Source organism: Triticum urartu, chromosome 1A, assembly GCF_056163025.1.
Source record: "Triticum urartu cultivar PI428250 chromosome 1A, HENAU_Tu73, whole genome shotgun sequence".
Taxonomy (NCBI): Eukaryota; Viridiplantae; Streptophyta; class Magnoliopsida; order Poales; family Poaceae; genus Triticum; species Triticum urartu.
The window spans coordinates 316,726,393-316,798,481 of NC_141873.1; the positions used below are offsets into that span (position 1 = coordinate 316,726,393).

At 47.8% G+C, this 72,089-nt stretch overlaps 2 protein-coding genes across 3 annotated transcripts in view; both read right to left on the minus strand.

The window, feature by feature from the left end:
• Nucleotides 1–24,553: 24,553 nt before the first annotated feature.
• On the minus strand, nucleotides 24,554–26,703 carry LOC125509106 (membrane steroid-binding protein 1). Its single transcript, XM_048673990.2, has 2 exons — nucleotides 26,269–26,703; nucleotides 24,554–25,139 (listed from the first exon to the last, which is right to left on the minus strand). Exons 1-2 carry the CDS (start codon nucleotides 26,574–26,576, stop codon nucleotides 24,776–24,778), a joined length of 672 nt encoding a protein of 223 aa, XP_048529947.1. The 5' UTR covers nucleotides 26,577–26,703; the 3' UTR covers nucleotides 24,554–24,775.
• Nucleotides 26,704–71,042: 44,339 nt separating this feature from the next.
• The window catches only part of LOC125509115 (RNI-like superfamily protein), an 8,576-nt gene continuing 7,529 nt past the window's right edge, over nucleotides 71,043–72,089 (minus strand). For both annotated transcript variants that reach the window (XM_048674009.2, XM_087519859.1), the window contains exon 3: nucleotides 71,043–71,924. In XM_048674009.2, the coding sequence (XP_048529966.1) occupies nucleotides 71,315–71,924 (610 nt within the window). In that variant the 3' untranslated portion in view covers nucleotides 71,043–71,314. The remainder of the gene's footprint in view (nucleotides 71,925–72,089) is intronic.

A 72,089-nucleotide genomic window follows, 5' to 3' on the forward strand; every position in this document is an offset into this window, starting at 1 on the left:
GGCAAGCTTGGCGATACGGATATGTAGATCTCCTACCATTGTAACCGACTCTGTGGAACCCTAGCCCTCTCCGGTGTCTATATAAACCGGAGGGTTTTAGTCCGCAGGACAAAAAAACAATCATACCATAGGCTAGCTTCTAGGGTTTAGCCTCCTCGATCTCGTGGTAGATCCACTCTTGTACTACCCATATCATCAATATTAATCAAGCAGGACGTAGGGTTTTACCTCCATCAAGAGGGCCCGAACCTGGGTAAAACATCGTGTTCCCTGCCTCCTATTACCATCCGCCTAGATGCACAGTTTGGGACCCCCTACCCGAGATCCGCCGGTTTTGACACCGACGTTGGTGGTTTCATTGAGAGTTCCTCTGTGTCGTCACTTTTAGGCCCGATGGCTCCTCCGATCATCAACGACGATGCGATCCATGGTGACACTTTTCTCCCCCGATAGATCTTCGTATTTGGCGGCTTTGCACTGCGGGCCAATTCGCTTGGTCATCTGGACCAGATCGAAAGCTACGCCCCTGGCCATCAGGTCAGATTTGGAAGTTTGAACTACACGGCCGACCTCCGTGGAGATTTGATCTTCGACGGATTCGAGCCGTAGCCGAGCGCGCCGCACTGTCACGATGGGCATGATCTAGCTCTACCACCGAACAGTGCCCTGGAGGCCGCACCGGCATCAGCTCCGACCCTTAATTCGGAGCCAACTGCGCCAATCGAGGATGGGTGGTTGGACACCGCCTCGGTGGCTGCAATCTCTATGGCGATCGAGCCGAACACCAGCCCTATTCTCTGCGAAGCCCGTGACTCCAAGGAGCCGGACTCCTCTCCAGACTCCGAGCTCTCCGCGCCCCTACCGATCGAACCCGATTGGGCGCCGATCATGGAGTTCACCGCCGCGGACATCTTTCAGCACTCGCCCTTCGGCGATATTCTGAATTCACTAAAGTCTCTCTCTTTATCAGGAGAGCCCTGGCCGGACTATGGTCAACAAGTTTGGGATGCGGATGATGAAGAAATTCAAAGCCCACCCACCACCCACTTCGTAGCCACTGTCGATGATTTAACCGACATGCTCGACTTCGACTCCGAAGACATCGACAGTATGGACGCCGATGCAGGAGACGATCCAGAACCAGCGCCTATAGGGCACTGGAAAGCCACCTCGTCGTATGACATATACATGGTGGACACTCCAAAAGAAGGCAATGGTGATGGAACAGCGGAGGATGACCCCTCCAAGAAGCAGCCTAAGCGTCGGCGTCAGCGGCGCCGCTCTAAATCCCGCCAAAGCAAAAACGGTGATTCCGGCACGGGAGATAATAACATCCCGGACAGTGCCGAAGACAACCACCTCCAGCAAGATTCAACACAGGAGGATGGAGAAGCCAGCCCTCATGAGAGAGCGGCAGACAGAGAGGTCGAGGACGATAATTATATGCCTCCCTCCGAAGACGAGGCAAGCCTCGATGACGACGAATTTGTCGTGCCGGAGGATCCCGTCGAACAAGAGCGTTTCAAACGCAGGCTTATGGCCATGGCGAGCAGCCTCAAGAAAAAACAGCAACAGCTTAGAGCTGATCAAGATTTGCTAGCCGACAGATGGACTGAAGTCCTTACGGCCGAAGAGTATGAAATCGAACGCCCCTCCAAGAGCTACCCAAAGCGCAGGTTGCTACCCCGATTAGAGGAGGAAGCACCTAAACCTACATCACCAGTGCATGATGCGGCCGACCGGCCGTCCCGTGGCCGCGACAGAGAGGCCTCTTGGCCCTCCACTCAAGCCGCACCCCGGCGCCGCTCAAAAAATACCAAGGCATGGGAAAATGCGCCAGACCTGTGAGATATATTGGAGGACAAGGCAAGGCAAACAAGATCAATATACGGATCGCGTGGGCGCCCCACGGCACAAGACGGTAATCGTCACTCGGGATACAGTAAATCTGGCCGGGCCAAACACAGTAGACAAAGCTTGTTTGAGCTGCGTCGTGATATAGCCCAATACAGAGGCGCCGCACACACACTATGCTTCACAGATGAAGTAATGGACCATCAAATCCCCGAGGGTTTCAAACCCGTGAACATCGAATCTTACGACGGCACAACAGATCCTGCGGTATGGATCGAGGACTATCTCCTTCATATCCACATGACCCGCGGTGATGACCTACACGCCATCAAATACCTCCCACTCAAGCTTAAAGGACCAGCTCGGCATTGGCTTAACAGCTTGCCAGCAGAATCAATTGGTTGCTGGGAGGACCTGGAAGCCGCATTCCTCGACAATTTCAAGGGCACTTATGTGCGACCACCAGACGCCGATGACCTTAGCCACATAATTCAGCAGCCAGAGGAATCGGCCAGACAATTCTGGACACGGTTCCTAACCAAGAAAAATCAAATCATCGACTGTCCGGACGCAGAGGCCCTAGCAGCCTTCAAGCATAACATCCGCGACGAGTGGCTTGCACGGCACCTAGGACAGGAAAAGCCGAAATCTATGGCAGCCCTCACGACACTTATGACCCGCTTTTGCGCGGGAGAAGACAGCTGGCTAGCTCGCAGCAATAACATGACCAAGAGCCCTGGTAATTCGGATACCAAGGACAATAGTGGCAGGTCGCGTCGCAACAAGCAAAAGCGCCGCATTAACGGCGACAATGCTGAGGATACGGCAGTTAATGCCGGATTCAGAGGCTCTAAACCCGGTCAGCGGAAAAATCCATTCAAAAGAAATACTCTGGGCCCGTCCAGTTTGGACCGAATACTCGACCACTCATGCCAAATACATGGCACCCCCGAAAAACCATCCAATCACACCAACAGGGATTGTTGGGTGTTCAAGCAGGCAGGCAAGTTAAATGCCGAAAGCAGAGACAAGGGGCTGCATAGTGATGACGAGGAGGAGCCCCGGCCACCGAACAACAGTGGACAGAAAGGTTTTCCCCCACAAGTGCGGACGGTGAACATGATATACGCAACCCACGTCCCCAAGAGGGAGCGGAAGCGTGCGCTAAGGGACGTATACGCGATGGAGCCAGTCGCCCCAAAGTTCAACCCATGGTCTTCCTGCCCGATCACTTTTGATCGAAGGGACCACCCCACTAGCATCCGTCATGGCGGATTCGCCGCATTGGTTCTAGACCCAATTATTGATGGATTTCACCTCACTAGAGTCCTTATGGATGGCGGCAGCAGCCTGAACCTGCTTTACCAGGATACAGTGCGGAAAATGGGCATCGATCCCTCGAGGATTAAACCCACTAAAACGACCTTTAAAGGCGTCATACCAGGTGTAGAGGCCAACTGTACAGGCTCAGTTACACTTGAAGTGGTCTTCGGATCTCCGAATAATTTCTGAAGCAAGGAGTTACTCTTCGACATAGTCCCGTTCCGCAGTGGCTATCACGCACTGCTCGGGCGAACTGCATTTGCCAAGTTCAATGCGGTGCCGCACCACGCATACCTCAAGCTCAAGATGCCAGGCCCTCGAGGAGTCATCACGGTCAATGGAAACACCGAACGCTCTCTCCGAACGGAGGAGCATACGGCGGCTATCGGAGCGGAAGTACAAAGCAGCCTCTCAAGGCAATTCTCCAGTCCGGCCACTAAACGTTTGGACACCGTTAAACGTGCCCGGAGTAACCTACAACAAGACCGCCTGGCATGTTCCGAGCAAGCGTAGCAATGCGGCCCCAACCCCAGCCCTCGTGAACTTGCGAAACCAGTGTCGCGCGTACATAACTACGCTTTGGAAATACCATGGGCACAGGGGGAGGGGCACCATCACGGCACCCCCGAAACGCGGCTTAAACCACACTAGGGGCTACCGATTTCTTAACTTTCTCTTATTTTTAGGACTCCATTCTTCGGAAGGCTTGTCCGCAGTACAATTGCCGCACAAACGATACAACCAGGGAAGCAGAAAGCTACGCCGCACTATGGAACTCTAAGGTGGTCTCTATAACGAGCAGTATACCTGTTTCACTTAACATTCCGCATCTCGCCCCTGGAAAGGACATGTTAAATAGTCCCATCTTTTGCTTATTGCAGTATTTGTATCGTTCTGCTTTGATCGCAACTTTTTTTAAATAAACAATGCATAGCTTCCGTCTATTATCGCATTACTCTTTTTTACGAATGTATGTTCATTAATGACATGTTGCACCCGTACACTTTGGTACGGCCAATACGCCAGGGGATTAAGTACCCCACAATAAGGTGTGAGAAGTCCGAACACTTTCACAAGTGCGGCACCCCGAACTTATAGCATTATATGCATTGGCTCTGAATCATGTCTTGGGTCAATAGTTGGGTTTGTCCGGCTCCTATGTTTTGGTACCTTATGTTCCGTTATATCGGCTAAGGTAGCACTAGGAGAACTACTGCGATTGTGCCCCAGTTGAGCTAGGCTAAGCACCTCAGTAGAGAAAGCTAAAACTGACCGTCATGATGAGGCGAGAGCTGGTCGCTGTTCGAGAGGTTTTTGAGTCCCTAAAGACTTATGCCGCTTAGAGCGAGGAGTCGGCTTTATCCGGCCTAGGCGTGGATAGCGCCCCGAACTCAGTCTTCCAAACACTAGGGGCTTCGCCGAAATTGAAAATTATATAATTCTATGGCCAAGTGAGAGTGTTCAAGCATTATAGTCCGATTGCCTTGTTCGTTGTGTTGAGCGCCTCCCTCGAAGCACCCAAGAATGGGAAAAGGAGCACTCATGTTTATCCCGAACACCCCAGCACTCGTGGCATGGGGGCAGAAGCCGACGACTCGCCATCTCTCAAATTTGATAAACGGCCGCACAGAAGGTACTATTTTAAATTCAAAAGTGTTGCTTAGCGCATATGAACAAGTTTTCAGCATACAGGATCACAAATGCGAGTTTACTCAAATATTACATCTTTGGAGCATTCATCCGCTATAAGGTGGGCACCCTTCAGGACGCCCTCATAATACGCTTCCGGGATGCGATGCTCCTTGCCCGGTGGCGGCCCGTCCTTCACCAGCTTCTCCGCATCCATCTTGCCCCAGTGCACTTTAGCACGGGCAAGCGCCCTATGGGCACCTTCGATGCAGACGGCGCGCTTGACTACTTCAAGCCGTGGACAGGCATCCACCAGCCGCCTCACCAGCCCGAAGTAGCTCCCAGGCAGATTCTCTCCAGGCCAAAGCCGAACTATGAGGCCCTTTATGGCCTGTTCGGCCACCTTGTGGAGCTCGACCATTTGCTTCAGCTGGTCGCTCAAAGGCACCAGGTGTCCGGCCTCAGCATACTGAGACCAGAACACCTTCTCCATCGAGCTCCCCTCCTCGGCTCGGTAGTAGTAAGCAGCATCAGACGCACTGTAGGGCAAATCTGCGAATGCTCCTGGAGAGCTCCGGACTCAGGTAAGTAACAAGTAATTCACTTTCACGTGCTTGCTTTGCATAATGAATGCCTTACCCGCCGCTATCTTCTTCATATCTCCAATTTCTTGGAGGGCTTTAAGCACCTCCAGCAAATTATCCGGTGCCTCCAGTTGGACGGAGGTCACCGGCTCGGCAGGCTTGCTCCTCTCGGAAGGAGGCTGCCTGCCGGAGTCCGGAACCATTGACGGTTCTGGTGCGGTGTCCGGCTCAAGGCCGGACTCGGAGCCCTTGGGGGTTTTATCCCCTTTACGCCTGGAGTCCGGGGGGTCACCTTGCGGCGCCTCCAGGACCACCTCCTCCTGGCTTGGAACCTGTTGGGACGCCACCTCGGCGTCGTCCGTAGGGTGGGGGGAGGTAGCCGTCGGAAGCGAATTCACGTCCGACGAATCTAGCGAGCCGCTCGACGACTCATCGAGCCCGGCCTTGGGCGGACGGCATAGTCATATTCGGCGTAAGGAGGAGCTGTGCAAGAAAGGAACACTATGAATTGCTCTGGTGTCCAAATACTTACAATCTCGCCAGGGGCTTGGCCCTGTGCGGCCACTCCTCTTCGCCGTCGTCGGTGTTGGTGGAGTAGTCTGGAGGAAGGGTCTTCCCCTTATTGGACCCTTCGGCCTCCCCAGTTGGGGCGGCCTTCCTTTTCTTCCCTTCCCCCGCTGGATGGGGAGAGGTCTCTTCTTCCTCCTCCTCGTCTTCACGGGAGGAGTGCGCCTTGGAGTCGTCGGATGATGAATCCGACACCTCCCGGCGCCGGGCACTCTTTCGAGTCCCCGTGGCCTTCTTCTTGGCCTTCTTCTTCGGCACCATGTAGGGTGCCGGAACCAGCAGCTTCGCCAAGCGAGCATCCATTGGGCCTTCGGGAAAAGGAGCCGGACAGTTGATCTGTCCGGACGTCTCCTGCCAATCCTGTCAAAGGTAAGGGAGCTTAGATCCCGCATGTACTCAAACTATGAAAAACTAATACCCCGTAAAAGGTAAAAACAGCTTACCGCACGAGTGTGACGCTGCGTGCTGAATCCGCGATCCTCGGTAGCGGATGCGGGGGCCTCGGCACCCTTGAAGAGCACCTTCCAGGCATCTTCATATGTCGTGTCGAAGAGCCTGCTCAGAGTTCGGTGCTGCGCCGGGTCGAACTCCCACAGGTTGAAAGCCCGTTGTTGACACGGGAGGATCCGGCGGATGAGCATAACCTGGACTACGTTGACAAGTTTGAGCTTCTTGTCCACCAGGGTCTGGACGCATGTTTGGAGTCCGGTCAGCTCTCCTTTTTTACCCCACGACAGGCCCATCTCTTTCCAGGAGGCGAGCCGCGTAGGGGGTCTGGATCGGAACTCGGGGGCTGCGACCCATTCAGGGTCGCGCGGCTCGGTGATGTAAAACCACCCCGATTGCCACCCCTTTAGGTGTTGGAAATATTCCCTAGAGGCAATAATAAAATGGTTATTATTATATTTATTTGTTTGTGATAATTGTCTATTGTTCATGCTATAATTGTGTTATCCGGAAATCATAATACATGTGTGAATACATAGACCACAACACGTCCCTAGTGAGCCTCTAGTTGACTAGCTCATTGATCAAAAGATAGTCATGGTTTCCTGACTATGGACATTGGATGTCATTGATAACGGGATCACATCATTAGGAGAATGATGTGATGGACAAGACCCAATCCTAAGCATAGCTCAAAGATCGTGTAATTCGTTTGCTATAGCTTTTCAGAATGTCAAGTATCATTTCCTTAGACCATGAGATTGTGCAACTCCCGGATACCGTAGGAGTGCTTTGGGTGTGCCAAATGTCACAATGTAATTGGGTGACTATAAAGGTACACTACAGGTATCTCCGAAAGTGTCTGTTGGGTTAGCACGAATCGAGACTGGGATTTGTCACTCCGTATGACAGAGAGGTATCTCTGGGCCCACTTGGTAATGCATCATCATAATGATCTCAATGTGACCAAGTGGTTGATCACGGGATCATGCATTACGGTACGAGTAAAGTGACTTGCCGGTAACGAGATTGAACGAGGTATTGGGATACCGACGATCGAGTCTCGGGCAAATAACGTACCGATTGACAAAGGGAATTGTATACGGATTGATTGAATCCTCGACATCGTGGTTCATCCGATGAGATAATCGAGGAGCATGTGGGAGCCAACATGGGTATCCAGATCCCGCTGTTGGTTATTGACCGGAGAGTCATCTCGGTCATGTCTGCGTGTCTCCCGAACCCGTAGGGTCTACACACTTAAGGTTCGGTGACGCTAGGGTTGTTGAGATATTAGTATACGGTAACCCGAAAGTTGTTCAGAGTCCCGGATGAGATCCTGGACGTCATGAGGAGTTCCGGAATGGTCCGTAGGTGAAGATTTATATATAGGAAGCCAAGTTTCGGCCATCGGGAAAGTTTCGGGGGTACTCGGTATTGTACCGGAACCACCGGAAGGGTCCCGGGGGTCCACCGGGTGGGGCCACCTATCCCGGAGGGCCCCATGGGCTGAAGTGGGAGGGGAACCAGCCCCTAGTGGGCTGGTGCACCCCCCTTGGGCCTCCCCCTGCGCCTAGGGTTGGAAACCCTAGGGGTGGGGGGCGCCCCACTTGGCTTGGGGGGCAAGCCACCCCCTTGCCCCCCCCTTGGAGATTGGATCTCCTAGGGCCAGCGCCCCCCCTAGGGACCCTATATATAGTGGGGGGGAGGGAGGGCAGCCGCACCCTAGCCCCTGGCCTCTCCCTCTCCCTCCCGTGACACTCCTCCCTTTCCCTGTGCTTGGCGAAGCCCTGCCGAGATCACCGTTGCTTCCACCACCACGCCGTCGTGCTGCTGGATCTTCATCAACCTCTCCTTCCCCCTTGCTGGATCAAGTTGGAGGAGACGTCTTCCCAACCGTACGTGTGTTCAACGTGGAGGTGCCGTCCGTTCGGCGCTAGGTCATCGGTGATTTGGATCACGACGAGTACGACTCCATCAACCCCGTTCTCTTGAACGCTTCCGCGCACAATCTACAAGGGTATGTAGATGCACTCCTCTGTCCCTCATTGCTAGATGACTCCATAGATTGATCTTGGTGATGCGTAGAAAATTTTAAAATTCTGCGACGTGATCGCCGTCGGCACGCTACCTCTACATTTACCTACGGGATTAGTTTTAAACCTCAATAATTGTTATTTAGTGCCAGCTTTGAGCATGAACATTGTATCAGGATCTCGTTTAATTCGAGATGGCTACTCATTTAAATCCGAGAATAATGGTTGTTCTATTTATATGAGAGATATGTTTTATGGTAATGCTCCATTGGTGAATGGTTTATTCTTAATGAATCTCGAGTGTAATGTTACACATATTCATAGTGTGAATACCAAAAGATGTAAAGTTGATAATGATAGTCCCACATACTTGTGGCACTGCCGCCTTGGTCACATAGGTGTCAAACGCATGAAGAAGCTCCATGCAGATGGACTTTTGGAGTCTCTTGATTACGAATCTTTTGACACGTGCGAACCATGCCTCATGGGTAAAATGACCAAGACTCCGTTCTCAAGAACAATGGAGCGAGCAACCAACTTATTGGAAATCATACATACTGATGTGTGCGGTCCAATGAGTGTTGAGGCTCGCGGTGGCTATCGTTATGTTCTCACCCTCACTAATGACTTGAGTAGATATGGATATGTCTACTTAATGAAACACAAGTCTGAGACCTTTGAAAAGTTCAAGGAATTTCAGAGTGAGGTTGAGAATCAACGTGACAAGAAAATCAAGTTCTTGCGATCAGATCGTGGGGGAGAATACTTGAGTCACGAATTTGGCACTCACTTAAGGAAATGTGGAATAGTTTCACAACTCACGCCGCCTGGAACACCTCAGCGTAATGGTGTGTCCGAACGTCGTAATCGCACTCTATTGGATATGGTGTGATCTATGATGTCTCTTACCGATTTACCGCTGTCATTTTGGGGCTATGCTTTAGAGACTGCCGCATTCACTTTAAATAGGGCTCCGTCGAAATCCGTTGAGACGACACCGTATGAATTATGGTTTGGGAAGAAACCTAAGTTGTCGTTTCTAAAAGTTTGGGGATGCGATGCTTATGTCAAGAAACTTCAACCTGAAAAGCTCGAACCCAAATCGGAAAAATGCGTCTTCATAGGATATCCTAAAGAAACTATTGGGTATACCTTCTACCTCGGATCCGAAGGCAAGATCTTTGTTGCCAAGAATGGGTCCTTTCTAGAGAAAGAGTTTCTCTCGAAAGAAATAAGTGGGAGGAAAGTAGAACTTGATGAAGTATTACCTCTTGAACCGGTAAGTGGCGCAGCTCAAGAAAATGTTCCTGAGGTGCCTGCACCGACTAGAGAGGAAGTTAATGATGATGATCATGAAACTTCAGATCAAGTTGCTACTGAACTTCGTAGGTCCACGAGGTCACGTTCCGCACCAGAGTGGTACGGCAACCCTGTCTTGGAAATCATGTTGTTAGACAACGGTGAACCTTCGAATTATGAAGAAGCGATGGCGGGCCCGGATTCCGACAAATGGCTGGAAGCCATGAAATCCGAGATAGGATCCATGTATGAAAATGAAGTATGGACTTTGACTGACTTGCCCGATGATCGGCGAGCCATAGAAAATAAATGGATCTTTAAGAAGAAGACAGACGCGGATGGTAACGTAACCATCTATAAAGCTCGGCTTGTCGCTAAGGGTTATCGACAAGTTCAAGGGGTTGACTATGATGAGACTTTCTCACCCGTAGCGAAGCTGAAGTCCATCCGAATCATGTTAGCAATTGTCGCATTCTATGATTATGAGATATGGCAAATGGATGTCAAAACGGCATTCCTTAATGGTTTCCTTAAGGAAGAATTGTATATGATGCAGCCGGAAGGTTTTGTCGATCCTAAGAATGATGACAAGGTGTGCAAGCTCCAACGCTCGATTTATGGGCTGGTGCAAGCATCTCGGAGTTGGAACATTCGTTTTGATGAGATGATTAAAGCGTTTGGGTTTACGCAGACTTATGGAGAAGCCTGCATTTACAAGAAAGTGAGTGGGAGCTCTGTAGCATTTCTCATATTGTATGTGGATGACATACTGTTGATGGGAAATGATATAGAATTCTTGGAAAGCATAAAGGCCTACTTGAACAAGTGTTTTTCAATGAAGGATCTTGGAGAAGCTGCTTATATATTAGGCATCAAGATCTATAGAGATAGATCGAGACGCCTCATTGGTCTTTCACAGAGTACGTACCTTGACAAGATATTGAAGAAGTTCAAAATGGATCAGTCAAAGAAGGGGTTCTTGCCTGTATTGCAAGGTACGAGATTGAGCATGACTCAATGCCCGACCACGGCAGAAGATAGAGAAAAGAAGAGTGTCGTCCCCTATGCCTCGGCCATAGGGTCTGTCATGTATGCTATGCTGTGTACCAGACCAGATGTAAACCTTGTCGTAAGTTTGGTAGGAAGGTACCAAAGTAATCCCTGCATGGAACACTGGACAGCAGTCAAGAATATCCTGAAGTACCTGAAAAGGACTAAGGATATGTTTCTCGTTTATGGAGGTGACGAAGAGCTCGTCGTAAAGGGTTACGTCGATGCTAGCTTCGACACAGATCTGGATGACTCTAAGTCACAAACCGGATACGTGTATATTTTGAATGGCGGGGCAGTAAGCTGGTGCAGTTGCAAGCAAAGCATTATGGCGGGATCTACATGTGAAGCGGAGTACATGGCAGCCTCGGAGGCAGCACAAGAGGCAATCTGGGTGAAGGAGTTCATTACTGACCTAGGAGTCATACCCAATGCGTCAGGCCTGATGACTCTCTTCTGTGACAACACTGGAGCTATTGCCCTTGCCAAGGAGCCTAGGTTTCACATGAAGACCAGGTATATCAAGCGTCGCTTCAACTCCATTCGTGAAAGTTTTCAAAATGGAGACATGGATATTTGTAAAGTACATACGGACCTGAATGTGGCAGATCCGTTGACTAAACCTCTCCCTAGAGCAAAACATGATCAACACCAGAACTGCATGGGTGTTCGATTCATCACAATGTAACTAGACTATTGACTCTAGTGCAAGTGCGAGACTGTTGGAAATATGCCCTAGAGGCAATAATAAAATGGTTATTATTATATTTCTTTGTTCGTGATAATTGTCTATTGTTCATGCTATAATTGTGTTATCCGGAAATCGTAATACATGTGTGAATACATAGACCACAACACGTCCCTAGTGAGCCTCTAGTTGACTAGCTCGTTGATCAAAAGATAGTCATGGTTCCCTGACTATGGACATTGGATGTCATTGATAACGGGATCACATCATTAGGAGAATGATGTGATGGACAAGACCCAATCCTAAGCATAGCTCAAAGATCGTGTAGTTCATTTGCTATAGCTTTTCCGAATGTCAAGTATCATTTCCTTAGACCATGAGATTGTGCAACTCCCGGATACCGTAGGAGTGCTTTGGGTGTGCCAAACGTCACAACGTAACTGGGTGACTATAAAGGTACACTACAGGTATCTCCGAAAGTGTCTGTTGGGTTGGCACGAATCGAGACTGGGATTTGTCACTCCGTATGACGGAGAGGTATCTTTGGGCCCACTCGGTAATGCATCATCATAATGAGCTCAATGTGACCAAGTGGTTGATCACGGGATCATGCATTACGATACGAGTAAAGTGAATTGCCGGTAACGAGATTGAACGAGGTATTGGGATACCGACGATCGAGTCTCGGGCAAGTAACGTACCGATTGACAAAGGGAATTGTATACGGATTGATTGAATCCTCGACATCGTGGTTCATCCGATGAGATCATCGAGGAGCATGTGGGAGCAAACATGGGTATCCAGATCCCGCTGTTGGTTATTGACCGGAGAGTCGTCTCGGTCATGTCTGCGTGTCTCCCGAACCCGTAGGGTTTACACACTTAAGGTTCGGTGACGCTAGGGTTGTTGAGATATTAGTATACGGTAACCCGAAAGTTGTTCGGAGTCCCGGATGAGATCCCAGACGTCACGAGGAGTTCCAGAATGGTCCGGAGGTGAAGATTTATATATAGGAAGTCAAGTTTCGGCCATCGGGAAAGTTTTGGGGGTACTCGGTATTGTGCCGGGACCACCGGAAGGGTCCCGGGGGTCCACCGGGTGGGGCCACCTATCCCGGAGGGCCCCATGGGCTGAAGTGGGAGGGGAACCATCCCCTAGTGGGCTGGTGCGCCCCCCTTGGGCCTCCCCCTGTGCCTAGGTTTGGAAACCCTAGGGGTGGGGGGCGCCCCACTTGGCTTGGGGGGCAAGCCACCCCCTTGGCCCCCCCCCTCCTGGAGATTGGATCTCCTAGGGCCGGCGCCCCCCCTAGGGACCCTATATATAGTGGGGGGAGGGAGGGCAGCCGCACCCTAGCCCCTGGCCTCTCCCTCTCCCTCCCGTGACACTCCTCCCTCTCCCTGTGCTTGGCGAAGCCCTGCCGAGATCACCGTTGCTTCCACCACCACGCCGTCATGCTGCTGGATCTTCATCAACCTCTCCTTCCCCCTTGCTGGATCAAGTTGGAGGAGACGTCTTCCCAACCGTACGTGTGTTGAACGCGGAGGTGACGTCCGTTCGGCGCTAGGTCATCGGTGATTTGGATCACGATGAGTACAACTCCATCAACCCCGTTCTCTTGAACGCTTCCGCGCGCGATCTACAAGGGTATGTAGATGCACTCCTCTCTCCCTCGTTGCTAGATGACTCCATAGATTGATCTTGGTGATGCGTAGAAAATTTTAAAATTCTGCTACGTTCCCCAACATTAGGGTCTCCACGAAGGAGCCCTCGAGCCATAGGACGTTGGGCATCTTGCCCACCATGGCGCCTCCGCACTCCGCCTGGGTGTCACGCACCACCTTCGGCTTGACATTGAAAGTCTTGAGCCATAGGCCAAAATGGGGGCGGATGTGGAGGAAAGCCTCGCACACGACGATAAACGCCGAGATGTTGAGGACAAAGTTCGGGGCCAGATCATGGAAATCCAGGCCATAGTAGAACACGAGCCCCCGGACAAATGGGTGGAGAGGGAAGCCCAGTCCGCGGAGGAAATGGGAGAGGAACACCACCCTCTCATGGGGCCTAGGAGTGGGGATGAGCTGCCCCTCTTCGGGAAGCTGGTGCGCAATGTCGTTAGACAAGTATCCGGCCTTCCTCAGTTTTTTGATGAGTCCCTCCGTGATGGAGGAGACCATCCACTTGCCTCCCGCTATGGACATGGCTGGAGAAGGTTGAGGTGGGATGTGCGGACTTGGGCGCTGGAGCTCGAGTGCACGGAAATGGATAGGCAAAGGAGGAAGAAGGCGTGGATGAAAAGGTGGATCCTTATCCCCTTATATGGGCGGACGCGACTATGCGTCCCCACCAGCCTGGTAAAACTCGCTTATCTCCCAAGCGTCGTAACCAATGGCGCGGTTGGGTTACCCACGCCCGTATTGATGAGAATCCCGGAGTAAGGGGACACGATCTCTGCTTTGACAAGACGTGCCAAGGAAACCGCCTCGCTAAACGCGCTGAGGTGGGATAGTGAAACGATTCAAATAAAGACTTGGCCGTGGTGTGATGTCACGCTACGGAATACATCAGTAGATTAGATTTGTGTAAATATTATTCTCTCTATGGCAATATGTGGAAACTTATTTTGCAGAGCCGGACACTACCTTTGTGTTCAAAATCTTCTATGAAGTACTTGGAGGAGGAACCCGCCTTGCAATGCCGAAGACAATCTGCGCGCCGGACTCGTCGTCATTGAAGCCTGGTTCAGGGGCTACTGAGGGAGTCCTAGATTAGGGGGTGTCCGGATAGCCGGACTATACCTTTGACCGGACTCCTGGACTATGAAGATACAAGATTGAAGACTTAGTCCCGTGTCCGGAAGGGACTTTCCTTGGCGTGGAAAGCAAGCTTGGCGATACGGATATGTAGATCTCCTACCATTGTAACCGACTCTGTGGAACCCTAGCCCTCTCCGGTGTCTATATAAATCGGAGGATTTTAGTCCGTAGGACGAAAAAAAATCATACCATAGGCTAGCTTCTAGGGTTTAGCCTCCTCGATCTCGTGGTAGATCCACTCTTGTATTACCCATATCATCAATATTAATCAAGCAGGACGTAGGGTTTTACCTCCATCAAGAGGGACCGAACCTGGGTAAAACATCGTGTTCCCTGCCTCCTGTTACCATCCGCCTAGACGCACAGTTCGGGACCCCCTACCCGAGATCCGCCGGTTTTGACACCGACAATGATCATCTCATACAATAACGTATATCACATCATGTCTTGACCATATCACATCACAGCATGCCCTGCAAAAACAAGTTAGACATCCTCTACTTTGTTGTTGCAAGTTTTACATGGCTGCTACGGGCTTCTAGTAAGAATCGTTCTTACCTACGCATCAAAACCACAACGGTGTTTCGTCAAGTTTTCTATTTTAACCTTCAACAAGGACAGACCGTAGTCAAATTAGATTCAACTAAAGTTGGAGAAACAGACACCCGCCAGCCACCTTTATGCAAAACTAGTTGCATGTCTATCGGTGCAACGGGTCTCATGAACGTGGTCATGTAAGGTTGGTCCGGGCCGCTTCACCCAACAATACCGCTGAATCAAAGTAAGACGTTGGTGGTAATTAGTATGACTATCACCGCCCACAATTCTTTGTGTTCTACTCGTGCATATCATCTACGCATAGACCTGGCTCGGATGCCACTGTTGGGGAACGTAGCATGGAATTTCAAAAAAAATCATACGCTCATGCAAGATCTATCTAGGAGATGCATAGCAACGAGAGGGGGAGAGTGTGTCCACGTACCCTCGTAGACCGAAAGCGGAAGCGTTTGACAACGTGGTTGATGTAGTCGAACTTGTTCTTGTTCCGACCAATCAAGCACCGAACGTACGACACCTTCGAGTTCTGGACACGTTCAGCTTGATGACATCCCTAGAACTCTTGATCCAGCAAAGTGTCGAGGGAGAGTTTTGTCAGCACGACGGTGTGGTGACAGTGATGGTGAAGTGATCCGCGTAGGGCTTAACATAAGCACTACGACAATATGATCGGAGGCATAAACTACTGTGCAGGGGGGGCCGCACACGGTTAACAATGTTTATTGTGTGTTATAGCGGTGCCCCCCCCTTCATATATGTAGGTTGGAGGGGAGGAGAGGCAACCAAGGGGACGCCCCAAGTAGGAGGAATCCTACTTGGGGTCCTCCCAATTCGGCCTCCCCCTTTCCTATTCCTATTTGGAGTAGGAAGGGAAGAGGGGGAAGGGGGAATCCTATTCCCTATTTTCTTTCCTTCTTCCCCTTTTCTACTCCAATTTGGCCAGCCCATATGGGAGGGACGCACCAGCCCCTTAGGGGCTGGTCTGTCCCCCTCTTGGCCCATTAAGGCCCATGTAGTTGCCGGGGGGATGCCCGGAACCCGTTCCAATGACCCGATATGCACCCGGTACCCCCGAAACACTTTCGGTGTCCGAATATCATCGACCAATATATGAATCTTTACCTCTTGACCATTTCGAGACTCCTCGTCATGTCCGTGATCTCATCTGGGACTCCGAACAACATTCTGTCACCAAATCACATAACTCATATTATACAAAATCGCCATCAAACATTAACCATGTAGACATGACCGAGACACCATGTAGACATGACCGAGACACCTCTCCGGTCAATAACGAATAGCAGAACCTGGATGCTCATTTTGGTTCCTACATATTCTACGAAGATCTTTATCGGTCGAACCGGTATGACAACATTGTAGGATCTAGAAGTAGATGTGTCTAGAGGGGGGATTAGACACTTAGTGCTAAAGTAGCAATTTTTAATCTTTTTCGGTTTAAGTGGAGTTTAGGCACAATTTCAGCACACACAATACATATCAAGCAAGCATGCAAGGAGTATATGAGCAGCGGAATGTAAAGCATGCAACTTGCAAGAATGTAAAGGGAAGGGTTTGGAAAGATCAAATGCAATTGGAGACACGGATGTTTTTCCCGTGGTTCGGATAGGTGGTGCTATCCTACATCCACGTTGATGGAGACTTCAACCCACGAAGGGTAACGGTTGCGCGAGTCCACACAGGGCTCCACCCAAGGGCAACGGTTGCGCGAGTCCACGAAGGGCTCCACCCACGAAGGGTCCATGAAGAAGCAACCACCCACAAAGGGTCCACGAAGAAGCAACCTTGTCTATCCCACCATGGCCATCGCCCACGAAGGACTTGCCTCACTAGCGGTAGATCTTCATGAAGTAGGCGATCTCCTTGCCCTTACAAACTCCTTGGTTCAACTCCACAATCTTGTCGGAGGCTCCCAAGTGACACCTAGCCAATCTAGGAGACACCACTCTCCAAGAAGTAACAAATGGTGTGTAGGTAATGAACTCCTTGCTCTTGTGCTTCAAATGATAGTCTCCCCAACACTCAACTCTCTCTCATAGGATTTGGATTTGGTGGAAAGAAGATTTGAGTGGAAAGCAACTTGGGAAGGCTAGAGATCAAGATTCATATGGTAGGAATGGAATGTCTTGATCTCAACACATGAGTAGGTGGTTCTCTCTCAGAACAAATGAGTTGGAATGATGTGTGTGTTCTGATGGCTCTCTCACTAAATGAGAAAGAGGTGGAGGGGTATATATAGCCTCCACACAAAATCCAACCGTTACACAGTTTTCCAATCTCGGTGGGACCGAAAACTCGGTCTGACCGAAATAGTAAACCTAGTGACCGTTAGGAATTTCGGTGGGACTGACATGCAACTCTGTAGGACCGATTCGGTTAGGGTTTGGGCATAACGTAATCTCGGTGAGACCGATTACACAAACTCGGTGAGACCGAATTTGGTAATTAGCTAACCAGAGAGTTGGTCAGGCAAACTCGGTGGGACCGATTTGCTCTTTCGGTGAGACCGAGTGGAACTCGGTGAGACCAAAAAGTTACAAAAGGGAAACACTGAGTTTACATTGCAATCTCGGTGGGACCGATTACAATATTGCAATGAGAAACAGAGAGTTTGCAACCCCATCTCGGTGGGACCGAGATCCTTATCGGTAGAACCGAATTGCTAGGGTTTGGCAGTGGCTAATGACAAGTGAAACTCGGTGGCGCCGGATAGGAAGAATCGGTAGGACCGAGTTTGGCTTAGGGTTTAGGTCATATGTGGATATGGGAAAGTAGTTGAGGATTTTGGAGCATATCATTAAGCACATGAAGCAAGAGGCTCATTAAGCAACACCTCATCCCTCCTTAATAGTATTGGCTTTTCCTATGGACTCAATGTGATCTTGGATCACTAAAATATAAAATGAAGAGTCTTGAGCTTTTGAGCTTGAGCCAATCCATTGTCCTTAGCATTTTGAGGGTTCCCACAACCTTTAGTCCATGCCACTCCATCGTTGAACTTATCTGAAACATGCTAGATAGAAGTGTTAGTCCAACAAGAGATATGTTGTCATCAATTATCAAAACCACCTAGGGAGCACTTGTGCTTTCAAACATACGTTATTCCCTTTGTCATCAGTATGTTACTTGCCCGAGATTCGATCGTCAGTATCTTCATACCTAGTTCAATCTCATTACCGGCAAGTCTTTTTACTCGTTCCGTAATACATCATCCCGCAACTAACTCATTAGTCACTTTTCTTGCAAGGTTTCTTATGACGTGTATTATCGAGAGGGACCGGAGATACCTCTCTGATACTTGGAGTGACAAATCCTAATCTCGATCTATGCCAACCCAACAAACACCTTCGGAGATACCTGTAGAGCATCTTTATAATCACCCAGTTACGTTGTGACGTTTGATAGCACACAATCTATTCCTCCGGTATCCGGGAGTTGCATAATCTCATAGTCAAAGGAATATGTATATGACATGAAGAAAGCAATAGCAATAAAACTTAACGATCATTATGCTAAGCTAACGGATGGGTCTTGTCCATCACATCATTCTCCTAATGATGTGATCTCGTTCATCAAATGACAACACATGTCTATGGTTAGGAAACTTAACCATCTTTGATTAACGAGCTAGTCTAGTAGAGGCTTACTAGGGACACGATGTTTTGTCTATGTATCCACACATGTATCAAGTTTCCGGTTAATACAATTCTATCATGAATATTAAAAATTTATCATGATATAAGGAAATATAAAATAATAACTTTATTATTGCCTCTAGGGCATATTTCCTTCAGTAAATAGTTTAGTTGCCTACCAATACCATACTGTTAAAGTTGTTTACCGTAGAGTGGAAAGTTGCATAACATGTCCTCTAAGTTGTCTACCTCAGAAACCAAGTTTGTCTCCTAGAACGCAAAGCCACTAAGAGAAACTCCAATGCGCTGACCCAAACGGGACACACATTTTGTCCGGTTTTCATCTATTTGGGTCGGCCGCCCGCTCGGCGTCTGCCCTGTTTTTGTTTTGGGTCGGCTGTGTGCCCAACACGCGCGACCCATTTCATGTGAGCGCATAAATTTAAAAGGCATGCAGCCATAGATCATGCCAGCGGCCATGCCATCGCCCAAAGTTCATGCCGGCACCATGCCAGCGGATGGCATATAATGCTAGCCTCCAAAAAACCACCACATGTTCATGCTGGCGCACTTGCCAGCGGCCGGCACACATGCCAGCACACAAAAGGGGCAGGAATTCGACCACACCATGTCAGACGTGGTCATGCCAGCACACTTGTTGGCATACAAAGAAGGGATGGCACTCTCCGCCATAGATCACTTATCGTCGAACTTGAGCATGTCGGCCTGCATCTTCTTCAACCATGGCCTCTTCCTCGGTGGCACGGTGTTCAGGTCCACCTTCATGATCTCCACCCTCGTCATCATGCTAGCGAGCGCCACTTCTTTTGCCTTGGTCTTGGCATTGGCGGCCTCGATCTCGAGCATCTTGGCTTTCTTCTCCGTCTCCATCTCAAGCATCTTGGCTTGCTTCTCTGCCTCCATCTCAAGCCTCCTCCTCTGAATCTCCATGGAGGCATTCATTTGCTCTTCCTTGTCTTGCCGGCGCTTCTCCTCCCTTGAGTCCTTTTTGCACATCATGCCCTCCACGGTTGCAAGCAAGGTGATCGACGCCGCATCCTGCTTGTCCTCCTTCTTGGAGTTGGCCTTCCCACGTGGCTATGGCTTTTCGCCCTCCCCAACTTCCTCCACAGCTGCCTTCCCCCCACACACCATGAGGGCGGCATATTGCGCCTTGAACTTCTCCCCGTTGATGACCATCCAACAATGGGAGAGGTTGAAGGACTTGCCACCATGTTGGACCTTGAATGCCTCCAAAGCTTGGACCTACAAATGAATAACATGCAAGCATATGGGAAAATGGAGGTGCAAATGGCATGCAAGCATAACGGGAACGGAAACGAAGAGGGGCGCACGTATACCATATCTTGCATGCCGATGCTACTCACAGAGCGTGCCTTGATGCTCTCAAGGGCGGCACAAAACGTGTTGCACTCTTTTGTATCACCCTCCATCGCTTCGAAAGGGACACCCACCCACGCTTGCTGTGCATTTGGTACGACACAAACTTCTTGCATTCATGGAACTCACGATGGACACGAATCCAAAAGGTTGATGCCTTTTGTTTGGCGTCGACCTTGGGGTCTTGCCCAATGTCCCTCCAACACTCACAAAGGAGCTTGTACTCGGATGGCGTGTATGCCTTCGTCCGCTTGCTCTTGCGCTTCGACTTTGCCCCGGCGGCTTGGCAAGCTCGTCCTCGAACAAAGGCTCTCCGTCGATGTCCATTTCATCCTCTTCCTTGAGGTCGTAGTCCTCCGGGAACTCGTGGTCGAGCGGAAAGCCGCCGGGCTGACCCGATCTTCCATGAAGGCATCGTGCATGCCAGCTTGATCATAGGACACCGACGTGAATGGCGCTCGGCCGTCTTGGCTTTGGGTGTCATCGGGATCGTAGGCAGCCACGGCAGCATCGCCAGCAGAGCCAGCGGCCGCTGCACCATCTTCGAAGATGATGTTCTTGTTGATGAAACGGTTGGTCGTTTCATCGTCGCCGACGGCCAGCATTCTGTCGAGCAGGTTCCGGGCGCCGGGGAGCACGTTGGCTGGCATATCCCGCGGGCGTTTCCTCGCCTCTCCCGAGGGTGATACACCGGCCACCGGCGTGGCGTTGAGGCCGATGGACACGGGCGTGGACGGCACCACCACGCTCACCTCTGCGGGCATTCCTCAGAGAAGCGGGAGGTTTGCGGATAGACATGGAAGCCAGGAATCGCGTGCGTGACAGACGCGCGCGGCGACTCTGGCGGCACCATCCGAGGAAATGCGGACGAGCCCGTGCTGGCCGCGGCCAAGGCGGCGTTGATGAGCCTGTGTTGGCCAGGGTTTAACCCTAGGTAGATCAGGGCCTCCCTCGTTGCCGCAGCGACTTGGGCGTTGGTTTCCTCCTGTTGTGCGGCGGCGGTGAGGGCGGCGACGGCCGCTTCTTCGTCCCTTGCGTCCGCCGCGTGCCTCCGGTCCTTCCTCTTGGCCGACTGCACGGCCCGCTCCTCGGGCGTCAGCTGCTTCTTCTTCTTGGGCGGCGCGGCGGTCTTGTGAGGGGCGCGGGGCTTGCCTTTGCCGGAGGGGGCGGAGGTGAGGCCGAACGAGGCGAGGGAGGCGGCAACATCGAGGGTCGGCGCGTCGTCCATGGCGAGCAGGTGGGAGCGCGATCGGGCGGGGATGTTTTAGGAAAGTGGAGGGAAATGGTGGCCGTTGTGCCACCGACTGACGGGTCAGGGAAGGAGTAGACGCGCGTCCGTTTCGTGTCCACGGCGACGCAAATCAGACTCAAAATTGAGTTGGGAATAGGTCGACAGATGAACGAAAAGCGGACACGCGTTCGTTTGAGTCGGCGCGTTTGGCTGACTTTTTTGTCTGCGGCGACCAAACAAACACGCGCAGATGAAATGAATTGGGGCGTTGGAGTTGCTCTAAGCTCCTGATTAACACAACCCCCTTGCCATAACCGGATTGATCCAGACGCAAGGTGGCAGCCGCTGCCATCATCACCATCTGCAACCGGGGCCGTCACTGGGAGACGCTTAGCAAATTCAATTTGTTTTAGACCCTCTCTCCGGTTTTTATCATCTAAAACAAATACCATTCACCTCTTGGGTCGTTTTGGGCCGGTATCAGGCTGCAAGTGGGATCGTACATGGGAGTCCCACCTTTAGCCCACTTAGTCCCAGTAGGTTTAGTGGGAATAACTGGACCTCCCATCAGAACATACACAAATTATGTGGGCACAAATGGGATCCCACGTAATCCACAGTGAGCTTAGTTACTCAATTAAGCTTGGAAAGAATTTCAATGTGTCGCTGTTGGATCTGGACACCAAGTGGGGGAAGAACACCTCGCTACACACAGGCCAGCGAGACGGGGTGGAGCGCGCATACGGGGCAGCAGGGGGCACCTTGCACACCTGCTCCGGCCAGCAGCAGGATACGAGAACAACGCAGATCCGATCGAAGACGGGCGAGGCGGAGAGGATCCACCGCGCGGGAGCACCACACCAGGGGGAGGGGACGGCTGCTGCTGGGCACGGGCCAGCGAGGCGGGGGTGGAGGCCGCGCGCGCCGTGCACAGGAGCGCCCGCTGCTGAGCACAGGCCAGCAAGGTGGGGGTGGATGGCGCATGCGCCGCGCGCACAGGAGCACGCTGCGGCGGCGGCCATTGCTCGTGCTACGGCCCCGCCCTCTTTCGGGGTTGTGTTAATAGGGCAAGGTGGGCTTCCAATGGGACTAGTGGGATTGCCGGATTCTAATGGGAGCCCACTAAGTCAATTTAAGTGGGATGGGCTATTTAGTCCCACTTGATCCAACCTCCACCTGCAGCCTGAGGCCGGTATGTCTTCAGTTTCTGTTGCGTACGCCGCAAAGTCGTGATGCAGTTTTTTGTTCTGTGGTAGTGTTGTTGAATTTTTTTTTTCTTCTTTTGTGCTGAGGTTAACTTGCTGTGTGGTTGCGTGAGTGCGCAAAGTTCAGACGAAGCAAGCGGCCTTGTGCTTGGCTCGTGATTCACGAGTGAGCAGAGTAACAGTTTGAAGCTTAGCTTTGGTTGGGCCTAATGAGACCAGAAACTAATTTAATTTTAATTTTAATTTTAATGTGCTCAAAAATAGATGGAAAAAACAAAACTACGACATCGAGGACTGCAAACTTGGGACAAGCTTAATTTTGCTCATCTCGGATGTTTGCAGTGCCTCTATGCCGTGGTTTCGTTAACCATCAAACGAGCTAACTCGGCCTCACCTCCTGTGGAAACTCCTCTGCGCCCTGGGACTTTTATACTGCGCGTTTGACTCATGCGCTGTGTGGCTGGGCGATGTGGGACTAAACGAATGCACTACCGCGTCATGCCCACCCGAGAACCTCTGGCTCCGGGCTTCATTTGGTGCTGGGATAATCGACATTATACTAATGATAGTGTTTTTTTAATTCATTTGTGATAAAGTCATTACGAATAACAGTGTTGTTTCTCTAACCAAATACAAGCCCGTTCTTGCCGTTTAAAGGCATCTTCAATGATAACCCTCAAATCATTCACATTTGGCTGGAGCAAACGGTCCGGACGCGTTGTATCATCCAACACGATACCTCATATGTCCACGGATCGATTCGGACATCAGTTTTCTTACAGATCAAAGGCAAACTTCCACGTAAGCGTCTGACATTCAAGTCCCACCCAAAACCCTCTGCACGATATCCTCAATGGACGTGTCGCTTCCTACGTCATGCCAGCTCAGAGCCACAACGGCAAGCATTTGATGCCGCTCGATGTGACCGGGCGGGAGGGTGACACTGACTGACGTGACTAGACGGGTGACCCCGCTTCAATATTGACATGTCTTTCCAAGAAACCAACTCCAGCCGCGACACCATATTGAAGAGGGTTGACCGTTCGTTCGCCTGGCCACGGCTATTTAAGCATGGCGCCGCCCACGTCGCGCTCTCCACATCTTCGCGCCCACTCTTTTCTTCATCCAGTCACTAGCGATGGGCAACTTCTAGGCCTCGGTGCCGGCAGGCGGATCCGGATCCGACTCTGGATCTTGGCATCGCCGTCTCGCTTTCTGGGGCCCTCTTCCTCCACGACGGTTGGCTCCTCTGTGAAGGAGGGGATAGTCATATCCTCCGACGACGAGGAGGACAAGCCATAGCAACGACGTCCACCGCAGCAGCCGCCCCTCCTCTCGGAGGCCACGACGGCGACGAATGAGTACAAAGCACAGATGAAGCTGATGCTCTGACGCTTGCTCCTCCACGACCATGGTCCGGTGCCGCCACCAGAGCCGCTTTTCCGCCGCGTTCAGGCGGAGCCGCATTTGCCTCCACGCCGACGGGTGAAGGCGGAGCCTCCTTTCCTCCCTGCTCTCCCTTGCGCAACCGTGGCCTCCAAATCAAATGCCGCGTGAAGTAGGAGCGGGAGTTGCCATTGCCACGTGCATGAAGGAGGAGTCGCCACTGCCTAGCCGCGTTGGAGGTGCTACCCCATGCCCCCTCCCCTCCCGCGCAAGCGCATCCTCCACTACCTCGGCGACAGAAATTCGTCTTCTCAAGGCGCGAGAGAGTACGGACTCGGAGGGACTCCGATATCTCATCGCCGCAAATCCTCAAGGACGAGATGATGAAGTACGGCGAGGAGTGGTCTCTGAGCGAGACCGCCGCCGCCACCTCGGGCAAGCCCCGCCATCTTAAATTCCGTTTGGAACGTGACCGGACATTTATAGTTAGCTTTGCATGAATTCTGTTTTAAACGTGACTGGACATGTATAGTTATCTTTGGATGAACATTACAGCTAGCTTTGGATGTACGGCCCCCGTATCATTGTATCATTGCCTCTGGCACACTTAGATAATTTGCATCTAAGAAGTTTTTCTCTATTATATGAGTGAGGCAGACTTAGATAATTTGCATCTAAGAACTTTTTCTCTATTATATGAATACTTGTTCAAGTCCATCCGTTATGTGTTCATTCTTCACGGATGCAACAAACGTTTGATTTGGTTTGAGGGGGGATTTGCAAACGCACCCCAGTAACGACTAACAATAACAACACAGGCCAGAGATACTTTAGACAGCAGCTAAATTATTCACCCAAAAGTATCAACCGACGGCTTAACAAAGGGGAGGCACATGCACACCCCGCTACCCCAGTAAAATCCAGCACTCCAGTGACGGACTAACAATAACAGCGCACCAGCACTATATCCCCATGTCCAACGTGCTGGTACAGATTACATACTGTATGACACAGATTTATTGCCACCACAAGGGGGTATGGGATTGCTCTAGCTCTCGGCGCTGACTGCATCGGCTGTGGCTTCCTTCTCTTTTACCTCCTCCGAGCTCACCTCCCTTGGCTTGTGCTCAGGTGCCTTCTCGGTCTCTGCCTCGGTGGTGACTGCTTCATTTGTTTCTGGGGATTTGCTTGTGGTGCCGTCTTCTGCGGGAGCTGCCTTCTTGATGGTACCGACCTTCACATACTTGCTCATGAACTTGTATTCCCAGTCTTGCAGTGCATCGAGCTCAAACGGCCCGAGGCCAGAGGTATCACCGTTCAGGTCCTGGGGCTCGAAAGACATCTTGGCTAGAGCTCTGCTGGCGTCTTTGCCAGCAAATAGGGCATAAGGTCCACCAGGTCCGTAGAACATTCTGCAGAAAAAAGGTCAAAAGGATAATTAGAAATACGAACAGAAGAACAAAAGCATATGAGATACTTGACACATTCATCATATGAATGAGAGCATGATGACAATATATGACAGTAGAGGATCCTAACCCATGGATGACTATGCATCCATCATGAAACACGACAGATCACCTAAAAGTATCATTGGAATTTAGGGAGTGTCCATCCATTAGTCTAGTTTTTGCTAAGGTGGATCCCACAGTGACCTCTTTCATCTAGCTATTTCTAGCCCAGCACTTGGAACATGAATTAAGAAGCTGCTACATAAATTTGGTTGCAGGTGAGCTTCAAAAATCATATGGCTTAAAACAAGCTCCAGACATAGCATCGCATCATCCCTTAGTGGGGAATCAGCCATACTGACCACTACTTTTTTTTCAAGAGTACACCAATTGCGTGCAATTTTACAAGAGCAAAGTAAATTTACTAGAAGCTCGAGCACAATGCGAACAACGGCTCAAGCACACCCAAACATGACCACTACTTTAATCCTTAGCGGCCATACAAGGCATGGGGCCTGGTGTGAATCTTTTAGCATCTGATGATACAGATGCTCATAAAGCTCGGGATGATAGATCCAAGATCTGTTATATTAATATTCCTCTCCTCCCACAAGATATGTGTGCTCCACCAGCAACCACAACTGGCATAGCAAAGGATAAAGATACGAAACCACATATCTTATAGCATTATTGAGCCTAACCATTTAACTTACATAAAAAAATGCAAAGGCCAAGAAACTCCTTTAATATAATTCGTGCAGTTGTTCAAGTGAAAAGTACCCAGCATAAAGGGGCTTTGCTTACTACAAAAGTAGTTCACCGACTATCCCAGCCAGTTAATAGTTCACTGTGAACTACCGTACCTGTTTCGATCCTACTCGATCTTGAACCCCCAATTATGATGAATTGCACAATTCATTCATACAAATACCAGTAAATCAGTCACCTGGTGTACTACCAGCATAACAACAGATTCACACAAATACTAGTAAACCAAGTCAATAGGAGAATCCATCAATCACATCATAAAATCGGTGGATAAGAGCAACTATTACAAAGCAAAAGATAGGGTTTCAGGCGAGCGAGATACCTGCTCTGCGTGACGTCATAGATCTGACCCTTGATGGCCATCAGGAGAGGCTTCTTGGGGTCGGACCCGTCGTACTGCCGGAGCTCCTCCTCGTCGACCTCGCCCAGCTGCACGGGAGGAGGGAGCGGCTCCGCCTCGGGCTCCTCGCGCGGCCGCTGCCGGGGAGGCGGCGGCGGCGCGAAGATCCCCGACACGACGTGGTACAGCGCGGCGGCGACCGCCACGGCGGTGAAGAAGGCCGTCGGGGACAGCCCCGTGTACGCTAAGATCGCCTGCTTCAGCGTCTCCCAGAGCTCCGCCACCGCCATCGTGAAGGCTGCTAAGCTCACCTCTTCCGACGAGGGGGTTTGGAGACTTCTGGGATGAGGGGCGGGGCACTCTGGTCTTTTCGCGGCCTTCGATCTCGAGGGGAGGAGGGTGTGGAAAGAAATATCTCCCCAGTTTATAAGGGGAGGAGAGGTTGGGTGCGTGTGTGAGAATTTCTGGTTTGGGTGCCCATCAGTCAGGGACGGTGGCGGCTAGCGGAGCGGAGTTCTCTAGAAGGAATCCCTTCGTACGCATATGACGAGACTTTGAGGGGAATCCGGACTCGGAGATGAGTCGGATTCGAATCCGCGACGTTTAGGAATAGATATCCCGGTGATTTTCTGCCTTTTATACCTGGTATTGATTGCTAGTATTACTGATTGGATGATGATTTTAGATTGCTGTGGTCTCTCCGGTGGTGATCTTGAAGCAAAGAGATGCGATGTTGTGCGCCAAGCCCTAGCACGAGCCGACTCCCTTACAAGCAGATTGATAGCTATCATGATTGACCATCTAGCGACGACTTTAAGTGGACTCTGAAGCGTAATTGATGTAAAGTGCAATCAAAAATTCCACGGAAGAGCAACAACAACAGTAGTATGATCTAGTGCTTCGAGAAGCCCGCGAGAAGATGCGAGCTGCCGAGCAAAACACAAGGCAAGTATGAAAAATTTGTCGAGGAGAAAAAAAAGGCTCGCCGTCTCCAACCAGGAGTTGTAGCAGAACTTTGACATTTTGTAAGGTGCGCTCTGACATTCCTTATCCCAAAGCGGATCTAATCCACCTTTGTCATCTCCATAGGAGCTGCTTTTTGCCTGCAACCTCGTCGTCGTGCCTAGCAGCTGACGACGTCTCTGAGATGTGCTGCAACAAGTCAAAGAGCTCGAGTCACTGCAGCTGCGGGACCACACCTTAATTGGTGTGGTGCTAGAAGATAGAGTATTAGGGGGAGGGGAGGTGCTGCAGCGAGTCATAAGGGGCAATGATAAGGTGTTGCAGGCGACACACAACTTGGTGTTGCAGAACTGCACCTAAGGATTGCAAGGGAGCCTCCTCCTCCTTTACAATCCCTCTCCCAGCACTAGTCGACAAAGATCGCCACGTCGTTACCACAAGAAAGTTGACCGGTGCTGATGAGGACATCAATACCATTGTTACACCTACAGCCCCTGCTGCTATACATACTGGACCAATTATTAGAGCTCGCGCACGCCAATTAAATTATCAGGTACTTTCGTTTCTTAGTAATGATTCTAATGTTCATGAGAATATGATGATGCCTAAATTGGATACATTTGTTTTGCTTACAAATGAAGGGCCTGGCATGGATAAGAGGGATGAACACTGGAACAAGACCAAGCATGGAGATGATGGCATGCGCAAGGGGATCAAGAACGGAGTAAAAAGTGATGATTTCAAGACTTTGAAGCCACCATAAGGGGTGCATGAAGCCTTGGACGAAATATACAAGATGCCACTTCATAAATTTCGTCCAGAGGCTATTCTAGGTGCTGCGTCACCTTATTATTAGGTCAGGCCCATGTATTTTCGAAATACTTAAGTATAGGTTGTTTTTAGAGTCCGTATGTGTGGGGAAACAAGAGATAGGGTTGGTTTCGGACCCCTCCTCGAAGGGCCACGAAATTCCCCCCTCTTCCTCCGTATATACAGCCCTTAGGGCGTCGTTTAGACTTTGGGTTTTGTTTAGATTAAAGTTCGCCATAGTTGTAACTTCGTATACTTCGTTTGTGTTCAACGACTAGATAAAGGCGTCACAAAACCCCACCTTGATCAATAAAGTTTTCCTCTTATATTCGCAATATCCAGATTGCAATCTTAGTTTCTTGCTTGTTCTTCGTTTGCTCGCAGGAAACAGACCCTCGTGGTCAGGTTGATCATGCTCCGGCGTGGTCAATAACCCTCGGAAGTTGGTTTTAGCGATTGCTAAGGCGCGACGTCTCGCACATTCGTAGTCGGATCGTCAAGGTCGACTCCCACCGAAAACGATAACCAACATCTCATAAACATCAGGACACCTTCGCCTCTATTAGGTGCACAGTCTGGCACCGCAACACACATGGATTTTGCTGACAACCCCACCACAAACGGTTGCGGTGATGCAACAGGGACAACGCAACAATGAGGAATTGCAAAACGGTTCCTATTACAAATTTACAATGGGTGACCGCAACATAGACCATGTGTGTAGTGGGTGACAAAAGGCCCACCTCGGGCAAGCGAAGGTGACCACAACATGGACCATGTAGCAATGGTGATTGCAGTATGGCACGTGTTGCAATGAGATGAAGGTCGACGCGTAGCGTGAAACAAAGGAAAAATGGTTCAGTCGAAAGCGCAATAGGGCTTGTGTTGCAAAGCTGAGCACAACATGAGCCTTGTTGCAAAGGATGGCACACCTCAACGATTAACGGGGGAGAGATCGGACGACTGTCTTGCAATCCATCCAGCGACTCCCTAGGCAATCGATCTTCTTGGATTATCACCCGACCAACACGTAGTGGTGCCAACACATTTTTATGCCTTATTACTTAGAGAACTAAAGTGTACTTGTAGTTATGTAGCACACTTGACAGCTACGTGTCTTTTTTCTCCTCCATAAAAAAGACCCCATGCTTTCCTTCTCCTACCTTTGGCGCGGTCGCCTATCCATCCCATCTCGGATGGCCTTTGGGTCGTGGAGGTGCAGAGGACCCCCCCCCCCAGGGGGGGGAGGGACCCTGCTCTCGCTCCTGTTAGTGTTGGGGAACATAGTAATTTCAAAAAAAAATCCTACGCACACGTAAGATCATGGCGATGCATAGCAACGAGAGGAAGAGTATTGTCTACGTACCCTCGTAGACCGTAAGCGGAAGCGTTATGACAACACGGTTGATGTAGTCGTACGTCTTCATGATCGACCGATCCTGGCACCGAAGGTACGACACCTCCGCGATCTGCACACGTTCGGCTCAGTGACGTCCCACAAACTCACGATCCAGCAGAGTGTCGAGGGAGAGCTTCGTCAGCACGACGACATGATGACGGTGACGATGATGCTACCGGAACAGGGCTTCGCCTAAGCACTGGTACGATATGACCGAGGTGGATTATGGTGGAGGGGGGCACCGCACACGGCTAAGAGATCAATGATGTAACGCCCCGTGACCGATGTGCCAGGTGTCGTCCAGTTATTCGCTGTTGTTGCCTTGTCATTGCTTGCGTGTCATGCATTGCATATCATGTCATCATGCGCATTTCATTTGCATACATGTTCATCTCATGCATCCGAGCATTTTCCCCGTTGTCCGTTTTGCATTCCGGCGCTCCTATCCCCTCCGGTGGTCCTTTCTACCTTCTTCTCATGTGTGGGGATTAAACATTTCCGGATTGGACCGAGACTTGTCATGCGGCCTTGGTTCACTACCGGTAGACCGCCTGTCAAGTTTCGTACCATTTGGACTTCGTTTGATGCTCCAACGGTTAACCGAGGGACCGAAAACGCCTCGTGTGTGTTGCAGCCCAACACCCATCCATTTTGGCCCAAAACCCACCAAAACCTCACCCATCATCTAGAGCATTCGATCACGATCGCGTGGCCGAAAACCGCACCTCGTTTGGACTCTCCTAACTCCCTCTATCTATATATATGTGATCCTCTCCGAAATTCGCGCAGATGAAACCCTAAAACTCCTCCGCGCGCCGCCGGACATTTCGTCCCGCGCCGTCGGACATGTCCGACCACGCCCTCCACCTCACCCGGGCCAATCGGCGGCCGCCACGTCAGCTCCGCCGCCCCTCTCCTTCACTCGCGCGCCGCCACCTGGCCTCCTGCCTCCTCCCCGCCGCGCAGCCCGCGAGGCCCAGATCCGGCCCACGCGGGCCCGGTCGCCGCTGCCGTCGCCCGCAGGCACTTGCACGCGCCGCCGCCACCTGCTCGCCGCCCACCACCGCGCCGGCCCCGCCTTCCTCGCCGTTGCCTCGCCGGCCGACTCCACCGCACTGCCCCGCTCGCCCCTGGCCGCCGCCGCCTACGTGCGCCGCCGCGCGCCTTGCCTCGCCGCCGCGGCCGGCTGCCCACACCGCGCCCGAGAGCTCCGGCGAGCGCCCCCGACTTCCCCGGCGCCGCCCCGCGCCTCCCTGCCATCTCCCTCATCTCCGGCGGCTCCTCCGGTGATTTTTCCGGTGATTCTCGAAGGACGTGCACAAACCCTAGATCTGAGATCTAAGAGAGGTTGACTTTTTCCCTAAGTCCCCGAGATTTCCATGTTTAATATGCCCATCTTCATCGTGCCATAACTTTGCATCCGTAGGTCCGTTTTGGGCATATAGCATATCAAAATGTTCGTCTCAGAGAGCACACCATTTCATCTCATTACATCATTTTCATTTAAGTTCATCTTGATGCTCGAAATTCTGTTGGAAGAGTGCTATTTGAGATAATTGTCAGATCTGATGCTCCATTTAGATATTTGTCATTTTTGCCATGATTATTGTGTGCATGATATGCCCATGAGCTCTACATGTGTTTTGGTATATGTTTTGCCATCTATCCAGAGGTGCAACCCATGTATTTTTGTGATGTGTGTGGTGACTAGCACAAGCTTGCAAAGTGAGGCATTTGCTAATGCTGATTTCAGGGACTTAGCATTTCCACTAAGTCCTTGACCTGGTTATCTCATATGGCCATATGTTCATGTTGTTTCCTAGTGATCCGTGCCTCTTTTAAGGATGATCAGTAAGGATGTTTTGTTAATCTTGTAGTGCTATATCCATCCATGTCTTTGTTTGCAATTATGGAGCACCCTAGCTTGAGTCAATCGAGCTCTACTTTTGCTATTTCGTGAATCTGGGCAGATTGTCTACTTGTTAGCGATTTTGCCGAGGATGTTGTGGTTTATCCGTGCATGCTATGTTGTTGCTCTTGCCATGTCTAGCTTGTATTATGTGTATTCTTGATGGGTATATGCTTAGATTGTCATGCCTTGCTCTGTAGTGAGTGCATCGAGCTCGTTAACATGCCTACTTGATATCTGTTTTCAGCATGCTCCAGTTTTCACTAAGTCTGTGATCTGATTATACTTTTGCCATATTCACATGCTTGCAATTGTATTTTCTGATCCCTTTTGGCTCAAGGTCACTAAGGGACTTTTGTTAAGCTCTTTGAGTAGATTCATGCCATGCTTTACTTTACCATGTTCAGGCCCTGTAGCATATAGTTTTCATGCTCCAAAGTGGGCTACCTGATCTGAAATTCTAGACAAGTGTTAATTTCACTAAGTCTGAGATCTGTTTGCCAAATGCATTTTTGCCATGCTTGTTTGAAACGCCCTGGACACACCCGCCGGTGGTCATTACTCCTGGCGGGATCTAGACTGGCCCCATAGGTCAATACTAGTCTTTTCTGCGCACTTTGTCCTCACTCATGCGCACACGGGAGCAACTTCCCGGTCGGTCACCCATCCTGACACTACTCCAAGCTGAGCATGCTTAACTTTGGAGTTCTATCTGAATGGGCTCCTGAAAAAGAAGGAATTCCTTATTGATATGAGTAGTCTATCATCCCTAATAAGCCAGGCCATCACATACACCCCCACTCAGAGGAACCGACGTCCTCGTCGGGCCACAGGAACGTTCCCTCTTGGCACAAACGTCTGTGCTTCCAGTCTGGTACATGTGCCATGCCGGGTGCCACGACGGGTCACAAACATCATGAACAACATGACCACGCACCTGTCCGCAACCATCCGTGTAACCGCGAGAGTCGGCTCTGATACCAACTTGTAACGCCCTCGATGCGGCTATATCTCCCACGTGTCGAAGCACGACTTAGAGGCATAACCGCATTGAAAGCAATGTCGCAAGTAAGGTAATCTTCACACAACCCATGTAATACATAAGGGAAAAGAGATACATAGTTGGCTTACAATTGCCACTTCACACAAATACATGAATAAAACATTACATCATCCAAATACAATCAGGGTCTGACTATGGAACCAAAATAAAAGAAGAACCCCAAATGCGACAAAGGTCCCCGATCGACCCCAACGGGGCTCCACTACTGATCAACTAGAAAGAAACAACACAAAGGACAAGATCTTCACCGAGCTCCTCCTGAGCTTGGTTGCGTCATCTGCATGGACTCAACGGCACCTGCAACCTGGTTTTGGAAGTATCTGTGAGCCACGGGGACTCCGCAATCTCGCACCCTCGCGATCAAGACTATTTAAGCTTATGGGTAAGGTAAAGGTATGAGGTGGAGCTGCAGCAAGCGACTAGCATATATGGTGGCTAACATACGCAAATGAGAGCGAGAAGAGAAGGCAAAGCACTGTCGATAAAAGTATGATCAAGAAGTGATCCTAAAACAACCTACGGCAAGCATAACTCCAACACCGTGTTCACTTCCCGGACTCCGCCGGAAAGAGACCATCACGGTTACACACGCGGTTGATGCATTTTAATTGAGTTAAGGTTCAAGTTATCTACAACCGGACATTAACAAATTCCCATCTGCCCATAACCGCGGGCACGACTTTCGAAAGTTCAAATCCCTGCAGGGGAGTCCCAACTTAGCCCATGACAAGCTCTCACGGTCAACGAAGGAATAGACCTCCTCCCGAGACATTCCGATCAGACTCGGTATCCCGGTTCTACAAGACATCCTTGACAATGGTAAAATAAGTCCAGCAGAGCCGCCCGATGCATCGACATCCTGATGGGAGCTGCACATATCTCGTTCTCAGGGCAACACCGGATAGGTCAAGCTACGAGTAAAGTTTCCCCGAGGTGGCCCCGCAGGCTGACCATTTCGGACCAACACTTAGACAAGCACTGGCCCGAGTGAGGTGGAGGGCTGACCATTTCGGACCAACACTTAGACATGTCCGGCGGCGCGGGACGAAATGTCCGGCGGCGCGCGGAGGAGTTTTAGGGTTTCATCTGGGCGAATTTCGGAGGGGATCACATATATATAGATAGAGGGAGCTAGGAGAGTCCAAACGAGGTGCGGTTTCGGCCACGCGATCGTGATCGAACGCTCTAGATGATGGATGAGGTTTTGGTGGGTTTTGGGCCAAAATGGATGGGTGTTGGGCTGCAACACACACGAGGCCTTTTCGGCCCCTCGGTTAACCGTTGGAGCATCAAACGAAGTCCAAATGGTACGAAACTTGACAGGCAGTCTACCGGTAGTGAACCAAGGCCGCATGACAAGTCTCGGTCTAACCCGGAAATGTTTAATCCCCACACATGAGAAGAAGGTAGAAAGGACCACCGGAGGGGATAGGAGCGCCGGAATGCAAAACGGACAACGGGGAAAATGCTCGGATGCATGAGACGAACATGTATGCAAATGAAATGCGCATGATGACATGATATGCAATGCATGACACGCAAGCAATGACAAGGTAACAACAGCGAATAACTGGACGACACCTGGCACATCGGTCACGGGGCGTTACAAATGATCAACTTGTGTGTCTATGGTGTTCCCCCTCCCCCGTATATAAAGGAGTGGAGGAGGGGGAGGAGGCCGGCCTCCTAGGCGCGCCCCAAAGGGAGTCCTACTCCCACCGGGAGTAGGATCCCCCTTCCCTAGTTGGATTAGGAGAGAAGGAAGGAGGAGGAAGGAGGAAGGAAAGCAGGGGCCAGCCCCCCTCCCAATTCGGATTGGGCTTGGGGGGGCCTCCTTTGGTCCCTTCTCCTCTCTCCCACAATGGCCCAATAAGGCCCATATACCTCCCGGGGGGTTCCGGTAACCTCCAGGTACATCGGTAAATGCCCGATCTCACCCGGAACCATTCTGATGTCCAAATATAGTCGTCCAATATATCGATCTTTATGCCTCAACCATTTCGAGACTCCTCGTCATGTATGTGATCATATCTGGGACTCCGAACTACCTTCGGTACATCAAAACACATAAACTCATAATATGATCGTCACCGAACGTTATGCGTGCGGACCCTACGGGTTCGAGAACTATGTAGACATGACCGAGACACGTCTCCGGTCAATAACCAATAGCGGAACCTGGATGCTCATATTGGTTCCTACATATTCTACGAAGATCTTTATCAGTCAAACCACACAATGATATACATTGTTCCCTTTGTCACCAGTATGTTACTTGCCCGAGATTTGATCGTCGGTATCTCAATACCTAGTTCAATCTCGTTACCGGCAAGTCTCTTTACTCGTTTCGTAATGCTACATCCCGTAACTAACTCATTAGCTACATTGCTTGCAAGGCTTATAGTGATCTACATTACCGAGAGGGCCCAGAGATACCTCTTCGACAATCGGAGTGACAAATCCTAATTAATCTCGATCTATGCGAACTCAACAAACACCATCGGAGACACCTGTAGAGCACCTTTATAGTCACCCAGTTACATTGTGACGTTTGGTAGCACACAAAGTGTTCCTCCGGTATTCAGGAGTTGCATGATCTCATAGTCATAGGAACATGTATAAGTTATGGAGAAAGCAATAGCAACAAACTAAATTATCATTATGCTAAGCTAACGGATGGGTCAAGTCAATCACATCATTCTCTAATGATGTGATCCCGTTAATCAAATGACAACTCATGTCTATGGTTACGAAACATAACTATCATTGATTCAACGAGCTAGTCAAGTAGAGGCAAACTAGTGACACTTTGTTTGTCTATGTATTCACACATGTACTAAGTTTTCGATTAATACAATTCTAGAATGAATAATAAACATTTATCATGATATAAGGAAATATAAATAACAACTTTATTATTGCCTTTAGGGCATATTTTCTTCAGTCTCCCACTTGCACTAGAGTCAATAATCTAGATTACATTGTAATGATTCTAACACCCATGCAGTCTTGGTGCTGATCATGTTTTGCTCGTGAGAGAGGCTTAGTCAACGGGTCTACAACATTTAGATCCGTATGTATCTTGCAAATCTTTATGTCTCCCTCCTTGACTTGATCGCGGATGGAATTGAAGCGTCTCTTGATGTGCTTGGTCCTCTTGTGAAATATGGATTCCTTTGCCAAGGCAATTGCACCAGTATTGTCACAAAAGATTTTCATTAGACCCGGTGCACTAGGTATGACACCTAGATCGGATATGAACTCCTTCATCCAGACACCTTTATTTGATGCTTCCGAAGCAGTTATGTATTCCGCTTCACACGTAGATCCCGCCACGACGCTCTGCTTGGAACTGCACCAACTGACAGCTCCACCATTTAATAAAAACATGTATCCGGTTTGTGACTTAGAGTCATCCGGATCAGTGTTAAAGCTTGCATAGATGTAACCGTTTATGACGAGCTCTTTGTCACCTCCATATACGAGAAACATATCCTTAGCCCTTTTCAAGTATTTCAGGATATTCTTAACCGCTGTCCAGTGATCCACTCCTGGATTACTTTGGTACATCCCTGCTAAACTGATGGCAAGGCAGACATCAGGTCTGGTACATAGCATTGCATACATGATAGAGCCTATGGCTGAAGCATAGGGAACACCTTTCATTTTCTCTCTATCTTCTGCAGTGGTCGGGCATTGAGTCTGACTCAACTTCACACCTTGTAATACAGCCAAGAACCCTTTGTTTACCTGATCCATTTTGAACTTCTCAAAACTTTATCAAGGTATGTGCTTTGTGAAAGTCCAATTAAGCGTCTTGATCATCTCTATAGATCTTGATGCCCAATATATAAGCAGCTTCACCGAGGTCTTTCATTGAAAAATTCTTATTCAAGTATCCTTTTATGCTATTCAGAAATTCAGTATCATTTCCGATTAACAATATGCCATCTACATATAATATCAGAAATGCTACAGAGCTCCCACTCACTTTCTTGTAAATACAGACTTCTCCAAAAGTCTGTATAAAACCATATGCTTTGATCACACTATCAAAGCGTATATTCCAACTCCGAGAGGTTTGCACCAGTCCATAAATGGATCGCTGGAGCTTGCACACTTTGTTAGCACCTTTTGTATTGACAAAACCTTCTGGTTGCATCATATACACCTCTTCTTTAAGATATCCATTAAGGAATGCCGTTTTGACATCCATTTGCCAAATTTCATAATCATAAAATGCGGCAATTGCTAACATGATTCGGACGGACTTAAGCATCGCTACGGGTGAGAAGGTCTCATCATAGCCAACTCCTTGAACTTGTCGAAAACCTTTTGCAACAAGTCGAGCTTTGTAGACATTAACATTACTGTTAGCGTCAGTCTTCTTCTTGAAGATCCATTTATTCTCTATGGCCTACCGATCATCGGGCAAGTCAACCAAAGTCCATACTTTGTTCTCATACATGGATCCCATCTTAGATTTCATGACCTCAAGCCATTTTGCGGAATCTGGGCTCATCATCGCTTCCTCATAGTTCGTAGGTTCATCATGGTCAAGCAACATGACTTCAGAACAGGACTACCGTTCCACTCTGGTGCGGATCTTACTCTGATTGACCTACGAGGTTCGTTAGTAACTTGATCAGAAGTTTCATGATCATCATCATTAGCTTCCTCACTTACTGGTGTAGGAATCACTGGAACTGATTTCAGTGATGAACTACTTTCCAATAAGGGAGAAGGTACAATTACCTCGTCAAGTTCTACTTTCCTCTCACTCACTTCTTTTGAGAGAAACTCCTTCTCTAGAAAGGATCCATACTTAGCAACGAATATCTTGCCTTCGGATCTGTGATAGAAGGTGTACCCAATAGTCTCCTTTGGGTATCCTATGAAGACACATTTCTCCGATTTGGGTTCGAGCTTATCAGGTTGAAGCTTTTTCACATAAGCATCGCAGCACCAAACTTTAAGAAACGACAATTTGGGTTTATTGCCAAACCACAGTTCATAAGGCGTCGTCTCAATGGATTTAGATGGTGCCCTATTAAACGTGAATGCAGCCGTCTCTAAAGCATAACCCCAAAACGATAGCGGTAAATCAGTGAGAGACATCATAGATCGCACCATATCTAATAAAGTGCGGTTACGACGTTCGGACACACCATTATGTTGTGGTGTTCCAAGTGGCATGAGTTGCGAAACTATTCTGCATTGTTTCAGATGAAGTCCAAACTCATAACTCAAATATTTACCTCCACAATCAGATCATAGAAATTTGATTTTCTTGTTACGATGATTTTTCACTTCACTCTGAAATTCTACTTTTCAAATGTTTCAGACTTATGTTTCATTAAGTAGATATACCCATATATGCTCAAATCATCTGTGAAGGTGAGAAAATAACGATATCCGCCGTGAGCTTCAATGTTCATTGAACCACATACATCAGTATGTATGATTTCCAATAACTCTGTTGCTCGCTCCATTGTTCCAGAGAACGGAGTTTTAGTCATCTTGCCCATGAGGCATGGTTCGCAAGTACCAAGTGATTCATAATCAAGTGATTCTAGAAGTCCATAAGAATGGAGTTTCTTCATGCGTTTTACAACAATATGACCTAAACGGCAGTGCCTCAAATAAGTTGCACTATCATTATCAACTCTGCATCTTTTTGGTTCAATACTATGAACATGTGTATCACTACTATCAAGATTTAGTAAAAATAGACCACTCATCAAGGGTTGATGACCATAAAAGATATTACTCATATAAATAGAACAATAATTATTCTCTGATTTAAATGAATAATCGTCTCGCATCAAACAAAATCCAGATATAATGTTCATGCTCAACGCTGGCACCAAATAACAATTATTTAGGTCTAAAACTAATCCCGAAGGTAGATGTAGAGGTAGCGTGCCGACGGCGATCACATCGACTTTGGAACCATTTCCCACACGCATCGTCACCTCGTCCTTAGCCAATCTCCGCTTAATCCGTAGCCCCTATTTCGAGTTGCAAATGTTAGCAACTGAACCAGTATCAAATACCCAGGCACTACTTCGACCATTAGTAAGGTACACATTAATAACATGTATATCAAATATACCTTTCACTTTGCCATCCTTCTTCTCTGCCAAATACTTGGGGTAGTTCTGCTTCACGTGACTAGTTCCTTTGCAGTAGAAGCACTCAGTCTCAGGCTTAGGTCCAGACTTGGGTTTCTTCACTTGAGCAGCAACTGGCTTGCTGTTCTTCTTGAAGTTCCCCTTCTTCCCTTTACCCTTTTTCTTGAAACTGGTGGTCTTGTTGACCATCAAAACTTGATGCTCCTTCTTGATTTCTACCTCCACAACCTTTAGCATTGCGAAGAGCTCAGGAATCGTCTGATCCATCCCTTGCATATTATAGTTCATCACGAAGCTCTTGTAGCTTGGTTGCAGTGATTGAAGAACTCTATCAATGACACTATCATCAGGAAGATTAACTCCCAGCTCAGTCAAGTGGTTGTGGTACCCAGACATTCTGAGTATATGTTCACTGACAGAACTATTCTCCTCCATCTTACAGCTATAGAACTTATTGGAGACCTCATATCTCTCAATCCGGGCATTTGCTTGAAATATTAACTTCAACTCCTGGAACATCTCATATGCTCCATGACGTTCAAAACATCGTTGAAGTCCCGGTTCTAAGCCGTAAAGCATGGCACACTGAACTATCGAGTAGTCATCAGCTTTGCTCTGCCGGGTGTTCATAACATCTCGCGTTGCTCCTGTAGCGGGTTTGTCACCCAGCAGTGCTTCCGGTTTGTAATTCTTCTGTGCAGCAATGAGGATAATCCTCAAGTTACAGACCCAGTCCGTGTAGTTGCTACCATCATCTTTCAACTTAGCTTTCTCTAGGAACGCATTAAAGTTCAATGGAACAACAGCACGGGCCATCTATCTACAACAACATAGGCATGCAAAAATACTATCAGGGACTAAGTTCATGATAAACTAAAGTTCAATTAATCAAATTACTTAAGACATCCCACTTAGATAGACATCTCTCTAATCATCTAAGTGATCACGTGATCCATATCAACTAAACCATGTCCGATCATCATGTGAGATGGAGTAGTTTTCAATGGTGAACATCACTATGTTGATCATATCTACTATATGATTCACGCTCGACCTTTCGGTCTCAATGTTTCGAGGCCATATCTGCATATGCTAGGCTCGTCAAGTTTAACCTGAGTATTCTGCATGTGCAAAACTGGCTTACACCCGTTGTATGTGAACGTAGAGCTTATCACACCCGATCATCACGTGGTGTCTCTGCATGACGAACTGTAGCAACGGTGCATACTCAGGGAGAACACTTATACCTTGAAATTTAGTGAGAGATCATCTTATAATGCTATCGTCGGACTAAGCAAAATAAGATGCATAAAGGATAAACATCACATGCAATCAATATAAGTGATATGATATGGCCATCATCATCTTGTGCCTTTGATCTCCATCTCCAAAGCACCGTCATGATCACCATCGTCACCGGCTTGACACCTTGATCTCCATCGAAGCATCGTCGTCGTCTCACCAACTATTGCTTCTACGACTATCGCTACCGCGTATTGATAAAGTAAAGCAATTACATGGCGATTGCAGTTCATACAATAAAGCGACAACCATAAAGCAATTACATGGCTCCAGTTGCCGATAACTGTGTTACAAAACATGATCATCTCATATAATAAAATTTAGCATCATGTCTTGACCATATCACATCACAATATGCCCCGCAAAAACAAGTTAGACGTCCTCTACTTTGTTGTTGCAAGTTTTACGTGGCTGCTACGGGCTGAGCAAGAACCGTTCTTACCTACGCATTAAAAATCACAACGTGGTATAGTGATTGCTTTTTGATCTTCAGAAAGAACCCTGTTCATAGAATCCGATTCAACTAAAGTAGGAGAAACTGACACCCACCAGCCACCTGTGTGCGAAGCACGTCGGTAGAACCAGTCTCACGTAAGCGTACGCGTAATGTCGGTCTGGGCCGATTCATCCAACAATACCGCCGAATCAAGAATCAACTAGTGACGACAAGCAATATGTATATACCCACGCCCACAACTCCTTTGTGTTATACTCGTGCATATAACATCTACGCATAAACCTGGCTCGGATGCCACTGTTGGGGAACGTAGTAATTTCAAAAAAAATCCTACGCACACGCAAGATCATGGTGATGCATAGCAACGAGAGGGGGAGAGTATTGTCTACGTACCCTCGTAGACCATAAGCGGAAGCATTATGACAACGCGGTTGATGTAGTCATACGTCTTCACGATCGACCGATCCTAGCACCGAAGGTACGACACCTCCGCGATCTGCACACGTTCGGTTCGGTGACGTCCCACAAACTCACGATCTAGTAGAGTGTCGAGGGAGAGCTTCATCAGCACGACGACATGATGACGGTGACGATGATGCTACCAGAACAGGTCTTCGCCTAAGCACCGCTACGATATGACCGAGGTGGATTATGGTGGAGGGGGCACCGCACACGGCTAAGAGATCAATGATCAACTTGTGTGTCTATGGGGTGCCCCCCTCCTCCGTATATAAAGGAGTGGGGGAGGGGGAGGAGGCCGGCCTCCTTGGCGCACCCCAAGGGGAGTCCTACTCCCACCGGGAGTAGGATTCCCCCTTCCCTAGTTGGATTAGTAGAGAAGGAAGGAGGAGGAAGGAGGAAGGAAAGGGGGGACCGGCCCCCCTCCCAATTCGGATTGGGCTTGGGGGGGCCTCCTTTGGTCCCTTCTCCTCTCTCCCACTATGGCCCAATAAGGCCCATATACCTCCCGGGGGGTTCCGGTAACCTCCCGGTACATCGGTAAATGCCCGATCTCACCCGGAACAATTCCGATGTCCAAATATAGTCATCCAATATATCGATCTTTATGACTCGACCATTTCGAGACTCCTCATCATGTCCGTGATCATATCCGGGACTCCGAACTACCTTCGGTACATCAAAACACATAAAATCATAATACTATTGTCACCGAATGTTAAGCGTGCGGATCCTACGGGTTCGAGAACTATGTAGACATGACCGAGACACGTCTCCGGTCAATAACCAATAGCGGAACCTGGATGCTCATATTGGTTCCTACATATTCTACGAAGATCTTTATCGGTCAAACCGCATAACGATATACGTTGTTCCCTTTGTCATCTGTATGTTACTTGCCCGAGATTTGATCGTCGGTATCTCAATACCTAGTTCAATCTCGTTACCGGCAAGTCTCTTTACTCGTTCCGAATGCTACATCCTGTAACTAACTCATTAGCTACATTGCTTGCAAGGCTTATAGTGATGTACATTAGTGAGAGGGCCCAGAGATACCTCTCCGACAATCAGAGTGAGAAATCCTAATCTCGATCTATGCCAACTCAACAAACACCATCGGAGACACCTGTAGAGCACCTTTATAATCACCCAGTTACGTTGTGACGTTTGGTAGCACACAAAGTGTTCCTTCAGTATTCGGGAGTTGCATGATCTCATAGTCATAGTAACATGTATAAGTTATGGAGAAAGCAATAGCAACAAACTAAATGATCATCGTGCTAATCTAACAGATGGGTCAAGTCAATCACATCATTCTCTAATGATGTGATCCCGTTAATCAAATGATAACTCATGTCTATGGTTAGGAAACATAACCATCAATGATTCAACGAGCTAGTCAAGTAGAGGCAAACTAGTGACACTCTGTTTGTCTATGTATTCACAGATGTACTAAGTTTCCGGTTAATACAATTCTAGCATGAATAATAAAAATTTATCATGATATAAGGAAATATAAATAACAACTTTATTATTGCCTCTAGGGCATATTTCCTTCAGTTAGGTCTAGCTTCTTGGTTAGTGCTGTGGCGATGACGATGTCCCTCTATAGGAACAATGCCTCCCACGTTCGATACCCATCCCGATGGTGCGTCTAGCGTTCCCGAAGGGCATGTGAAGTTGTGTCTCCATCTGGTCTCGCAGAATCCGGTCGATGCTGGTCTTCAACGGATCCGATCTTAATTCGTCTTTGTTTGAGTGTTTACAAGTTTGACCCTTTGGATTTGCGAATCCCTTCATCGGTGATGAATTATTGTTCTGGTGTATTGGTCTTGTGGGGCCTTCGCCCGTGATTTCTTGATTGTCTAATACAAGGTTTGCCTGGCTCCTGTGAGGAAGAAACGATGACGGCGGCACGCCTTCGACTCACTGCAGTGTTGTAGTCATCGCTAGACAGTCCATGCATCTTATTATAACTTTTGTGATTCTCGTGTTCTTTATACTGACATAATTGATTATGAATAGATTAGAGTTTCTCGGAAAAAGGTGCGTACTTTTTTTCCAGACAAACCAAAGCTTTATTCATTAGAAATAAAAAGTACACCATTTGTCGTGGATTTGTCACGGCAGATGTCCTAGTGTGAGGACTTAGTCATGAGGCCAACACATCTTTGTAGTAGCTTGAGAGGGGTTGAGCGGAATCGAGATACGCAACACAAGACAAAGATTTAGACAGATTCGGGCCCCGGGAAACATCATCCGGAATAGCCCTACATGTTGTTTGTGGCTAGATCTCATTATGCTCATGAGAGAGTCGCCGCATAAGCCTACCCCCCTTTGTGTCTAGCCCTAGAGATTGTTTATTTCTTCTCCCTCTTGGGGTGCCCTGCCCCTCCTTATATATGTTGAAGGGGCGGGTTACATGTAGAGTCCTTCTCGGACTAAGACTTAAATTATTCTGACTTCTCTTCATGGGCTTCATAACGTCTTGGGCCTCATAACCCCTGGCAACTGAGTTATCATTATCTGTCGGGTTATAACTGGTGCCGGTTTATGATTATCTGCCGGGTTATAACTGGTGCCGGTTTGTGATTATCTACCGGGTTATGACTGGTACCGGTTTATGACTGTCTGCCTTAACTCCTGCCGGATTATCATCTGACTTAACTCCTGTCGGTTTATCATCTGACTTACCACCTGACTTAACTGTCAGCCAGTTTATCAACCTGCCGGTTTACAGTCTGGGTTAACTGTCTGTCTTAACTATATGTCTTAACTGTCAGCCGATTTACTAAGTCCCAACCGGGTTATAACTCCGGCCGGATCATACCGCGGGGTATATCCCCGACATTAGCCCCTAGTTTAATTTGGATTTATCCATGTTAAACTAATCCTGTTCATCCATAAGTCCTTGTCACTTCCTTCTTCTAGAAAATCCAGGTCAATAGGCCAGCTTCATAATCAATTTGATGACATTGGTTTGTCACAGAGAAATATTGTGAAGAATAACTCCTTTGACTCAGCTCCCAATGCTTAACAAAAATATTGGTCTTTGAAATACTCATCTGATCTTCATCCGGTTTAAGAATGTAGAACTTTGTCGGTTTAAGAATGTAGAACCTTGCCGGTTTAAGACTTAAACTTGTCGGTTTACAAATATTGATGGCACCGAGTCATAATTGTAGTTAACATCAAGGTTGAAAATATACCTCTTATATGCCTATCACTTGTAGCCCCCAAGTCTTAAGAAGGTAGCATAGCAACATCTTAAGACTTGCTTCAATATAAATATCACAATCTTGAAGAAATCCGATTTGTTCATCCCAGTCATTAGTCATAAACTGAGTATTCCATATATGTAGCCCCCAAGTGTCGGGTTGTCATGCTTACAGCAACCTGGGACTTGTAATTACTTGATGCTCATAAAAACTTGAACCAGTGTAGCCCCCAAGGGCCGGGTCATTATGCAATAAGGAGCAGGGACTTTGTAAATATAATCATGTAAACTTTGAACAGGAATGTCTATCCCCCAAGGACCGGCTCGGTAAGATAATATTGTGTTGTGACTTGATATATACTTCAATGAGAGTAACATCATATGATGTAACCCCCATCATGGGGCTTGAACCCACGTCCACAATGTTAAGAGCCTTGCGCTTTACCAACTGAGCAGTGGACCCTTCAATATAATGGATTAAAAGCTTTGTACCTTGAATTGTTGACAGGAGCAATTGGTAGCCCCCAAGGGTCGGCTCATTACGATGTGATGAGTCGGGTCTTCAATAAGGTGAGCAAAAAATGACTTTGCATTAGCCCCCAACTGTCATGGTGCATGCTTGCAGCGACATGATACTTGTGTATTTGATGTAATCCCAACTTGAATAATGTAGCCCCCAAGTGCCGGGTCGTAAGCCTGCAGCGACTCGGGACTATTCCTTCCATTGTAGAAGAAATTATATCCATTGCGCTTAAGCGACTTTGAAAACCTCAATCATAATATTGGTTATTTGATAACCATAATAAAAATCCAGCCGTGTTTGGCTATTAAAGATTTGAATAATATAACCTAGTTTGTAAACCGATTCCTGCCATATAAGCCGGTATATCCATGCACTTATGATACATGCTATGATGATGTAATGATGATGTATGATGCAATATATGATGATGTATATGTATGATCAAGAGGGTTTAAGCTATGGTTCGGATACGACCAGAGTCCCCAAGTAGTCATAATTGTGGCATTGCACCGATCAAGAGGTGTAGCTATGGTTCGAATACGACCAAGCCCCCAAGTGACTTCCCTAGTGCCCTTATGCCTATCAAGAGGTGCAACTATGGTTTGAACCCATAGCCCCCAAGTGATTTCCCTGATGGCCTTATGCCTATCAAGAGGTGTAGCTATGGTTCGGATACGACCAAGCCCCCAAGTGATTTCCCTGGTGCCCTTATGCTTATCAAGAGGTGTGACTATGGTTCGGATATGACCAAAGCCCCCAAATGATTTCCCTGGTGGCCTTAAGCCTATCAAGAGGTGTGACTATGGTTAGAACATAGTCCCCAAGTGATATTGTGAGCTGTGCTCAAGGGATACCCATGTTTGAGTTGTGCTGTGCAACAAACTCTCTTTGGCCCCTTATGCTAATATTGGCTTGATAGCCGGATTACCGAAGTAACCAGAGCTGTGCTCTTATGATAATATTGGCTTGATAGCCGGAATCAAGAGGGTAGTAATGCTATGTTCTCTTTGGTGAATACACCTATGTTTGAACAGGAAGCCCCCAAATGATATTGCGAGCTGTGCTCAAGGGGCACCTATGTTTGAGCTGTGCTTTTGCAACAGACTCTCTTTGGTCCCTTTAATTTTTTGCAAGAGATAAATTCTTCTTAAACCAGATATTGAGAGCGTCAGAGCTTTGCAAGAGATAGTTTCCTATTTAAACCGGATTTGAACCAGATACTAAGGGCTTCAACGCTGTGTGGGAAACGGGGTTTCCCTTAAACCGAACTATAAACCAGAAGCATCATTGTGAGCCGGAATATTTCTGACGGCCTTTAAATTTTCATCAATATAATAGTAACCTCCGGGACCGGGTTATCTTTCCCTTCAACATCCTGGTGCACTTGAATTTGCTGAAAACTAGCAAGACTTGCTGAATCATATCATCGTAGCCCCCGAGTCTTAAGATGACTCAAGGAGTTGTCTTGAGATTCTCCGTATTTGACCATAGCAGAAGGTATATATCATTGGTGTTGATAACGCAGTGTGAATCCACAGAAGGTTGAGGTAACTACGGCGGGTTATAAATGATCCCATTGGAATTGCGTCAGTAACCCGACCAGTGGGTCATCCACGCTGATTGTTGAAAGTACCCAAACTGCAGTGGCAATGATTTGTACTCCAATTCACTGAGTCATCCTCAGGAAGCTGATAATATATTATGATCTGCTCCAGATTTGTGGAAATAGACCGGATTGAGGGGCGACAACTTGCACACGTTTGTTGATAACTTTTCTGACCAGGTATTATCCTTGATGTATTGACGGAAATCAGTCTGCAAGGGTAGCGACTCTAAGCACTTCTGTTGAGCGAAACAGCACGGATAAATGTCAGTGCAAAACAACGATGTCATGCACTCCGTATCCACGGTATAACTCCTCTTTAGCGATGAATAACTGTCCTTATACATTTGAATGACAGATGAACTTGTTGTCTCCACCGCAAACAATGAACCATTGTCTTGTGTATAAAAAGATTAAAAGGAGAATAATTGTTCTCGAAGAAATTAAACATGCATTGATAACATAAATAAAGTGGATAGCACCTGGCATTTCCCTGGGATGTCGAACCAATCATATATGCTGGTGGTGATATGCAGAGGCTGCAGCGGTTCAGAACAGACCCACCAAGTCATGGCCCCCTTTTTTTTAAAATCAAGAGGCCTGATGCCTATCTCTGTATCCACCGGGCCAAACTTCTCCTCATTTTTTCATCAATATGAAAGGGAACGTACGGGCGCAACCCGTGTGATAGGACGACCGGAGCAGGGACACAGCGGGGCTACAAAAACGGCGGCTCATGAAGGTGACAAGAACGGCAGCTCGGCAACGGCCGACGAGTTGGAGGCGCAAACTGGCGATGGCGGGGATGCGATGGTTTAAACCGGCAGGTCATAGGCGCAAACCGGCCGGCGGGTCGTAGTCACAACAGCAGAGGCAATTTATTGCGGTGATTTGGTGACGGCGACTTAGCGCAAAGCCGCGGGGGCAAAGCGGAACAGGCGGTGACTCGAACCGGAGGCCCACGGGCGTGCAGCCCGAGCAGAGGTCGGGCGAGGACGAATCGGAATCAGACGGTCATAGCCGAGGCATTAAGCCGGCAGGGCAGTTTAGCAAGTCTGCAAGTGCGGTGGCCCATGGCGGCGTGTAACACCCCAAATGTAATTTACCTTATATGTATCCAAACTCTTGCCGTTTTCGGCACTAAGTTATTTTATTTCCTCGTTGTCGGGTTTTTGTCTCCGTGTGTTTTGTCTTTGTCATGCATCTCATATCATGTCATCATGTGCATTGTATTTGCATACGTGTTTGTCTCATGCATCCGAGCATTTTCCCCGTTGTCCGTTTTGCATTCCGGCGCTCCTATGTCCTCCGGTGGTCCTTTCTACCTCTTTTCATGTGTGGGTGTTAAATGTTTTCGGATTGGACCGAGACTTGTCAGCGGCCTTGATTTACTACCGGTAGACCGCCTGTCAAGTTTCGTATCACTTGGACTTCGTTTGATACTCCAACGGTTAACCGAGGGACAGAAAATGCCTCGTGTGTGTTGCAGCCCAACACCCTTCCAAACTGGCCCAAAACCCACCTAAACCTCTCGCATCATCTAGAGCGTTCGATCACGATCGCGTGGCCGCAAACCACACCCCATTTGGAGCTTCCTAACTCCTCCTACCTCTATATAAAGGCCTCTCCCCGAAATTCCCGGATCTCTTCGTCCCCAAACCATAAAAAATCGCCTTGCGCCGCGCCGGACACCTCCCCGCCGCCGCCCGCAGCCAACCGGGGGCCGCAACATGGCGCGCCGCCACCCGCAGCCACGCCGGCCCGCTCGGCCCGCCGCAGGCCCCCTCCTCCACCGCCCGGGCCAGAGGCACCCAGCGCCCTTCCTCCGCAGCGCCGCCCACGCCCTGGCCGCGATGACGCCCCGCCGCCGTCCCGATCCGCCGCCGCTGCCCAGCTGCACGCCGCCGCCGTCCTGGTCCGTCGCGCCGCCTAGTCTTCGGTGGGTCGCCGCCCCGAGCCGCCGCCACGCCGCGCCGCCGCAGGAGGTCGCCGGCGACGCCCCCAACTCCGGCCGGTCCCTCCTCTCCGGTGAGTTCGACGCCCCCAACTCCGGCCGGTCATCCTCGGAGTGCGCGTGCTACAGTGACCGCGAACCCTAGATCTGGATCCAAAGTGACGGTTGACTTTTTCCTCCCGAAACCCTAACTTTTCGTATTCTTTGACATGCCATAACTCTGTCATCGTAGCTCCGATTCGTGCGTGTAGCATATCAAAATGTTCGTCTCGACGAGTACGTCATTTCATCTCATTGAATCATTTTCATTTGAGCTCATCTTGATGCCCGAAATGCTGTTGCAAGAGGGCTATGTGATGATTTTGTCAGATCTGATTTAGCAAATGGCCTTTTGTCATTTTTGCCATGATTAATGTGTGCATGCTATGATCCTGAGCTCTACATGTGTTTTGTAGAATGCCATGTTATCTTTACAGAGGTGCTTGCCATGTATTTTTGTGATCTTCGTGGTGACTAGCACAAGCATGCAAAGTAGCGTAATCGTTGATGCTGATTTCAGGGACTTAGAATTTCACTAAGTCCTTGTCCTGATTTTGTTGTTATGCCATATGTTCATGTTGTTTCCTAGTAATCCGTGCCTCTTTCAAGGATGATTAGTATGGATGTTTTGTTAATATTGTGGTGATCTATCCATACATGTCTTTGTTTGCATTTATGGAGCATCCTAGCTTGAGTCAACCGAGCTCTACTTTTGCTATAAAATGATCCTAGCAGACTGTTGACATGTTTAGCGATTTTGCCGAGGATGTTGCTATTGATCCGTGCATGCTATGATGTTGTTCTTGCCATGTATAGCTTCTATGCCATGTCTTATTGATGGGTATATGCTTAGATTGTCATGCCATGCTCTGTAGTGAGTGCATCGAGCTCGTAAACATGCCTACTCGTTAACTGTTTTGCATGCTCCAGTTTTTCACTAAGTCTGAATCTGTTTATGTTTTTGCTATGTTCACATGCTTGCAATTGTATTTTATGATCCATTTTGTCTCAAGGTCACTAAGGGACTTTTGTTAAGTGCTTTGAGTAGCTTCATGCCATTCCTTGCTTTGCCATGTTATATTCTTGTAGCATGTAGTTTCCATGCTCTAAAGTTTGCTTCCTGATGAAAAATTCCAGACTTGTGTTAATTTCACTAAGTCTGAAACCTGTTATCATTTGCACTTTTGCCATGCTTGTTTGAACCTGTTAATCGATGAATTAGCCGTAGCTCAGTGTTCATCTTTTGTCAAGATTGTAAGTGCATCTAGTGCCACCCCTAGTTGGTTTTGGAGTATTGACGACAAACCTAGTTGAGGGACTAATGTGTTTGTGAGAATTGCAGGAAAACACAGGTAAAAGTCCCTCATTGATTCGGTTTTACTACTAGAGATGACCCCTAAAATGTATAAAGACATTGAAGACAAAGGTGGTATATGAAGATATTCACAGTGAAGACTATGACAAAAGAAGACACGTTATGAAGCCTATGGAGCTCGAAGACTTAGATCTTACGTAGTTCTTTTTCTTTTGTGTTGAGTCATAGGAACCACCGTACTGTTAAGTGGGGTCCAGGAGAACCAGTCAGAATGACTGAAGTGATGCCTAAATCAAAAACCTATGTCTTCGAGCGAAGACAATGAGAGCGAATCTTGTCCAGAGCCGGACAAGTCAGCTTTGCTTGTAGCCCAAGTAAAGTTGCCATGAGAGTTTGAAATCTGACCGTTGAGACACGTGTCAGTTCCTTAGTGACCCAGGGTCATTTCGGACAAATTAGGTCGGGTTGCCAAGTGGCTATAAATAGCCCACCCCCACAACCATAAACGGTTGGCTGCTCAAATTTCAGTGCACGGCTTTTGTCGTTTGAGAGCAACCCACCTCGAAGCCTTTGAGAGAAAATTCCTAGAGAGGAGAAAACCCCTAACCACCCAGAGCCAGAGCAAATTGGGCATCACTTGAGTCTTCTTGTCTGTGTGATCTGAAGACTTATTACACTTGAGGACTGTGAATCCTCCAGACGGTTAGGCGTCGCGTTCAGAGCATCCAAAAGACATTGTGGATTGCCAGTAAACGAAGTTTGTGAAGGTTTGGGAGTCTACCTTGAAGACTTACCAGAGTGATTGGGCGAGGACTAAGTGACCTTAGCTCAAGGAGAATACGGTGAGGACTTGGTGTCCTGGACTGTGTGTTCAGGACTGGGTGTCCGGGACTGTGTGTCCTAAGGTTTAAATACCTAGCCGCTCCAACCAGACGTACAGTTGTCACAGCAACTGGAACTGGTCCAACATATCATTGTCTTCAACGAGTCACTAGTTTCATCTTCACTTCCTTTTCTTACTGTTACACATTGTGAAGCCATTGCATGCTTGCTTTATCTTTTGTCTTCACAACGTGAATGTATGAACTGTTTGGCTTCATAACTTCTTCCTACCTGATCCTTATTACACTGCAGTTGTTTGTCATTGTGCTTTCACTCTATTGAGTACATGACCATGGCTGGCCTAGTGTAATCTAACTTCCGCTGCATAGTAAAAGGCATAATCTTCGCTGTTTGTCTTCATAACTCTCACGTTTTTGAAGACTTTCATAAAAATCGCCTATTCACCCCCCCTCTAGTCGATATAATGCACTTTCAATTGGTATCAGAGCAAGGTGCTCCCATGTTCTGTGTGATTCGGTTTAACCACCTGGAGTTTTAGCTATGTCGACTGCAGGGATAATCAAAGTCTCCGCTGCGTGCCCCGTCTTCGATGGAACTGAATATCCCTACTGGAAGAATAAGATGCGCATGCATCTTGAAGCCATTGACGTCGACCTATGGTATGTCGTCGAGAACGGCGTTCCCAAGGCTGGAGAAGGTGTCACTGCTGCTGATGTCAAGAAGTTCACTCAACTGGACTCTACTGCCAAAAATATCATCTGTGGCCATCTGACAAAAGGACAGTATGGCCGTGAGTGCCTTGAAGACATCCAAGCTGGTCTGGGACTGGCTCTCCAAGGTCAATGAAGGCGTCTCAACCCAGAGAGATCAAAGAATCAGTGTCCTTCGCAACCACTTCAACCGCTTCAAGCGAAATGACAATGAGAATGTCCAGCACACATTTGATCGGCTCACTGACATCACAAATGAGCTTCAAGCCCTCGGCGCCGCTGAGATCACCAAACATGAAATCGTCAAGACGCTGCTGAGATCACTTGATAGTTCATTTGATATCCTAGCCCTGATGATTCAAGAACGTCCTGATTTCAAGACACTCGATCCATCTGACATACTTGAGAGGCTCAACACACATGAATTTCAGCTTTCTGAGAAAAGAGATATCTACGGTCCAAACTATGGGCGAACTCGTGCCTTGAAGGCAAAAGCTGTTTCCTCATCTGAAGAAGAATCTGACAGCAGTTCTGATGATCCTGAAGACATTGGAAGGGAACTTGCAATGCTAGTGAAGAAGTTCCAAAAATTCACCAAGAAGAAAGGCTTCAGAAAATCTTCACGATCAATCTCAAGGAATGATGAAGCTTCTGCTCATGACTACAAGAAGAAAACATGTCACAAGTGCAAGAAAACTGGACACTTCATCTCTGAGTGTCCACAATGGGACAATGAGAACAGAAGGAAGAAGAAGAGCAAGGGATATGATTCTGACGACAAGAAGAAGAAGAAGAAATACTCAAAGTCTTCTTCCAAGTCTTCCTCAAAGTCTTCAACACACAAGAAGAGCTCATCTGGCAAAGCACGTGCGTTTGTTGGCAAGGAAATGGATTCAGAGGATGAGTCCGCTTCTGAGGAGGCGGAGGTGGAGTCTGAGAAGGAGTCTGATTCTGGTATTGCGAGTCTGGCTACAGCATACGTCGCCAAGTCCATCTTCAACACTGAAGACAATGACTTCATCACCGATACCGATGCAAATGACAAGAACGACTCCTCTCCTACCTACTGCTTCATGGCACGCGGTGCCAAGGTAAACACACGCACTACTCGCTATCAAACATCTAGTGACGATGACTCTGACTGTGATTCAAAACCCAGCTACAAAACACTTGCTAAAATTGCAACTGAACAACAGAAATCTATGGAACATATTCAAAAACTGTTAGACAGAAGCGATGATCTGTTGGGTGCTTAAATGACTCGATCTGAATCCTTAATTGAAGACATAAAAAATCTTCACGTTAAGTATCAGGAACTTGAGGATCGTCTTGATACTCTCTCAACAACTCATGAAAAGCTTTCCTATGATTATCTTCAAAGGAAGCAAGAACTTGAGAAATTGAGAGCGGCTCATGAAGATCTTCAAAAGGAAAACGAGTCACTTCGCGCCGAACAGATCAGTCCCGCTCAGGAAGGATTTGAACCACCATGTCTTAAATGCATTGAGCATGATAATGCTACTTCTGTTGCTGAATGTTCCACTGCTACTGCTGTTGCAATATCTTCAACTGTTGATGTGGTAACTAACCCCTCTGCTGAGGATACCACTGCTATTGCTGATGAGAATGCTAGGTTGAAGACATTGCTTGAAACAGGGATGTACAAAAGTCTTAAAGGACATCAGACATTATGTGATGTCCTCAAGAAGCAGATTCTGAACTGAAACCCTAGGAAAGAGGGTGTTGGGTTCGTAAGGAAAATAAATGTAGATGGCTCTTACTGGAAACCTGAGCAGTACCCCAAAACCACATGGGTTGCTGCAAAGGAAACTTCAGCAGATCCATCCAATTTATCTGGCTTCACATGTGCTAACCCCATTATTATTGATGAATCCTTTGATGCAAACTATAAACTGTTTAAGAATCAGAATGGTGAAGTGTTTGCCAGGTACATTGGTACTAACTGCAGGAATGGACCGCCTATGAAGAAGATCTGGGTTCCAAAAAAGTGTCTGGAAAATCTTCCTGTGAATGTCTTCATGACACCTCACTTGAAGAAGACAAACCTCAGTCCAAAGGCTTCATACAATCAGAGGACTCAGCTGAGTCACACTAACGCAAATGTTTTGCAGGGAAACCATACTCAGGCATATGAATATGAGAGCGGTTCATCGAACCGTCATGTTCATATGACCAAAAATTATTCTGCTTATTCCTATGAGTATTATTGTCCACCTGCAAGACTGTTTGCTAAGGCTTCAAAGCCAAAATTCTCAGATGCTGCACTTAGACTTATTGCTTCTAAGCCACCCTTGAAGATGTGGATGGTTAAGAAAGCTTAACTCTCTTTTGCAGGGAAAGGTCTCCAGCAGAAAAACAAAATCTTCTGATGCTATTGCTGGGGACCTTAAAAATCTTGTAGGGCGCAAGATAAAATGCCCGAATGGCATCATTATGTACTTCGTTCCTGAATCGCATGCTAGTCTCCCTATTAGTCCTAATCTGGATCTAAGTTTTCATAACCCACTGGTTCGTCAAATGTTTTTGCTTCACAATTCTCTTCATGAAGCCTATCCCCCTAACTGCACTGTAGGGTACGACACCAGCGTCTTTAAAGTCTTCAGAATGGATTATTGACAATGGGTGTACAAATCACATGACTGGCAAAACAAGCCTTCTTATGGACTCAACCTTACGTCCATCTGACAAGAGCCACATCACATTTGCTGACACTGGTAAAAGTAAGGTATTGGGTCTAGGTAGAGTTGCAATCTCAAAGGATCAACACATGGATAAAGTCATGCTTGTTGAATCCCTTGGCTTCAACTTAATGTCTGTCTCAATGCTTTGCGATTTGAACATGATCGTAATGTTTGGAAAATATCGTTGCCTAGTACTAATGGAATCTGACAAGTCTCTAGTGTTTGAAGGGTATCAAAAAGATGATCTGTACGTGGTAGATTTCTCAGCAGGGCCACAACTTGCAGTATGTCTTCTTGCAAAAGCTTCAGAATGCTGGCTTTGGCATCGAAGGCTTGGGCATGCTGGCATGAGGAACCTCCACACCCTTGCGAAGAAGAAGCATGTCATAGGCATCGAGGGCGTCAAGTTCAAGAAAGATCACTTATGCGGTGCCTGTGAAGCAGGGAAGATGACAAGGGCAAAGCATCCTTCGAAGACAATCATGACTACTACTCAACCCTTCGAACTGCTCCACATGGATCTTTTCGGTCCCACTCACTACTCAACTTTTACTACTACTGCTTGCCTTTATGGCTTCGTGATTGTTGATGATTACTCTAGATATACTTGGGTGCACATAATCCTTTACAAGACTGAAGTGCAGGATGTCTTCAGACGCTTCGCCAATCGAGCTATGAACAATTTTGGCGCCAAGATAAAGCACATCAGAAGTGACAATGGCACCGAATTCAAGAACACTGGCCTTGATACATATCTTGATACCTTGGGCATCACACATGAATTCTCAGCTCCGTACACGCCACAGCAGAATGGCGTCGTCGAACGCAAGAACAGAACACTCATTGAGATGGCCAGAACAATGCTAGATGAATACAAGACTCCAAGAAAATTCTGGACAGAAGCCATTGACACTGCATGCCATACAATCAATCGTGTTTATCTTCACAAGCTTCTGAACAAGACATCTTATGAACTCCTAACTGGCAAGAAGCCAAATGTCAGTTACTTCAGAGTATTTGGCGCAAGGTGCTGGATCAAGGACCCACACCACACCTCAAAGTTTGCACCAAAAGCACATGAGGGCTTTATGCTAGGATATGGAAAGGATTCACACTCCTACAGAGTCTTCAATCTCTTCTATTACAAAGTGGTTGAAACAGTGGATGTGCGGTTTGATGAGACAAAAGGTTCACAAAGAGAGCAACTGCCAAATGTGCTAGACGAAGTTCCAGCTAGTGAATCAATCAAGCTTATGGGAACTGGAGAGATTATACCTTCTGAAGCTCATCCTGAAGAAGAACTTATCATCTCAGCACCTGATCAACATGAAGACAATGCTCAGCCTGAAGACATTCCTCCCAACAACAACACAGATCAGCAAGAGCAAAGTCTTCGCCCTGTACATCCTCGTGTTGCAAATGAAGTGCAGATTGACAGAATAATTGATAGCATCAATGCACCTGGTCCACTCACTCGTTCAAGGGCAACTCAGCTAGCAAATTTCTGTGGGCACTTCGCATTCGTCTCAATATCAGAACCCAAGAAAGTTGAAGAAGCCTTCATGGAATCTGAATGGATTCAAGCTATGCAAGAAGAGCTTCAACAGTTTGAGCTGAATAATGTATGGGAACTGGTTAAGCGTCCTGATCCACGGAAGCACAACATAATAGGCACCAAATGGATATACCGCAACAAGCAAAATGAGCATGGTCAAGTTGTCAGAAACAAAGCTCGTCTCGTTGCTCAAGGATATACTCAAGTGGAGGGCATTGACTTCGATGAAACATTTGCTCCTGTGGCAAGGCTTGAAGCTATACGCATACTGCTGGCCTATGCAAATCATCATAACATACTTCTATATCAAATGGATGTGAAAAGTGCCTTTCTCAATGGCAAGATTGAAGAAGAAGTGTATGTTGCACAGCCACCTGGCTTTGAAAATCCAAAACATCCTGACATGGTATACAAGCTCAACAAGGCACTGTATGGCCTCAAACAAGCTCCCAGGGCCTGGTATGACACACTCAAATACTTCCTGAAGAGCAAAGGCTTCATACCTGGTTCCCTGGATCCCACTCTTTTCACAAAGACATATGATGGTGAACTGTTTGTGTGCCAAATCTATGTGGATGACATTATCTTCGGATGCACCAATCAGAAGTACAGTGAAGAGTTTGGATATATGATGCAAGAGCAATATCAGATGTCCATGATGGGGGAACTGAAGTTCTTCCTTGGTCTTCAAATACGACAACAACGCAATGGCATCTTCATATCTCAAGAGAAGTATCTCAAAGATTGCCTGAAGAAGTTCGGTATGCAAGACTGCAAAGGCTTCACAACACCAATGCCAGCCAAACATCATCTAGGTCCTGACGACAATGGTAAAGAGTTCGATCAAAATGTATACTGTTCCATGATTGGTTCTTTGCTTTATTTATGTGCATCTAGGCTAGATATTATGCTTAGTGTTTGCATGTGTGCTCGATTTCAAGCGGCACCAAAGGAGTCGCATCACTTAGCTGTGAAGCGAATTCTTCGATATTTGGCTCACACCCCAACTCTAGGATTATGGTATCCCAAGGGCTCAGAGTTTGATTTGGTTGGATTTTCGGATGTTGATTATGCTGGTGACAAAGTTGATCGCAAGTCTACATCAGGCACATGTCATTTTCTGGGACGATCACTTGTATGTTGGTCTTCAAAGAAGCAGAACTATGTATCTCTCTCCACTGCTGAATCTGAATACATTGCTGCTGGATCTTGCTGCGCTCAGCTTCTGTGGATGAAGCAAACACTCAAGGACTATGGCATTCATCTGAAGCAAGTGCCACTTTACTGCGACAACGAAAGCGCCATCAAGATTGCCAACAACCCAGTTCAGCACTCGAAAACAAAGCACATTGAAATTCGTCATCACTTTCTCAGAGATCATGTTGTGAAGGAAGACATTGATATCATACACGTCAACACTCAAGAGCAATTGGCAGATATCTTCACCAAGCCCTTGGATGAGAAGAGATTTTGCAAGTTACGGTGTGAGCTAAACATCTTGGAATCCTCAAATGTCCTGTGATCAGGCACACATCCTAACACTTATGCATATTGATGACTTAGATGTGCAACACACAAAGTAAAGTATATCTTCATTCAATGAAGACATACATTCTAAGTGTGAATACATTAATGTAGAATTTGACTTCGGAGCGCCACGATAATTGTGCGCCGTGTCTGGGTCTAATACTTCCTATACGGTGGGTAACGCCACCACCAAACGTTCTATTTGAAGTGTTTCACTCATGGTGTTACCTTGCAATATCTTCACATTTGGTTGTCTTCACATTTGGTTTGGCTTCGAACATGTCCTCATGATTATCTTCACTACGTTGCTTGTATAGATATATATATATATGCTAGTGTTCTGTCCTCTACAACATTCACTTATAACTATGTCTTCGTGTTGAATCTTTTGAACTAAGTGAATGTGATCGGACCCCAAACTTCTCTATGCTTTCTATCTCAAACTCTATCTCTCTAAGTCATATGCATTCTATTGAAACTGTCGAATGTCTTCACTGCGTCCTTGTCAGTAGAAGATAAAGAGACAACCATAAAGTCCGTTTTCAATGCTCATTCCTCCACATAAAATCCGGAGAAGTAGGAACGACCACCCGACAATCCAGGCGTGTGTGGGATGTGGAACTGCCCCCAAAATACCGCATGATGGCCACATACTACTCAAATGCGAATCGCCAGGGGCACCTGAGTAATAGCGCAGTGCCGCCCCTGCGCCTATAAGTTCACACTTATCGCGGTCATTATCTCCTTCTTCCACCCTCGCACGAACCCTAGCACCACCGCTAGCTCTCGACGACGCCGGAGACGAAGCGCTTCGCTGCCGCAACCTCTCCAACGCCGTCCTCACGCCGACCGCGGACATCGTCCTCTCCGCCGTCACCGTAGGTGTTTTCCGTCGCCAAGTTAGGGCATGGAGGACTGAACTGCTCGGCATCAACTCCCTTCCGTCTAGTAGTTCTAGTGTGATAAATAAAACTTCTTTTCACAGCCCCTTTGATCTCATGGTTCTGTCACTTTCTACCATAAGAAGTTTCTCTTCACACTAGTTAGATCTCTCGCTGCATCTCATAACATGCCTAGTATATTCACTTGTGCTTCATAAAGTAGTTAGATTCCTCACTTGTACTGATCTGTGGGTTCGTACAAATCTGGAACCAACTTCTTATCTATGAGTGAATGTCTTCGCACGATGAGGTCAATGTCTTCTAAACTGATTAATCTTCAAAACCTTCTGAGAATGCATATGACCTCTTCCCCTTCCCTCGCACCTTAATGCTGTCACAGGTACATGTCCGTGGGAGAATCCTTCGGTTCTCATAGTCTGCATTCATTTGCAGAATTCCTACAGCATCACATAAACTCTCCTGAAGCCAGTTCCTGTTGGTCCAGAAAAGGAAAGCCTTTGAAGCCTTTGAAAGTCTTGAAGCCTTTCAAGTTAAAGTTTATGGCTTCAGAAACAGCAGCAAGGAAGGGGGGCAGATAGAGACGTGAGGGAACTTCCAAGGATCTGCCTGAAGACTTGGCAGAAATGTACAAAACAGATCCAGAAGAGAGCTATGGGCAGCGCAAGACCCGAATCCAATGGATTCGACGCTATTGGGCAGAACAGTGGTTCAAATATCGCTTCGTCACTGAGGAGTATGCTGAGAAAAGTGCCATCAGGAGATCATGGGGGGACATCCGTTTCAAGAATCTCATGCCCAGGACCAGAGATGAAGCCATTGCTCAAGGCTTCTACCCATGCATGGTCCGAGGACCACAGCCTGATGATGCGCATCCGTCGTCACTCCTCTGGTGTCGTGACGACAATCTGTTCAAGCGCAACTACCAGTTTGCCCAACAATCAGCGAAGCTGAACAAGAAGAAATTTGGGTTAGACTTCAACCCTGGTCCCTCCGCACCAAGGGCAGATGGCACACGCGACGTCGAATCCAATATCATCGGTCCGTTTGCCAACCTTGAAGGCCTCATCACCCACATCCTAGTCCAAGGGACTGCCGTGAATGACCCTCCAGCTGACTCTGAGTCTGATGAAGCTCCTGCTGTGCCAAAGCCAAAGCAGTCAAAGAAGCCAAAAGCTTCAAAGCCAGCCCCTGCCTCAAAAATCTCAAGGGCGAAGCCATTGAAAACTGCACCTCCTGAAGTCAGTGTGCAGTCTGAAGACGTATCCCGCGTCTCCAAGCCCCAGAAAGAAAAGGAGCCCCAGCAACAAACCGGCAAAGAGCTCACGGCTGCTGCCATTCTACGTAGCGAAGCCATTGATCTATCTAGCGATGAAGATCTTGGAGATGACGCTCTAGAGCAGCTTATCAAAAGCAAAGAAGAAGCTGAAATCTTCAACAATTTGCCTCTCTTTGATGTCGCCATCATCCACAACTTCATCGACGAATGGTTTGCCTCCCCAGACATAAGCTTCGAAGATCTGCAGCTGCCTGTCGGTCTCAGCGTCGCCTTCCAAGGCGCAATTGCTTCAGAACTTGCCATTGCTCAGCGCATAGTTGAGCTGAAGCAGAAAATTGATCATGAAAAGGCTCAGTTCAAGAAGCACATGGCCAGGCTCAGCGTGCAGGAAGTGAAGAGCTTCAAAACCATGTTGCATGAGCTCAAGGAAAATTTCCTGAAGAAGCGTGCTGAAGCTCAGGGCTCGCGTGAGCAGATGAAGTCTCTGGCAGAACGATGTGTGCAGGCCTACAATGAGGCCGAGAAGCGCAAGGCACTTGGGCGTCCTGGCATCGACCCCAAGATGGCCGCGAAGAAGAAGCCTGCTGTGAATGAACCAGAGGCACCAAGGCAAGAAGCTGTTCCGATTGTCTTCCCCACCGCCACGACTGGCTCGAAGCCAAAGAGCCGGTCAACCGCTTCTGAGCTCAAGAAGACACGGAATGCAGAGGCTGAAGCTAGAAAGAGGAAACACTCTGCAGCCTCTCCTTCTGACCCAACCAAGAAGAAGCGCAAGATCAAGAAAGCTCGGGCTGCTCCCACAGAGCCCTTGATGGTTGAACCCCTCTCTGTCATTCACCCCAATGCAGAAAGACGACTGACAGTTCATGAGCCTGCTCCCACAGAGGCTCCTGAAGCTGAAGATATTCCAGCAGCCGACCCCATAGCTGCTGAAGACATTGGTCACCAAGACAATGTACAAGATGATGCAGCCCTTCCTCAGCTTGAAACAAGCAAACTCATCAGTATTGGTCATCCTCTGACGCCAATGGCACAAGATGAGTCATGGGCGGATTGCCCTCAGGAGGAAGAAGACTTTGAGGTCCAGCCCACTCCGACCCCACAAGCGTCGTCTGTGTTCCGTAGGCTTCGCAAAGGTCCACGGCCTCAAGTCCATACTGTAGAAATTCCGGCTGCATCAGCCGAAGACAATGAAGAAGCACCACCAGAACCCACTCCCCCGCTCCATCAAGATGCAGTTCTCCAGGAGAACATGCCTGAGGTTGTCCCTCCAACTACCCAAGCGGAGGAAGAAAATGTTGCGGCTGCCACCACAAGCACTGAAGCCAATGTGGATCCCGCCCCACCAAATGCTTCAGCGGACAACGAAGCTACCGAGCCAGACACTTCTGTTCCTGAGTCTGCTGCAGGTCCTCAATTCGATTATCATATTGAGCACATGCCTCATGTTCAGAAGCCAGTCCCAAGGCTGCCAAGGTTTCCAGGTCCTGCATCAGCACCTGGTTCCTTTGACATCAACAGCTTCAAGGCAGACAATACATTTTTCAATAGCTCCAAGAACCCCTATTCAAGGGAAAGGATTGTATCAGATAGGTTCTCGAGCTATTCTCAGCGCAGCTATTATTCATGCATCCTATAAAACCAAGGTCGCATCTTCCCGCACAAGCGCCTTGAGGTTGAAGCCATTGCTGGTCTGCCCTGCTTAGAGGAAGCATTGGATTGCTTCAGGCAAGTGGGTCTGCTGCCGTTTGTGACTGATGAAGAGCACTGGAATGAAGAGCTTCTGCTTCAGTTCTATGCCACCCTCCATATAAAAGGATACAACAGAGATCCGAAGACTTGGATCCTGGAGTGGATGACCGGCAATGTCCATCATGAAGCCAATGCATTTGATATCATTGAGCTCACCGGCCTGCCCACTCCAGGCGAATTCTTCGAGGAAGGCTGTCAACTACATTTTGAAGCTATTGAGAGCATATTCCAGAGGCCTGAACCCAATATGAGTCAGATGCTCTCAATGATGAAGCCATTGCCCCATGATGCACCCTATCCTACTGAGTTCTTCGTTGAAGACCTAGAGTACCTGCCCAGGACCATATATCACATCATCCGGCGGACTCTCTGGCCCATTAAGGGACACTCACCACATGCCAAGATTGAGGGTGCAATGAAGACTCTCATATTCTATATCCTGCATGGCAAATGCTTCAACGCACAGGATCTCTTCATACGCCAACTTGCTGCGTCAGGATCAGAATTATTTGGTTTGAAGTTCTATGCTCCTTGGGTGATGAGGCTGATCAAACTGCACGCTGCGATCTCGTATCAGCCCTCTTCCCGAAACCATCGGATCTTCCTGCCAGATGTGGATACTTCTGCTGAAGCAATATATCCTGAGCCTGCCAAGCAACCGATAAGTCTTCAGAATGCAGAGCACCAGAGCTTCATGCAGAATATTGAAGGTGTTGAAGCCATATCCAGGGTATATCCGTTGGCTGGCACTACACGTGCACCAGCATCTACTGAAGCCACAGACAGCACAAATGCTCCAAGACCCAAGAAGCGTGCTCGTGTCCTCAATGACCGAGAGCTTCTTGTGGCCCTTCACCAAAAGCAAGATAGGCATCACGACTGGCTAAAGCGTCAGATGAAGAGCCTCTTGGTGGATGTCAATCGTCTGCCACCAAAAATGCTTTCGTTACACATGAAACGTGTCGCCGTACATGGAAAGGGCTCTCAATGATATGTACTGAAGCTGAACTTGAAGAGGATGGCTTCACAGAGCATTTCAAGTTTGACACCACACCTCCCAGAAGGGCTGTGATGCGCAACACACCATCACTTGAAGACTCTGAGTTTTCTTCATCTTCTGCCACAGTTACTGCAAGGATCATTGATGAAGACGACGATGCTACATCACCGCCACCTGCTTTAGCACCTCCAAGCTCGTCTGCACCGCCAAACACCTCCAACGACCCTGCTGCTCCTGGAAACGAGTAAACACTCTATGTCTTCGAACCTTTTTAGTCCTTGCTGACAAAAGGGGGAGAAGCATATGGGTTGATAGTCTTCAAGCGGGTCCATATGGACGGGTGCTATATTTTTTTTGTTACAATTTTGCTTCGTGCTTACAACTCTCGTTTTTGCTTCATTCGGTTCTTTGAGTTGTAACACTAAGACTCGATGGTCGTCTGCTACTCGTTTGCCACTCTGTTTGCGAAGATAAATTCCGCATGTGCGACGATAAATTCCGCACTTATCTCATTCTGCAGACGTCCATTTTCCATTATGCATGTCATTATCTTCATATACTTTCACATGCATAGTGGATTGTCATCATAAGCTGAAGTGGATCTCCACAAGTACAACCTGCCATGTGCATTTGCATTCCAAAAGCAAATTAACTTATATGCACATCTTCAGGGGGAGCCCTTGCAACTTATGAAGACAATTCCCTATCCTTTACAAACTTCACACATTATATTCCCCATTGAAAACTTCAACTAGTTTGTCATCAATCACCAAAAAGGGGGAGATTGTAAGTGCATCTAGTGCCACCCCTAGTTGGTTTTGGAGTATTGACGACAAACCTAGTTGAGGGACTAATGTGTTTGTGAGAATTGCAGGAAAACACAGGTAAAAGTCCCTCATTGATTCGGTTTTACTACCAGAGATGACCCCTAAAATGTATAAAGACATTGAAGACAAAGGTGGTATATGAAGATATTCACAGTGAAGACTATGACAAAAGAAGACACGTTATGAAGCCTATGGAGCTCGAAGACTTAGATCTTACGTAGTTCTTTTTCTTTTGTGTTGAGTCATAGGAACCACCGTACTGTTAAGTGGGATCCAGGAGAACCAGTCAGAATGACTGAAGTGATGCCTAAATCAAAAACCTATGTCTTCGAGCGAAGACAATGAGAGCGAATCTTGTCCAGAGCCGGACAAGTCAGCTTTGCTTGTAGCCCAAGTAAAGTTGCCATGAGAGTTTGAAATCTGACCGTTGAGACACGTGTCAGTTCCTTAGTGACCCAGGGTCATTTCGGACAAATCAGGTCGGGTTGCCAAGTGGCTATAAATAGCCCACCCCCACAACCATAAACGGTTGGCTGCTCAAATTTCAGTGCACGGCTTTTGTCGTTTGAGAGCAACCCACCTCGAAGCCTTTGAGAGAAAATTCCTAGAGAGGAGAAAACCCCTAACCACCCAGAGCCAGAGCAAATTGGGCATCACTTGAGTCTTCTTGTCTGTGTGATCTGAAGACTTATTACACTTGAGGACTGTGAATCCTCCAGACGGTTAGGCGTCGCGTTCAGAGCATCCAAAAGACATTGTGGATTGCCAGTAAACGAAGTTTGTGAAGGTTTGGGAGTCTACCTTGAAGACTTACCAGAGTGATTGGGCGAGGACTAAGTGACCTTAGCTCAAGGAGAATACGGTGAGGACTTGGTGTCCTGGACTGTGTGTTCAGGACTGGGTGTCCGGGACTGTGTGTCCTAAGGTTTAAATACCTAGCCGCTCCAACCAGACGTACAGTTGTCACAGCAACTGGAACTGGTCCAACATATCATTGTCTTCAACGAGTCACTAGTTTCATCTTCACTTCCTTTTCTTACTGTTACACATTGTGAAGCCATTGCATGCTTGCTTTATCTTTTGTCTTCACAACGTGAATGTATGAACTGTTTGGCTTCATAACTTCTTCCTACCTGATCCTTATTACACTGCAGTTGTTTGTCATTGTGCTTTCACTCTATTGAGTACATGACCATGGCTGGCCTAGTGTAATCTAACTTCCGCTGCATAGTAAAAGGCATAATCTTCGCTGTTTGTCTTCATAACTCTCACGTTTTTGAAGACTTTCATAAAAATCGCCTATTCACCCCCCCTCTAGTCGATATAACGCACTTTCAAAGATTCATGAGTGGATCCCTTCCATGTATTTTGTTGTCATGTTTGAGTGCTGTAGCATATTTATCTTGATGCATTTAGATGGCTACTTGCTGATTATCGCAGACCGTTGTCATATTTGTTTTGCTTGCCATTTCCAAACCGTGCATCCGATTCCGGTAATCTTTATATCGATTTTGACCGAAATCACCTCACCTTTCTATTGGCACTCTTGGATTTCCAAGTTGAGGCCAGTTTCATTCATTCCTTTCCAAATATCGCATATGCATCACATATCGCATCCCGCATATCATACCATGTTTGCATCATGTTGTTTGAGCATTGCACGTGGTTGATTGTGTTCCTTTGTGCTTGTTGTTCTTTTTTGGGTAGAGCCGGGAGACGAGTTCGTGAACGAGCAACCCGTTGAGTTCGCCTACGAGGATCAAGGCAACTCTGAGTACTTTGCAGGCAAGATGACCATACCCTCGAAATCACTTCTATCTTTGCTTGCTAGATGCTCGCTCTTTTGATATGCCTATGCTACGATACCTACCACTTGCTTATCATGCCTCCCATATTGCCATGACCAGCCTCTAACCCACCATGTCCTAGCAAACCATTGTTTGGCTATGTTACCGCTTTGCTCAGCCCCTCTTATAGCGTTGCTAGTTGCAGGTGAAGCTTGGAGATCGTTCCTTGTTGGAACATTGTTTATTGTTGGGATATCACAATATTATCTTGTTTATTTGAATGCACCAATATACTTGGTAAAGGGTGGAAGGCTCGGCCTTATGCTTAGTGTTTTGTTCCACTCTTGCCGCCCTAGTTTCCGTCATATCGGTGTTATGTTCCCGGATTTTGCGTTCCTTACACGGTTGGGTTATAATGGGAACCCCTTGACAGTTCGCCTTGAATAAAACTCTTCCAGCAATGCCCAACATTGGTTTTACCATTCGCCACCTAGCCTTTTTCTCTTGGGTTTCACGGACTCAAGGGTCATCTTTATTTTAACCCCCCCGGGCCAGTGCTTCTCTAAGTGTTGGTCCAACTGAGCGATGTCGGGGGCTACCAGGGGCAACTCCGGGCTGGCCTACCCGACGTCTGGCTCATCTGAGTGTGCCCTGAGAACGAGATATGTGCAGCTCCTATCGGGATTTGTCGGCACATTCGGGCGGTGTTGCTGGACTTGTTTTACCATTGTCGAGGATGTCTTGTAATCGGGATGCCGAGTCTGATCGGATTATCTTGGAAGAAGGAATATCCTTCGTTGACCGTGAGAGCTTGTGATGGGCTAAGTTGGGACTCCCCTGCAGGGATTTGAACTTTCGAAAGCCGTGCCCGCGGTTATGGGAAAATGGAAATTTGTTAATGTTCGGTTGTAGATAACATGAAACTTAACTTAATTAAAATGCACCAACCGCGTGCGTAACCGTGATGGTCTTTTCTCGGCGAAGTCCGGAAAGTGAACACGGTGTTGGAGTAATGCTTGACGTAGGTTGTTCTAGGATCACTTCTTGATCATAGTTGTTTGTCCGTGCTTTTGCCTTCTCTTCTCACTCTCTTTTGCAATTATGTTAGCCACCATATATGCTAGTCGCTTGATGCAGCTCCACATCATACCTTGCCTTACCTTTAAGCTTAAATAGTCTTGATCGCGAGGGTGTGAGATTGCTGAGTCCCCGTGACTCACAGATTCCTTCCAAAACCAGATGCAGGGATCGATGATACCGTTCCAGATGACATCAACGAGCTCAAGTGGGAGTTCGATGAAGACTCGTCGTTACTATGTGTCTTTTCCAGATGATTAGTAGTGGTGCCCAGTTGGGGCGATCGGGGATTTTGTCGCATTTGGGGGTTGATCTTTATTTTGGTATCATAGTCGGACCATGAGTGAATTGGATGGATGTAATGATTTATTTATGTATTTGTGTGACGTGGCGAGTGTAAGTCAATTATGTACCTTTTCATTTATTTATTTACATGGGTTGTTGTGAAAATTACCTCACTTACGACATTGTTTTTAATGTGGTTATGCTTTTAAGTTGTGCTTCGACACGTAGGAGATATAGCCGTATCGAGGACGTTACACGGCGGCTCGGAGAGAGGCCGCAGCAGAGGCGTCGAACCGGCAAGGCGGCTCAAAGCAGCAGGGCAGGTCCAGACAGCGGGGCGAGTCTGCGGCGGCCCGGCGGCGATTTAACGAGGCCGGGTTCTGGTTGGAACCGAAGATATGGTGACTCAGGGCGGTCTTCCGTGGTCCGGAGGCAAGGCACGACGGCTCTCAAGATGGACAGAAACGGTGCCTCGCGTGCAGCAACTCGGATGGGCGCGAAGCGACCATTGATCCGGCGTCAGAGACAGGTTGGATGTCATGATGCAGATGAGGCTGGAGGGGCCCACCCGGGCGTGCGGCGGCAGAGGCAGCGGGGCGGCTCAAAGGCGACTCAGGGGAGCAGCGGATTCAGCTGGAGGCGAGGACAGCTCGGTTGGCGGTTTGTGAAGTTGGTTTGGAGCAATACGGTGCAGCAGGGCCGGTTTACAGGCGAGAAGAAGCTCAGGTGGCTTAGTGCGGTCCGGAGGTGCACCATCAGGGGCGTCTCAGGTTGAGCGAAGGCGGTTTGGACGCTAAAGAAAGGTGGTTCCTCGAGGCCATCTTGAGGCCATGGTGGTGATCAACTGGCCGCTGAAACGGGTTGAAGCCCGTCGATTTAAGGCTACCCGTCAAGACAAGGCTGAGCTCAGCAACGATGACTCAAGCGCGATGATGAGGCACGAGGCAGCGGGTCAAAGCACAAGCGGCCGCAGAAGCAACTTCAGCATAGGAGGTGCCGGGCGGAGCTGGCGGCGATTCGGGCGCGAGAGGCTGGCTCTCCGCGAAAGACTAGCGCACGCGGGCGGGTTGCGACCGGGCCGGATCAGCGAGACGCGGTAATGGACGCAGCTGCAGCATAGGAGGCGCCGGGCGGAGCTGGCGGGACGGCACGGGAGGCCAGCCGGAGTGGCTCGAAACCGCAGTGGCTTGTGGTAGTGTGGAGATACACACGGCGAAGACAGCGTCGCCCGGTGGTTTAACAGCAGAGGTGAGGCGGAGGTGGAGGCGCGGCCACGGCGGATGCACGCCTGCGCGGGCGAAGAGGAGCCGAGGTGGCGAAGTGAGGCTGCGAGACGAGCCGCAGGTGTGATCGCAGTAAACCGGCAACTCGAGGACGTGCCGGAACTAGCCGGTGCAGCAACTCGGTTTGGGCACGCGGGTGGCGGGCGGAGCGAGCTGGGCGAGGGCCTCGGAGGCGGTTTGTTGGGCGGCGCGTCAAAGGGCTGACGGCAACCATAACTCTGATTGCGGGCTGAGACGTGGGCGGCTCAGGAAGGTGGTCAACAGGGCGGGTCAACCGAGGCGTTCGAGTCCGTGGGTAAGTCGCTTTAGTGGGAGTCCTTTGGAATTGATCTGCCCTCCACGCTCAAAGTAGTAAGAGCAACCATTGATCTTTCGGGAGTTGTAGCTTAGGATTTTACGTGGAGTAGCAATAGTCTGGCCGATTGGACCATTGACTGAATACACCGTAGCAATTGGGTATGGCTACCTTTCCCGCCATGGAAGACTGCCGACAGCGTTGATTGACTGCCGTAGCAGTTTGGCTTCAGCGGAAAAATCCCCTCGATCTCGGCGACTTACAACGCTTGAACTTATGCAGCCCTGATCTCCTCTTGATCTTTAAATATTGAATAGGCCGTTTTGACTGTTCGTCAATGACATGAACTTCTGTGCCGGTTCTTCTTCCTCCGACGAAATTGTAAGCTTCTCGAACCCTAAGAGAAATCATTTCAAGAACTCATTACCACCGTGCGCAGATTCCACAGTGGGCGTCAACTGTCGTGGATTTGTCACGGCAGATGTCTTAGTGTGAGGACTTAGTCGTGAGGTCAACGCATCTTTGTAGTAGCTTGAGAGGGGTTGAGCGGAATCGAGAGACGCAACACAAGACAAAGATTTAGACAGCTTCGGGCCCCGAAAAACATCATCCGGAATAGCCCTACATGATGTTTGTGGCTAGATCTCATTATGCTCATGAGAGAGTCGCTGCATAAGCCGGCTCCCCCTTTGTGTCTAGCCCTAGAGATTGTTTCTTTCTTCTCCCTCTTGGGGTGCCCTGCCCCTCCTTATGTTGAAGGGGCGGGTTACATGTAAAGTCTTTCTCGGACTAAGACTTAAATTATTCCGACTTCTCTTCATGGGCTTCATAACGTCTTGGGCTTCATAACGTCTCGGGCTTCATAACGTCTTGGGCTTCATAACGTCTCGGGCCTCATAACTCCTGACAACTAAGTTATCATTGTTTGCCGGGTTATAACTGGTGCCGGTTTATGATTATCTGCCGGGTTATAACTGGTGCCGGTTTATGATTATCTGCCGGGTTATGACTGGTACCAGTTTATGACTGTCTGCCTTAACTCCTGCCGGATTATCATCTGACTTGACTCCTGCCGGTTTATCATCTGACTTACCACCTGACTTAACTGTCAGCCGGTTTATCAACCTGGCGGTTTACCGTATGGGTTAACTGTCTGTCTTAACTGTCAGCCGGTTTACTAAGTCCCAACCGGGTTATAACTCCGGCCGGATCATACCGCAGGGTATATCCCCGACACCATTTGTGAGGATCATTACAATTTCATTTAAAGGTTCCTCAAACCAATCTGAAATCAAAGAAAATCTAGCTAAAGTTGCAAGCTCATGAGCTACTTTATTTGCTTCTGTGTTACAGTGTTCGAATCTAGTAGCAACGAAGTCACAGGCACAATGAAAACAATCATCGAAAATTGCCGCCGCCGCACCCGCCGACTGTCCTCCATCCTTCATGATATCAATCACCTCCAGGTTGTTCGAGTTAATAATAAGGCGATTAGATCCCGCCCTTTTCCCAATGTTATACTAAATTTAAGAGCTGAGACTTCCGTCATCAACACATATGCACAATCGTCAATCTTCGCGTTCCCTCCCGCGATAAACCTACCTTTTCGTCTCTCAAAACCGCCCCTATCGTGCCCCTAAGCAGGTCGTGGTCAGAAGAAGCGTCAATGTTAAGTTTCACAAAACCCCTAGGGGGACATGACCAACCCCCCTTTTTCATAGAAGCCTTGGGGGATGATGCATTTACGAAGTTTGACGTAAGGGCTAGAATCCCCATTAAAATCTGAAGTGCATTCTAAGTTGTTTCCTTGTGCACTAACTTCTGTCTTTCCCACCATAGATATCATGCTGAGACAACAATCATTTCACGCACATTATGATAACCCATTATCCTTAATTCTTGATCTGGTAGAAGTAGTAGGTACTCCAACACCACCTCTCCAGCAAGGTCAACCTTGCAAGCTTTATCAATGATATCATCCATCCCCATGTCCAAACCTTCTTTGCTCTACTGCAAAGGAAAAGCATGTACTTTGTATCTTTGGAAACCTCAGAGCAAGTAGGACAAATGAGCGTGACCTTCATATGTCTATTAGCGAGCGTAACCCGGCATGGAAGTGTTCCATGTAACATACGCCATATAATTTTTTTGACTTTTGCCGGACATGATAACTTCCATACCTTACTCCAAATAGGATTAATTGTGGTTCGCACCATCCCATTAGAATGTCATAGTTTACTTCCATAGTCCCACTCCACAAAATAAGCAGACCAAACCGAGAATATACCATTTTTCGTATAACTCCAAGCACTGAAATCTGGCATATCATGTTGCGAGATTGGAATTGAGAGAATCCGTTGAACATCAATGGGACACATTGTCTGTGTAATCAGGTCTTCATCCAAAGTATTCGAAGCAGGATCAATCAGATCACCCACCTCAGTTAAGTAGTTAACAGTTCTCCCCCCTTAGGCGCCACAACTTTTCTAGTGGCACAATTTGGGATCCAGGCATCTTCCCAAATATTGATATTTTGTCCATTCCCTACGCGCCAAATATAGCCATGTTTTAGAGAATTTATGCCAGCCATAATACTTTGCTAGGTAAAAGAAGAGCCTTTCTTTTGCTTAGAATTTAACAAATCGCCATCAGGATAGTACTTAACCCTTAGAATTGTAGCACACAAAGAATGAGGATTATCCAGAAGGTGCCATGCCTATTTGGCGAGCAGTACCAAGTTGAAACAAGGAATATCACGAAATCCCACTCCTCTTTGGTTTTTAGATACGCACATTTTCCATCAGGCCATCCAGTGCATCCTCCTCTGGTTCTCCTCGTCTTCCCACCAGAAGTGCGATATCACGTCAATGATGCCTTTGCAATTTTTTTCAGGAATTTTAAAAACCAACATTGCATAGGTGGGTATGACTTGGATCACAGCCTTAAGCAGGATCTCCTTTCCCCTGACGGATAGTAATTTTTCCTTCCAAACACTAATTTTCTTGATAATTCATTCAATCAGAAATTGAAACAAGTCTGTTTTATTTACACCACATTTGCTGGCAAGCCCAGATATTTATCAATCAGAAAAATGGTGCATACTTGTTGTTTATTGATTGATAGCACAACTTAGTTCTTAAATAGCACCCTCCATTTCTTTTTTCGCGTTTCAGTGTAAGATAGTATCACAGGAGCGTTCAACATCTCCACTGCGTTCAAGTGTAAGATAGTATTCTCTGTTCATAATGCAGTGCATACAGATTTTTTTAAAAGTTAAATCTTACAAACTTTGATCAAATTCATCAGAACATGTAGTTTCATATTTTATATATTTGGTATTGTAGATAAGAATAATTTTCTTTACAAAGTTTTACTTCTCAAAAAAAAAAAAAACTATACGCATGACATTATGAAATAGTTAAGTATATCACACTAATGTTAACACCTTCACTCCCCGCAAAGAAAATGTTGACACCTTCACCGACGTAGCCTCAGACAAGCAGGTAGGAAGATCACGACATGCTACATGACAGCAGAAATATACTTCCTCTTTCCTAAAATAAGTGTCTCAACCTTAGTACAACTTTGTACTAAAGTTAGTACAAAATTGAGACACTTATTTTGGAACGGAGAGAGTGCTCAAACAACAAACAAATTGGAAGAAAATTCTTTTGGAAGAATAAAGGCACCGAAAGAAGTACCAGCTTGTAGATAGCCAACCTGGGTTATTTCCATCACAGCCCACCTGGGCCTGGAAATAGCCTAACCAGTGCATGAAAGAAACACGATGAATCCAAGTCCAATGCAAACATCACTTCAAAGCATATGTTTCTGAGTTTTACATTCTGAACACCACAGATATGCAACAACACCTTCAAACAAGACAGACTATTCATCCATTTACAACATAAGCTATCCACACCACCATGCATGCACATTATTATTGCCATTATTTCTCTAGGGTTACAGCTTACCGATGCTTTGCTATGATTTACGAATGACTGGCTCGTCATCAGCAAGCTTCTAAAATGAGGAGGCAGGTTTATTTCCCGATTAGCATCTAATCCACCGATGTCAGCATCTCACACTGTGCACCAAACAGCCTCCCATAATCTTTCAGATCAAGCGATCTCACCTCATCCCGTCGCCAAAACCAGTCCTCATACCTATACCACCGCAAGATACCTTCATCCAGCATCATTCGCTGGCATGCGACGCATTGTCTGCTTTGGCAGTGGTGGAACTCCCGCAGCCGGGAAGCTCTCTCGAGAGCTTTGTTATCTAGCTCATGAATCACTTGCCTACGCCCATTCGTCGCCATCTCAAACAGCAGGCAGTGGGAAATATTCAGAACCTCAAGATGCTCCAGCGAGTTCAGAACACATTGCAAGGCACCCATTGTCACCTTTGAGCAACGAAGGCTCAAGACTTTCAGCTTTGGAAGGTATGTGGTAACTGCTGAAGCAAATAGGAGATCAAATGAACCCATGATCTTGAGCTCTTTAAAGTTCTTGCAGTTATTGGCTAACCCCTCCATGATATATGGAGGATGACCAATGGTAGGCATAGTCAAGGACTCCAGCTCTTCCCACCTTTCAATAGCTTGGCATATTCCCGCCCTTGAGATGCGGTTCCATGCTGGCATAACCAATCGTTTTAGATGAGGAGATCTGTTAAACAAGGAGTACACAACTATTTACTGTTAGCGTTCCTCAATTTACAATGACACGCCATAAAACTTGAGCATCAAGAGCATTGTCAAGATATGATCAATGATATAAAACCATCCATTCAACTTAAAAAACATTCCTTGGACCTGTTATAGATTCAATGGC

Excerpts from the sequence above, each read along its gene's own strand:
- LOC125509106 (XM_048673990.2), bottom strand. The coding sequence starts at position 26,576 with ATGGCGGTGGCGGAGCTCTGGGAGACGCTGAAGCAGGCGATCTTAGCG. Across the intron at positions 25,140-26,268 it reads TATGACGTCACGCAGAGCAG|AATGTTCTACGGACCTGGTG; the intron begins GTATCTCGCTCG and ends TTTTTTCTGCAG.